This window comes from Phyllostomus discolor, chromosome 10 (genome assembly GCF_004126475.2).
Source record: "Phyllostomus discolor isolate MPI-MPIP mPhyDis1 chromosome 10, mPhyDis1.pri.v3, whole genome shotgun sequence".
Taxonomy (NCBI): Eukaryota; Metazoa; Chordata; class Mammalia; order Chiroptera; family Phyllostomidae; genus Phyllostomus; species Phyllostomus discolor.
This window is the reverse complement of record NC_040912.2, coordinates 76,634,549-76,697,016: the sequence shown is the minus strand read 5'-3', so window position 1 is coordinate 76,697,016 and position 62,468 is coordinate 76,634,549. Positions and strand designations below refer to the sequence as shown.

The 62,468-nt window shown below is 44.0% G+C and overlaps 1 protein-coding gene across 6 annotated transcripts; it reads left to right on the top strand.

The window, feature by feature from the left end:
* The first annotated feature begins 20,139 nt into the window (after positions 1-20,139).
* Positions 20,140-61,879, top strand: CEP41 (centrosomal protein 41). 6 transcript variants are annotated; one of them, XM_036010912.1, is made up of 12 exons: positions 20,173-20,271; positions 27,124-27,298; positions 30,983-31,046; positions 43,450-43,497; positions 47,765-47,826; positions 48,814-48,883; positions 54,153-54,297; positions 55,896-56,047; positions 56,450-56,517; positions 57,579-57,693; positions 58,343-58,558; positions 59,455-59,918. In XM_036010912.1, exons 4-12 carry the CDS (start codon positions 43,458-43,460, stop codon positions 59,601-59,603), a joined length of 1,017 nt encoding a protein of 338 aa, XP_035866805.1. In that variant the 5' UTR covers positions 20,173-20,271; positions 27,124-27,298; positions 30,983-31,046; positions 43,450-43,457; the 3' UTR covers positions 59,604-59,918. The 6 variants fall into 6 exon arrangements, with proteins under 6 accessions (XP_028381632.1, XP_035866804.1, XP_035866807.1 ...); XM_036010913.1 differs by lacking the exon at positions 27,124-27,298 and adding an exon at positions 23,895-23,989 and having other exon boundaries at positions 20,178-20,271; XM_028525831.2 differs by lacking the exon at positions 27,124-27,298 and having other exon boundaries at positions 20,140-20,271; positions 59,455-61,879.
* Positions 61,880-62,468: the final 589 nt, after the last annotated feature.

Genomic DNA, 62,468 nt, shown 5'->3' with positions numbered 1-62,468 from the left:
TGCCTTGAAAACCAACAGCCCACAATTACAGTGACAACCAGCAGTCTGGCAGCCACCAGAGAGGACAGAATGGGACTGGAGCTCCTTCAAAGCCTTATTCATAAAAAGTTGTCATTATTTGACCTCTCTGGTGGTTCCCTGGGAGACCCCATTTGCAAGGCTGCCTTTATGTGATTGACTCAGGACTCACCCCATGCAAAAAACCTGTCCCCCAAAACATTTGTCTAAAACAATTAGAGCAGGAGTGTCAAACTCATTTTCACCGGGAGCCACATCAGCCTCTCGGTTGCCTTCAAAGGGCTGAACGTAATTTTAGGTCTGTTATAAATGTAACTACTCCTTAACAGTTAAGCGAGAGCTCAGAGTGCTGCGGCGGGGTAGAAAACAAGGTGCCAGGCTAGATAAAACAAGGTGGAGGGCTGGATTCAGCCTTGGGCCTTGTGTTTGCCACCTGTGAATTAGAGGTAATTGTTTAACCTCACAGCTGTCTGAGTCCTTGGAAAGTAGTTGGGGCAAATAATAGACCTGTCAAAACATTTACAAGAAAAACCTGAGGATGAAATGTCCACGGTGGCTTTATAAAGATCTGCATTTTCCTGCAAATCTCAAAGGCCACCACACACGTGGGCTGCACTCATGACCAGGGCTGTGTGCGTCGTCAGCAGAGACCTCCAGAGCTCATGCCACCGACCTTGAGCCTCTGCACAAGCAGGAACGAAAGGTTAAGGAAGAATTTTCAACCGCGTGGCTGAGCATTGAAGGTTTGCCTCAACGTGTACACTGGACTGCTCTACCAAGACCAGGAGACTTGTTGGTTCCGAGCATTTAAGGACATCTCTCTTCTGTCATTAGCTGACCACTGAGCTAAAAGAACAGAGCCTTCAATGGTCATCTACAAAAAAGAGCACAAAGTTCATGGCATTTGTTTAGAAAAGTCACTAAACGAACAGCAACAACAAGAGCAATGACAAACCGTGGGGAGGAGAGAGGATCTGGTTTACAGATTATATTCTAGACTGCCAATCTAAATTCTAGATTACCATATGATGTGATTTAAAATGTTCAGTTTTCAGCAAGAAAATGACGACACATGAAAAGAAATAAGAAATATGGTCAATGCATGGGTGGGTGGGGGGAGCAAGCAAAAGAAACTCGCTGAGAAAGCCCAGACGTTGGACTGAAAGGACAGATTTAAATCCTCTATTAGAAATGTGTTCAGCAAATGCAGGGAGACCAGTCTAAAAACAACTAAGTGAAAGTATGAGAACAATGTCTTATCAAAAAGAAAATATTCATAAAGAGGTGGACATTATATTTTTAAAACAGAACTACACAAGAATTCTGTGGTTGAGAAGTACTATCCTGGGGATTTAAAATTCTCTAAAACAGGCCTGAGCAGGCAGAAGAATTTGCAAACATGATAATGGTTCAGTTGAGTTTATCCAGTCAGAGGAATAGAAAGAAAAAACATATACAGAAAAATAAAACAGACTTCCAGCCAAGATGGAGGCACAGGTGGACACACTGTGCCTCTTTGTCCAACCAAAAGGACCACAAATTTAAAAACAAAAAACAACCAGAACTGCCAGAAAATTGAACCATATGGAAGTCTGACAACCAAGGAGTTAAAGAAGAAACATTCATCGAGGCCTGTAGGAGGGGCAGAGATGGACAGTGGGGCAGAGAGGACTCCTGGCAAGGCGGTGGCTTGCAGACTGGGTGGTACTACATTCGAGTGCAGATAAACTGGGAGGGACAACTAGGGGAGCAAGACAGACCGCACAACCCAGGGTTCCCTCATGGGAAATAAAGCCTCAAAGCCTCTGACCGAAATATACCTGTGAGGGTTGAGGTGGTGGGAGAAACTCCCAGCCTCACAGAGAAGTTTGTTGGAGAGACCCACAGGGTCCTAGAATATACACAAACCCACCCATGGCTCTTCTGTAACTACCTGTTTGTACTTCTTAATCCCCTCACCTCTTCACCCATTCCCCCACATCCCCCTAACATCTGGCAACCATCAAAATGCTCTCCATATCCATGGTTCTGTCTCTATTCTTCTTGTTTGCTTAGTTTGTTTTTTAGATTCAATTGTTGACTGATATGTATTTATTGACATTTTATTGTTCATAGTTGTGATCCCCTTCTTTTTCTTAAATAAGTCCCTTTAACATTTCATATAATAATGGTTTGGTGATGATGGACTCCTTCAGTTTTTTCTTGTCTGGAAAACTCTTTATCTGTCCTTTGATTCTAAATGATAGCTTTGCTGGGTAGAGCTACCTTGTCTGTAGGCCCCTGCTTTTCACGACTTTGAATATTTCTTGCCAATCCCTTCTAGCCTGTAAAGTTTCCTTTGAGAAATCAGCTGACAGTCTTAGGAGAACTCCCCTGTAGGTAACTAACTTCTTTTGCTACTTTTAAGATTCTCTCTTTATCTTTAACCTTTGGCATTTTAATTATGATGTGGCTTAGAATGGGCCTCTTTGCATCCATCTTGGGTGGGACTCTCTGTGCCTCCTGGACTTGCATGTCTATTTCCGCAGCAAATAAGGGAAGTTTTCTTTCATTATTTATTCAAATAGATTTCCAATTTTTTGTTCTCTCTCTTCTCCTTATGGCACCCCTGTGATGTGAATGTTGGACCTCTTGAAGTTGTACCAGAGTCTGCTTATACGCTCCTCATTTTTTGGATTCCTTTTTCTTCTTGTTCTGATTGGTTATGTATGTATGTATGTATGTACATATTTACTTCCTTATGTTCCAAATCATTGATTTGATTCTTGGCTTCATCCATTCTACTATTGTTTCCTTGTAAATTGTTCTTTATTTTAATTAGTGTATCCTTTGTTTCTAACTGGATCTTTTTTATGCTGCTGAAGTCCTCACTATGTTCCTTGAGCATCCTTATAACCAGAGTTTTAAACTCTGCATCTGATAGAGTGCTTATCTCCATTTCATTTAGCTCTTTTTCTGGAGTTTTGATCTTTCATTTGGGCCATGTTTCTTTGTCTCCTCATTTTGGCAGTCTCCCTGTGCTTATTTCTATGTGTTAGGTAGGGCTGATTTGACTCCATGTCTTGGTAGTGTGGCCTAATGTACAAGGTGCCTATAGGGTTCAGTGTAATTTCTTTTTTGCATCAGTTGACAAGGCGATCCTAAAATTCAAATGGAAATGCAAGGAACCCAGAAGAACCAAACAATCTTGAAAAAGGAGAACAAAGTTGGAGGACTCACACTGCCTAACTTCAAAACTTACTATAGCACTACAATGTTCCAGACTGAGTCATTCTGCCAAAAATATAGACATATAAATTAATAGAACAAAACTGAAAGTACAGAAAAAATCAATTGTGATTAATTGATTTTTGACAACTTCAGCAAGGCAATTAAGTGGAAAAAATGGTCCTTTCAACTAATGTCGATGGGATAATTGATGTTGGTGGGATAATGTTGGTGGGTGTACCCACCCACGAGAGAATGAAGTTGGGCCCTTACTTTATACTACATACAGACTCACATACATATTGCATACTATATACAAAATGGAACAAAAGCCTAACTGTGTGAACTAAAATGATAAAACACTGATAAGAAAATATAGGTGTAAAGTTCCATAAATTTAGATCAGGCATGGTTTCTTAGAACACCAAAGGCACAAGCAACCAAAGAAAAACTAGGTAAGTTTGATGCGTGGGTCACCGGCCAGCAGTGACCACGGAACACTGTGGATGGCTCGCCGAAAAACACGTGAGAAAAAAACACGCACAGAGACAAACTAGTTTCTGTGGGGAAGTAGGGACCAAATGGCCACCCCCCCCGCCCCAGTGGGGAGCGCGCCGATTTACCATCCATACCTGCTTTTATTGGGCTCATTTTGCATAATAATTCAGGTAAAGCACATTACTCATTACGAGGAAGTAAGGAACTATAGAAAACAAGGAACTCTGCCGGTCTATTGAGTCGGGGTCAAAGAGCTGTAAGACTTTGAGGAACAAACTAACTTCCTCCTTGGACCCTTCTCATTCAACTGAGAGCATTCTAAACAAAGAAGGTTTCACAGTAATTTACATATTCTTTCTTAGGCCTGATCACCCCGGGAATCCGCTGTTTTCAGCACAGAGCTGCACCACCCTGTCATTGTTTCAGGCTTAGGTGGAGCAAGGGAACTAAGCAACCAAGAGATAAGGAGATTTTCTCCCAGACGGTGAGAACTCAGGCTATGTCAAAGCCAAGGAGCGAGGGTCCATCACTCCCTTTTGCTTCAGCCCCCAAAGTCCTTCTTTTGGGGGGCCTCCCAAAGTGATCGTGCCTGTCTTAGATCATTCCTCCCTTGGGGAATCTTACCCATCTTTGGCTAACCGACCAAGCTTTTGGGGGTTCAGTTTTGAATAAAGCAGCAGAAGCAGCATTCCTGCCAGGGAGATAAGCTTTTGTCTCCTTGCTGGCTTACGGTTCCAAGGGCGTTCCCTTAGCCTTAGCCTAGGCAGGGATTTCAGCTTCTGATACCAGTCAGGGCAGTTCCCAACATAAGTTGAGCTTCATCACAGTTAAAAACTTTGGTGCTTTACAGCACATTATTTCTTAAGAAAGTTAAAAAAACAACCCACAGAAAGGGACAAAGAATTTGCAAATCACATGCATGACAAGGGCCTCATATCCAGAACACAGAAAATAACCCTTGCAGCCCAGCAATAAAAAGACAACCTAATTTTTAAGTGGGCAAGGGACTGCAGTCCACACTTCTGTAAAGATTTGCAAATGACCAATGAGCACATGAAAAGAGGCTCAACGTCATTAGCCACCAGGGAAATGAAAATCAACAATCACAATGGAACCCCATTTCACACACAGTGGAGTAGCCCTAATAAAAAAAAAAAGTACAGAAACTAGCATTGGCAGGGATGTGGAGAAGGTAGATCCCTCCTGCATTGCTGGTGGGAATGTGAAATGGTGCAGCCCCTTTGGAAAACAGTTGGCAGTTCCTCAAAAAGTTAAACACAAAGTTACTGTGTTACCAACCATTCTACTCCTAGGTATACACCAAAAAGAACTGAAAACGTGTTCACAAAAAACGTGTACCCCAATGTTCATGGCAGCATTATTGATAACAGTTAAAAAGGCTTTAAAAAACCCAAGTATTCATCCACTGATGAGTAGATCAACCAAATGGGGCGCACCCAGGCAATGCAATAGTATGCAGCCATAAGGAGAGACGAAGTGCTGACGCATGCCACAGTGTGGGTGAACTTGGAACACATCGTGTTAAGTGAATGAAGCCAAACACGAAAGTCTGCGTACAGTATGCTTCCATGTAAATGCAGAATTCGTAATAGGCAAATTCATAAAGACACAAAGTAGATTTTTGCTTGCCAGGCGTGGGGAAAGGGGGATGTGGGGAGTGACTACTAATGCATATGGGGCTTCTTTCTGTGGCGATGAAATGTTTTGGAACTATATATAGTAATAGTGGCACAACCTCGCAATTACACTAAAATCCTCTGAATTGTATACTCTGAAAGGATGAAGTTTATGGTATATGAATCACATCTCAAAAACGATACACCACAGATAATACATACATTAATACCCTTTTGGATCTCCCTATGTCTATAGATAATATGTCATGTCTTAACCAAAATGATGTATTACTAAACATACTCTTTGAAACCAGAAGAATGCCAGCAGATAGAGGCAGACAAGAATTACACAATGAGGAAAACGATCATTTGGAAATGGAGGAAAGTATTTCTCCAGACAAGGTGCCTCGGTGGGTTTAAAAGCTGCCTGACGAATGGTGGTCAGGGAGCTGATCCCCAGTAGTGCCGGAGTGGCACAGCCCCGGTAGCTCTCCCCCGGCAGGCTCCCTGGCAGAGCTCCTCCTCATCAACCAGGGCTAGCTGCTGCCCCTGAAATACAGCTCCTCCTAAACAGGGAGGATAAAGAGTTCCTTTTGTTTAATTACAAATTTTCAGGGGCTTTTTTTTAATTAAAGTAGGGTTCATCGACGCCATCTTCTTTCCCTCTACTTTCTATGGGTCTTCCTTTCAGCCTGAATGTGTTCTGGCTTTTTTGCAGCCCAGGATCGATCCATTCCCATGAACTCAGCCCCTAACTTTTTCTAGAGCTCAAAAACAGCCCGTTAAGATAAAGCACCCCACAGAATACTCCTAGGACCACCAAAATCATTAGTCGAGGACTTGGAGCCTGCAAAAATTGTCTAAGCAACCGTGTCAACAGGGCTCACTCAGCCAGGTACATGCTCGTCTCCTCCCCCTTCTATTGTAATTGAAGCCAAGCCTTTGCCAGGCTCATCTCCACTCCAGCCTTGTTCTCCGAAAGTAACATTCCTAACGCCTGCCCTTTGGACTTGATTACGGAGGCAAATAAACACGTCAACAAGGAATCCTGGTATGGGAAGATGAGAACTGCATCAGAGCAGAGACCAGATTTCCGAAAAGGAGGGTAGGCCCTGAGGAGCGACCCGCAGGGCAGCACCAGTTGAGGGCCCATGACCTTGGCCTCAGCAAGGAAGGTGCCAGTCCACAGCCACAGGGGCTCAAAGCTGGGGGTGCTGTGGCGGACTTCTGATGCTTTGTCCTCAGCCCCTGCTGAGGGAGGGTGCAAACAAAGGGGATTGGGACCTCGGGACAGGCTCAGGGAGAGCTGGGAGAGTGAGCACCTCAGCAGCCCCTGGGGCGCACGAACTGACTGATGTATAAACCAGAACACCAATGCATTCATATACAAAGAGGACACTCCCTGCCAAATGGACCAGATGTTCATGTTGACTGGTCAGCGCATTCTCTCCTGTTGGAAAATCTACATGGAAAGCCAAATTATAATCAAGAGGTTGTTTGCGAGCATGAAATGAGAACAAAGGGAGGGAACTGGATGAGCTCTGTGGCATCCATAGGGATATAGGGTGGACTGCATATTTGTGTCGATGGTCAAAAAAACAACTCTCTCCCTCGACAGGCCTGGAGACATAATGACAAATGTTTGTTCCTTGGCTCCCCTTTCCAGCACTCCCTGCAGACCACCCCCCCCTTCTGCTCACATATTCTTTCTTCAGCTGTTAAGGCCATCGATTCGGTTACAGCTTTCCTCCACATTCCGTCATGCCCTGATTACATTTCCAGGCCCTGCTGCATCCTGTTTCTTAGGATGACATTTGCAGACATTTAATCACATCCATTGTGTGTAGATTTCACTAGTTTCACAATCACAGGGTAATATTTATTTATCAGTTTGAGGACTACCTCACCATTATTATACCCTATGTTCTGCTACACTAGACAACAGGGGCAGGGAAACAGTCGAAATGGCCCGTGTGATAAAGGGGGAGATTTCCATTGTTTTGGTTCCCCGTGTGCCTTCATGGGCACTATCACAGAATTTGATCCATCTGACAAATATTTACTGTGTGCATACCCTATGCCAGGCACAATCCCAGGCACGAGGAACACAGAGAGTGAGATACAGTCATGAATGAAGCGGGCGAGGAAACCACCCATCACTGTACAGTGTGGCGGACACAGGGTGCCGTGGGCACATTCAGAGAAAACACCTCCAGGAGTCTGGGGTGGGGGTGGGAGTGAGTTAGGCAAGGCTGCCGACACGAGGTGATTTTCAGCTTTACCTGAAAGGGGGAGTAGAAGGCAGCCAGGTGAAGGGTGGGAAGCCAGGGAAGGTGACGTCCGTCACAGAAAGAACAGCAGGCACAGAGACGCAGAGGCAAGAGACAACGGGGCGTCCCGTGCTGCCCTTCAGAGCAGCCAGCATGCTTGCTGTGCGGCGGACTGAGCCAGAACGGTAGGCAGAGAACACGGCTGCAAAGGTTTTGTGTGTCATGCTAACAAATATAGATTTTGACCGGAAGCCTATGGAGAATCACTGAAGAGTTCGAAAGTCTACTTTGTCTAACATTAATATAGCCAGTCCAGCTTTTGCTTGGTTTTTATTGTGGTAAAATATACATAACACGAAGTTTACCACTTTAAACATTTTTAAGTATGTATATAACATATTTCGCCTATTCCTTCATCAGCTGGTGAACACTGGGGTTATTTCTACCTTTTAGCTAATGTGAATGATGCTGCTATGAATATTGGTATCCAAGTACCCATTGGAGTCTCTGTTTTCAGTTTTCAAGGATATGCTCGTATATCTAGGAGTGGTAATTCTGTGAGTACGTTGTTTGAGGAACCACTAAGCTGTTTTACAAAGCATTGGCACCATTTACATTCCTACTAGCAATGCACCAAGGTTCCAGTTTGTCCACATCCTCGCCAGTACTTTTATTTCCGGTGGTGGCTGTTGCTGTTTGTACATAACGGCCATCCTGCTGTGCATGAAGTGGGAGCTCATTGATGTTTTGATCGACATTTCTCTGATGAGTATCTATCTATTCGTGGGCTCATTGGCCATTTGTGTATCTTCTTTGGAGACATTACTATTCGAGTCCTTTGCCACTTTTTTGAATTAGGTTTTTTGCTGTTGTTGAGTGTTAGTTCTATAGAGAGTCTTGATATCAGTTCCATAGCAAGTATGTGATTTGCCAATATTTTCCCCCGTTCTGCAGGTTATCTTTTCACTCTCCTGATGGTGCCCCTCAAAACACAAATGTTTTTAATTTTGACGAAGTCCAATTTATTGTTTTTTGAGCTTTGGTGTCACATTTAAGGAACAATCACCGAGCAGGGTGTCTGCTCCCAGAGGCGTGTTTCGATCCCGTTTTCTTCCCTGTGAGTCTCTTCAGCTGCACGCACTTACTCCCGGCTGGTTCTTCAGAGAAGCGGCACCAGGCTCTGCAGAGGCTGCCTTACAGTTTTTACAAAGCCAAGCTGATACAACTTTTGTAACTTTACAAGTTTCAGGACGGCCTGCTCTGGTTTTTCTTCATTGAAACCTCAGCTCCCCAGTCGGACGAAGGCTCTGGCATTGACCCTGAACCCGATTTGCCACCAAAGAGGAAACTGCAGAGCAGCCGAACCACCTTCACAGCACAGCAGCTTGAAGGACTGGAACATGCTTTTCCTAGAACCCACTACGCTGATACTTGCACCAGGGAGGACCTGGCACAGAGGGCAAAGTTCATCGAGGCCCGAGTGCAGGTCTGGCTTGGCAACCGCCCCACAAGACAGAGGAAGCAAGCTGGGGCCCATCGGCTGACAGCTTTCAAGCATCTCATTGTGGGAGGGTGGGGGGATTCCCTCCCACAGCCAGGCCCACCTCGCCAACACTCCAGCTGTTGGAGACGTGGTAGCAGCCCCGCACTAGTCTACAAGGTCTGGAGGAAAGGAGCCACACTGTACAAAAAGTGACTCCCAATAGCTTGCCCTGCTGCTGTGATTCCAAGGGAGCCGTGAGGACGTTGTTGCTGCTCGTACGTTCCTGACAGGACATCAGGTTGTCCTGAATGTCCCAGTGACATTCCAGACACGTAGTTTGTTCTGGGACATATCTGATGTCTCCAGGTAAATTGTGTTGTAATATGATCTTGTTCCAGGATTTGAAAACAAAACGACAAAACCAAACAACCTTCCTTAAAAAAATATGCAATTGGCTTTTCTTTTGTTAAAATCTTACTTCCACATTTGTACCGCAGTGCGCAATTATCTTAAGTCCGTGACATGTGTTGAGTGCAGGGATAATCGAGGGAAGGTAAACTGTGGCACATAGAGGTGATGGGATAAATAAGACAAATTGTGTTGGACTATGAAAGACTGTGTTCCAGCCCTTCGAAACTATAGCACTGCACTGGTACTGAGGTGCTTTGAAAGGATATTTGCTAAAGAAATTTGAGAACTGCAACTCTCACATTGGTCAATTCTTCTGTTTGTGAACAACATTCACTACCCACATAGGTCTGTTAGCATTGTTAACATGATTTCTAAGTTTCCTTTTGGGTGAGTTTGCCATGAAAGTGTATAAATAAGTGACGTACTTGCACACACATGTGGAGATGTTCGCATGTTAAGAAGTGCAGTTGGAAATGCACATTTGGTCTGACCAGCAGATACTCCTGATGGCTCGGTGATAGGGAACTTTTGCCCTGAACTTCCAGTGCTGGTTGACAAGGGAGTTGATGGCTGACCACCTTCTTCCTCGCAGCGGCTCCCAGCAGCGCCCTTCACAGACCTCAGCCGCTTCCCCCGAGCCCTGCACTCCTTCTTTCAACCAGACAGCAGCCCTGCCCGCTGCCTCCCCAGCACCAGGCGTGGATTTTCCAGCTATACAGACAGCTTTGTGCCTCCATCTGATCCCCGCAACCCCATGAACCCCGCCATTGTCAATGGCCTTTCACCTCAGGTCAGCCTCGTATTTCCAGACAGACGACTTGCTGTGTACCAGACCAAGTAGTCAGTTCCCTGGGGCAGTAGTATAATGAATTGCCCAATTTAAACCATTATGTATTCTTTATACAAGCCACAGGAGGATTTCAGTCTCCTATCTCTCCAGACTTCCTACGGGCTATATCAAAAGTTGTACCTTAGACTTAAAATTCAAGTGATTTGTAATGTAATCATAGAGATTGCATGTTGACAAACAGTTGTCAAGGTGCTTGTCATCTCTACACTCAGTTCTGAGCTTTGGGTAAGAAACTCACACGCATTTTTTAAAAAATAGTATTTGGTCAGCTGAGAGGGTTGTGAGCAAAAGCAACTAATAAAACACCCAAGAGGAAGCGAATTGTATGGGGAGAGCCCCAGCTGATGACTACAGAACTCTGAGATAAATGAGCCATAGATGCAAGAATTAGGAGATTAATTGCTCTTTGGGAATACAGAGGTATTTGAATGTTGTCATTGTTTTTCTGATTTGCACTGGACCATGAGATTTTCTTGAGAGATCATATTAATAAATTGCCTTGATAATTGCAAAAAAGAGAACTAATTGCCAATTCCGATATCATGAGGATTTCCGCCTATGTTTCTTCTAAGGGTTTTTACCTCTTACAGTTAGGTTTTTCATCCACTTTGAGTTCATTTTTGTACATAGGGTAAGGTTCAACCTCATCATTTTGCGCGTGTATATCCAGTTTTTTCATTTGGTGAGCAGACTTTCCCTCATCCAGCTTTCTTTCATTAATGTCTTAGCGCTTAACATGCATTTACTTTAAACCAATCAGTATTTTTATGTTTAAAGTATATTTCTTATAAATAACAAATATTTGGTTTTTTCTTTTTTTAAAGATTTTTACTTATTTTATTTTTAGAAAGAGGGGAAGGGAGGGAGAAAGAGAGGATGAGAAGCACCAGTGTGTGGTTGCTTCTTGCAAGCTCCTTACTAGGGACCTGATCCGCAACCCAGGCATGTGCCCTGATTGGGAACCGAACCAGCGACCCTTTGATCCGCAGGCCAGCACTCAATCCACTGAGCTATGCCAGCCAGGGCAAATACTTGTTTTTTTCTTCATCCAGTCTGACAGTCTCTGCCTTTTAATTCAGGTGTTTATATTAGAAGTTGGCAAAATTTTTCTGTAACAGAACAGAGAGTAAATATTTTAGGGTTTGCAAGTCATCCAGCCTCTGTTGTTCGCGCAGGTCCTCCACTGCAGTGAGAAAGAAGCCACGGACCACACATAAATTCATGGGTGTGCCTGTGTCCCAGTAAAACTTTTTTTTTTAGCTTAAAACAACTATTTTAGCCCTGGCCAGTGTGGTTGGAGCATCATACCGTAACCAAAAGTTGCAGGTTTGATCCCTGGTCTGGTTGCATACCGGAGGCAACCAAATGGCACTTCTCTCTCGAGTTGATGTTTCTCCCTCTCCCTTCCTCTCTCTCGAGAAATACAATAAAAAAAATGTCCTTGGGTGAGTATTAAAACAAACAAACAAACAAACAAACAATTTCATTATGTTTCACAATTGAAAATTGAAACTCAGCTGGATGCTTCTTTTTTTGTTTTTTCTTATTTTTCTTTTTCTAAAATTGAGATAAAATTGATATTAACATTATATTAGTATCACATGTATACATAATGATTCAATTCCAATCAAACCTGCTGTAGAAAAACAGACTTCAGGCTAGATCTGATCTGAGAGCTATAATTTATTCCTCTGGTTTAGGCCATTTATATTTAACTATTGATGTGGTTTGATTGAATCTGAACATCTTGCCTTTCATTTTCTATTTGTCCTATTTAGTCTTTATTCTTTTTCCCCCTGCCTTCTTTGGAATAACTGAGTATTTTCTATTAATCCACTTTATCTCCACTATTGGCTCGTTAGTTATGACTCCTTCTTAAAGTGGTCGCTCTAGGGTTTATAATATACATACTCAATGTATTATAGTCTACTTTGAAAGGATTTCCCACTTTGTACATGGTTTTGGAAACTTGCAACAGTGCACGTCAATTTCCTCTCCTCAGCTCTGCTCTTGTGTCATGCATTTTAATTCTGTATGGTGTCAATTCCATAATCTGTTATTACTATTTGTACTGACAGTAAATTTTCTTTTAAAGAGAATAAAACAAAAAGAGTCTTTTATATTTGCCATCATTTTATCATTTCCATTGCTCTTCATTTGTGTTAAGTCAAAACTTCCCCTAGTGTCACACTTTTTCTGCCGAAGAACTTCCTCTAACATTTTGTGTCCTGTGGGTTTATTGGCAAGGAATTCCTCCCTCACGGACATGGACATGAGTGTGGTGATTGGAAGGGGGAGGGGAGTAGGTGGAGGTGGAAGAGGGTATGGGGGGATAAATGGTGGTGGAAAAATGCAATTAAAAAATAACGTAGCTCTAGCTGACATGGCTCAGTAGGTTGGTCATCATCCGTAAAGCAAAAGGTTGCCGGTTCGATTCCTGATTCTTGGTCACGGCACATGCCTGGTTGCAGGTTGAGTCCCCGTCAGAGCACATAAGAGAGACAACCAATCGATGTTTCTCTCTCGCATCAACGTTTCTCTCCCTCTCGCTCTCCCTCTCTCCCCTTCTTTCTTAAAACAAACAATTTTTAAATAATGTTGAAAAAAATTGAGATAAAATATGAAAAGAGAAAAGAGAAAAAGACACTTACTCTGACTATAGAATTCTAGGGTGACTTTTTCTTTCCTTTCCACACTTAAAAAGTGCCTCTCCATTGTCTTCTGTTTTGCACAGTTATTGACAAAAAGTATGCTGTAATTGTATCCTTCTTCTTGTGTATGTCATATTTCTTTTTCCTTTGGCTGCTTTCGTAATTTTTCTTAAAAAGGAGAAATCTTCAGTTTCCAGCAGATTGACTATGATGAGAGCATACGTGTGTTTTATTTTGATTTTGTTTGAGTTTGCTGATTTAAGCTGTTGGAGGCTCTCTGGACTTCTCAGATCTGTGGTTCACTGTCGTTCATCAATTTTGGAAAATTCTTGATCAGTATATTTCAAATGTTTCTTCTGCCCCGTTCTCTATCTTCTCTTTACTTTTTTCCCAGGGTTTACAATTCTAGCTTCTGTTCCCTTCTCTTGCACCCTTGTCCCTTTGGGTTTCATTGTGGATAATGTCTAATGTACTTTCTCTGATTTCACAGATACTTTCATTAGCAGAAACTAGTTTGCTGGTGATCCTATTACAAGGATTCTTCTTCTTTGAATGTATTTTAATTTTTATTTATTTTTTAAAGTATATTCTTTTTTAAGATTTTATTTATTTATTTTTAGAGAGGGAAGGGAGGCAGAAAGAGAGAGAGAGAAACATCAATGTGTGGTTGCTACGGGCAGTGGCCTGCAACCCAGGCATGTGCCCTGATGGGGAATCAAACCTGCAATGCTTTGGTTCGCAGCCTGTGCTCAATCCACTGAACTACACCAGCCAGGGCTGATAATGTATTTTTAAAATCACCTTTCCTTTTTATAGTTTCCCATCTATCTTCCAAAATATCCTATATGTTTGTGCATACCATTCTACTAGATCTTAATATATTAGTCATAGTTATTTAGAAGTTCCCATCTGACAGATCCTTATTGCTGAGCTATGGTCCTGTTGATTGCTTTGTCTCTTGGTGATAAGCCACCCCCACTCCCTCTCATTTTTCATTTCTTTCTTTATTGTCATAATTTTTTAGTGAATGCTGGATATTCTGAGTAGAAGCCGATGGAGATTGAGGTAAACAGTGTTATACCTGGAAACAGTCACACCTCTTCTCTTCTTCTGCTAGGCTATTATTGGGGGGGGGGGGGCGTTGAGTTAATCTAGTCAGTAGTTGAGCTGACATTAGCTGTTACTATCATTACCCTCTTTACCAGTGAGTGCCACTACCTTGCATTTAGTGTGAGGACTGGGTTCTGGGGGAGCTTTTCTCGTTATTCCTGCTCTGCCATTGGCTTTCAGAAGTACCTGCATACTTGCACCATCAAGTCGGATTTTTCTCCACCGCCTCGCCTTGCTGCAAGGCTGTGGTTGGAGCCATATGGTAGTCTTGGTTCTCCTGGCCCAGCCTCTGTCTCGGGCAAGACCTGTGTATGTGGATCTGAGGAGTGGGACCTTCTCAATGTTTCTACCATCCTCCTCTTATTCCCTCATGATAGCCAAACTCTGCCTTGTCTCTTTGGTGGGCCTTGGGCAGAAGAGAGGGGCCTGACTCTCCCCCAGTGGTAGTCTGCCTCTGCTTCGTGTTGGTGCAGGTTCGTGGACCCAGGAGGTCTCATGACCTCTCCACCCTGTGCCCCTTCACCAGAGCAAATAGCTTTTGCTTCTACCCTTCCCCCTGAAGCAATAGATGCTTTCTGAGTTCCTGCTCTCCCCCAGATGCAAACAGGTTTTGCTTCTACCCCTCCCCTGATGGCCTGCAGAGCAAGAAGGTCTGCTACCCTTCCCTTCCTGGCTTGAGGCTGTTTTGCTTTCATAAGAGAAGGGCCAGATGGTATGGGTAGTGATTTGTATCTGTCCCCAGCAGCAGCCGGTCACGTCCTGCTAGCCCACACCACTAAGTGTGGGGGAGGGGCTCCCCTGGTCTCCAGTCCTACCTCTAATCTTCCTTTTGAGCACCTAGTTGATTACCCATGGAGAAGAACTTGCAAGTGAACACAAACTTCCCTTGTGTCTGGGATTCTGTGTTGGTCAGGGTTCTCCAGAAAAACAGAACCAAGGTAAATGGCTATAGATATAGATGGACATTATCTATCTATCAATCAGTCATCTATCATCTATCTGTAATTTATTTTAAAGAATTGACTCATGCAATTATGCAATTATGGAAGCGGCCAAGTCCAAACTGCAGGGTAGACCAGCAGGCTGAGACCCAGGGGCGAGCTGGCATTGCAGCTCGAGTCCAGCGGCAGTCTGCTGGCAGAACTCGGTCCTCTTTGGGGGACCTCAGTCGTCTTCTCTAAAGTCGTCAACTGATTGGATACATCCCACCCACCCGATAACCTGCTTTGTGTTCAGAGTCTACTGATTTAAGTATTGCTCTCATTTTAAAAATGCCTTCACAGAAACATCTAGAATATTGTTTGACCAAATATCTGGATACCATGCCTAGCCAAGTGGACTCATAAAACTAACCATCCCAGGTTCCCACTTATTCTAAGCTGATCCACTCGCCCAAACTCAGCCTTCAGGAACCAGTGAATTGAAGCTGATTTTTCCTTACCCACTTCTAAGGTGGTTTCCTTTCCTTCCACGCTCTGCCAGATGCGAAACGGCTCGTGTGCCTGCATTCCCCTCGCAGGGCTTGTCTCTTTGTGACGTGGTTATGTGATGGTCTCGTGATCTCAGCTCTCTGGAGGATTCCAGAAAACATGATTTTGTACATCACTCACTTTTTCTTATTGGTAGGATGGGAGTAATATCCCCTGTAGCTCTCCACGTCCCGAGGGGAAGCAGGGCTCCCATCGTTTTTTACCATGGGTGTGGCCTCGATTATTGAAAAACCTCGGAGAAACGAAACTGTGCACGGAGGACGGGAACTACAGTGGCAGAGTCTAGCACAAGGGTTGCCAGTTAGAGGCCCACAGATTTCACGTGAAAACCTACCTTTCTAGGTTGTTTTGAGAAAAGTGAACATCTGCCGCACTGAGTCACACACACTGGGCTTTTCATGGGGCGAGGGCTCTTGAGCTGTGTCCAGGGTGCCCAGGGTGACACAGTTACCTTCCAACTCGACTCCTCCTCCATCCCCTCGGGGCAGACCCAGGTTGGCTACTCAGTGTCCCCTTGAAACTGGGTCTGTGACAGCTCTGTTCTACGCCCGAAGCAGAACGTGGCACGTGACAACCGAATGCCCTGGGTTTGGTCACAGAAGGTGAAGGGGGCCTCTGATCTCCCTGGGAGGGAACATCAAATGCTTTTTCTGCCATGGCTGGGGGTCCCATGGGGCTCTCAAGAGTGACTGCAGAACTGAACATGTGGGTATTGCAATCCCAACAGCTAAGCAACCAGGATGCTATTTCTTTGTTTCACCAGAAAGCAGGGCACCCTGTGATAGTCCTAAAGAAATCCTGGGAGGTATTACTTCCCTGGGAGGGGCTGCAGGGATGCTTGGGGCCTTTGGGCCCAGGCCACGTGCTTGAAGTCTGGCCTGAGCCAGAGGCGGACAAGGGTCAGTCCTCTGTTCACAGGCTAGTGTCCTCCTCCCTCGGCCACATTCCACCACCAGGTAGAGAGTCACCAAATTGTTACCAGAACTTCAGGGACTTTATCACAAGATGGGACCTGTGGATCTGTGGGTTCACTGCCTCAGCTGCTGTTCCATTTCTGGGGTGCAGAGGAAGGACCCCAGGACTGAACTGAATTGGGTAGAATTGTTTCCTTAAGCATCTGAAAGCATATGCCATTTAGGGGATGAAGGTAAAGGAAGCCAAGGAAGAGAACCAAGGCCCATATTCGAGAAGCGACATCTTGAGACAGGTCTGAGCGGAGGGTTCTGGGCACTGATCGGGAAACAAGGCCAAGAGCCGAGGATGAGGGAACTCAGAGCTAATCGGACAACGTTTGCTGGACAGGAAGGTGGATTCAGGGCAAAGAAGGGTCCAAAGGGTTTTAGGCTCCGAAGAGGACCAGACTGCTTCACGCCCTGATGCCTGCTGACAAAGCCCAGTAGCACCTAAAACCCTGTGCTTACACCAGACATACTTACCTATCTGGGACTCCCACCAATTCTGCCAAAACTAAAAGCTTCTGGAACACGTACAGGGTTAAAAAGGAGACATCAAGCAAATGGAGGTTCACAAGAGCACTTCGAACTTCACGAACAATAAGATTAATCAGTGGAAGTAGGAACTTTTAAAGAAAAGAATCAGAACTTCTTCTCTTACAAACAAAGCTTGAACCCCTTAGCAATTACAACTCTGATTGCAATGATCTTGCTCAAGTGCTTGAAGAGTCATTTACTGCCAAGAACGAGCGAACCACACTTCAAATGGCAAAATTACACAAAATTCAGCTCAGGTCTAAATCGGCCCTGACAAATGCCACACACAATTTTCAGGCTGAAGTCAGAATCAGGTTTTTTGTTTCTTGCAGGGGGTGAATGTTTTTATTAAGGTATAAAATTAATTCCTAGTCACCGAAGGAAATCTGCAAAACACACAAAGTGTAAAGAATAAAACAAATATCCATATTGCATAATCCAGAGATGGTTTACATTTTAAAACCTGTTTTTTTTTTTAATTTTTAAAAAGCAGTGGATACCTGCTTTTTTCCCTCACAAATCAGACTTATGTTAAATTAAAAATTGTTTCCAGCTCTTTCCATTCACTACATCAGGAACAGGTCTCCATTGCCTTAATTATTCCTTAAAACATACTTCTTACTATTATTTCATAATACTACATTTTATGGATATGCCATCATTTATTTTAATCATTGTTTAACTGATGCTCAATTAGGTTGTTTCAACTGTTTATCCTTTTAAATCCAATTCCAGTAAATATCCGTAGCTGTAATCTTTGTTCATTGCTCTGATTATTTCCTTGGGAGAAATTCTCAGAATATTAAGATTTGAGAGCTGCTCCATGCTCACGTTCAAATTACTTTTCAAAATGGTCACACTTCTTTTTACTCACAGGAACAATGTGTGAGCACGGCACTGCGCACTACCATTAAAAAAAAGAGAGAAAACAAAAAACCTTTGTCCATTCGTTAATTGAAAAATGGGATCCAGCTGTTTGGTTTTATATTTCTTTCATTTTTCGTTGGACATTTCTTCATATGTGTATCGGATGTTTTCCTTCTATGAATTGTCTTTTTGTGCCATATACTGCTTTTCACATTTGGGGTAAGCAACTTGCTTTAATTTTGGTGCAATTTTGCCCTAGCAGGATCCATGGGGAATCCTGAAAAGAAACTCAGGATGCTAAAAAGCCTTTTGATTTTGAGCTCCAAGCTTTCCAAAGATCCCACTGAGACAAAATGTAAAGGAAAGAGGAGGGTTCTCTAGAGCACAGCCTCTCAAGGAGTGGCCCTTGGACTCTGCACATCAGAACGAAGGGGAGAGGGGGACCGTGTATTTGCAGATTCTGAAACCCCACCCCAGACAGAGTGGGCATCTCTGACACTTGGACCCAAGGACCCACATTTCTGTAATCTCCGTGTATGTTTTATTATTCTTGAACTTGATTCATGAATTATCACTCATCTACTCAGTCCCCCAAGTTAGAAAATGTATTGCCATCTCATTTCTTGCATCCCTTACCTCTTCTCATGTATACAATAACTTAATTTTACCAACAAATGTCTTTAAATCTCTTTTCCTCTCCTCACCACCTTAGTTTATTCCCTTATTATCTTCCTCTCTTCTTTCCCTTTTTCCTGTTTATTTTACCTGTAATCTCTATCATCCCCACCTCAGAGTGCACCAGATAAGGATAAGCATACACTCTAAGCAGTCATGTGCCTGGGAGTTTCTGCTTGCTGTGCAAAAGGTTCTGGTTAAAAGCCTCCCACCACTCCCTTCTCAATTGTCTGCAGCCCTTAAACTGTTGCTTGTTCTAGTGGAGGGGTAGAAACTGGGGGTTTTAGAGGAGACTGGAGAACTCTAGGGAAGTTCAGACAAAACTCAGTAAGTAGGCTTGAAAATGCAAGAGATAGCTGTGGCCAGTATATGATCCTGGAGGTCAACCAACTGTGAGTGCCACCCTAAGGGTGGGATGCTGAAGAAACGGAGAAGACAGGGCATGTGAGACCATGAGGTTGGATGGGTCATCTGCAGGACCCTCAAACTGCTCACATGTATGCTGTTATTCACAAGCAGAGCGCTAGGAATACCAGCAAAAAGCTCTGAGTAACCTTTCTCAGTCCCTGGAAAAACAACTTAGAGCAAAGAACAAAGGGTTACTGTGTCGTTCCTCCCATGTAAAAGGAAACAATAATTTTGATGGATTTGGTGGGACATTTTGGAGCCAAGTCAAACTGTGTGTGTGAGATTGTTTTGTGAAGGTGCTAGGACTTAATTTTCAGATCTGGAATAAGAACAGGTGGTGGCTGATGGCAGGAGTCACAATGGTTGCCATGACAACAGGATTGGGTTTTAGTCATCCTCCCATCCTCCACAAAACCTTCTGCAGCTTTTCTCATAAGGTGCTTATTAAATATTTGTTAAATGAATGATGAATCACGGAATGGTGTATGCACTTTGCAATTAAGGCTGCCGTTCTCTAGCTAGCTAAAAGCTTTTAAAGCAACCCTAATTACTGTATTTACACATGATATTTTGCATAATTTGCATATTAACTTAACCTGAAAATAATAAATTACAGATTCCCATCCCTGCTGAACAATCCTATTCCATGTCTGTTCCCTATGGTGGAAGTAGTCCAGATGTTTAAAATACTCAAGGCGGTGGTGGGGTGATGGTGGTGTGCGTGTGTGTGTGCGCCCTGTACGGTATTTGTTTCACTACATTTGCTAGAACACTTGTTTGCCGTAGCACCATCACTATCCCCTCCCCACGTTCAAGCCCCTCCCCCCCCTCGGAGATCTGCGCAGCTGTCCAAGCGCGGGCGCCAGCCTACCCCTCCCCCGCGCCCCTCTTCCCGCGCTAATGCTGGAGCCGTTGGAGCCCCCGCAAAGAGCACAAAAGGCCTCTGCCGCCAGCGTCCCGCGTTGCCCTTGGCAACCATTGAGCCGAGTCTCGCTCTGCAGTGACCTTACGAAGAGGGAGTAAGCAGGGCCTCCATTGGCTGGTCGGGGAAGGCTGACCAATGGGAGAAGAGGTTGTAGGGAGGCGGCTGAGCGAAGTAGTGGGGGGGTAGGAAGCCAGGGTTAGAGGCAGCCGGTGAGGCTAGAACCCTGAGCGTGGTCGTTTGGAGCAAATATGTCTGTCCGGAGGCACATTGGGAATCCAGAGGTGAGGGTCAGGTCCGGATCCGAGAGGCGGAGGGGGCGGGCGCACCGGAAAAGGCTCCACGTGGGCAGGGAAGAGCAGCCGGCGACTTCCGCCGCCCGGAAGGCGGGAAGCGGCCGGCGTGAGGAGGGGTCTGGAGGGAGGCGGGAGGCGGGGCTGGCCTGGCCTGGGGGATGGGGCCTGGTGTGCCCTGCTGCGCCGAGGGGCCACCACCCCGCACGTGCTTACTGTACACCGGTATTTGTCTCCCAGAGGAGCAAAGTGCATAAAGACACAGCCCCTCCCCTCAAAGGGCTTACAGTCTAGGAGCAGCAGATGCAAAATAAGTAACATACGACGGAAGCCCTGGAACACTAAAGGAGCAAAATTAAAAAGAGCCATCATTTCTTAGTATGGGGAATACAGAAAGAGCAGGAATAAGCAGACCAAGCCTTTGGGAAAGGGTGCAAGATGTGACATTAGTTTTACTCCCACCCCATAGGACTGTTTACTTTGTTGTCTGTTTCACTCCTAGTGCCCTGCTGCATTTGTGTTCATTTAATTTCCACTAGTGCTTACTGCCCACCCACCACCTTACTTACCATAGGTGCTAGAAACACAAAAAAAAGTAAGTCAAGGCCTTTGTCCTTAAGTAAATTCAGTCTAGTGGGGAAAGCTTGTGAACAGAATTTGAATGCAGTGTGCTTGGAGAAGAAGGCGTTGAGAGGGCACAGAGTTAAGAGAATCCAGCTTAGGGAGAGGGGGGTCCTGGAGATGGCCTGAAATGGCACAGTTAGGAGCCACACGAAGAAGCACTACAGACGGGACAACGTGAATCAAGTTAAGGAGGCGTGAGCCGTGGGAGGGGCAGTGCCCTGTGCAGCAGGCGGTGGGAGTGAAGTCTGCAAGGGCCTCCTGTGCCTTGAGACAACTCCTGGCCGTTCTGAACAGGAGTTGCAAACTGTTTCAGCTCACGATGGATGCCCGTGAACTCTGTTGAGAAAGTGGTGAGGCTGAGTTTGGGATCTGCAGGAGAGTGCCACCATAGATTATAATCTCTACGGTGGAGGTGGGGGAGGCAGGTGCGGAGAGTGACAAACTGCCACATATTTATCTTGTCTGCCGTTCAGAACTCAAGAAGCTTTTGAAGGGGTTTAAGTAGAGTTGATGTGGTCTGATTCGCATTTTAGGCACGTGGTTGAGACACATTGTGGAGAATGGATTCCAGGAACACCAGACTGGGGACAGGGAAATTGGTTGGGTGGTTATTATGGCTCAAACCTAAAGGAAGGCCACAGAAGAAGGGACAGGATTGAGAAATATTCAGGGGGTAAAACCATCAGGATTTCATGATTAGCTCGGAGAAGTGGGAGAGGGATGGATGACTTAGGTTCTCAGCATGGACCTCTGGTCATTGGTGCTGATACCATGCTAATGAAATAAGGAATACAGGTGAAAGAGAACTGTAGGGAGGAGCAGGGATGTGTGATTATACATTTGCATCCGAATGAAGATGTCCAGCTTGCTCTCTTCGTTTATTGGAGCACAGTTTCCTGTAGTCTGGAGAAAGAGTGCATAAAAAAATAAATATTTTTATACATGTCTAAAAGTATTATTACTCTACCTTTGTATTTATTTGCCTGAGAGTTTGGTGGAGGATAGAATTCTCGGTTGGAAAGCATCAGCGTTTTGAACATTGTAGTTAGCGTCCAGGGTTGCTGCGAAGTCCAAAGCCATCCTCTTCCTTTGTATGCAACTTGAGTTTTCCTTTCTGGGAGCTTGTAGAATCTTCTCTTTGTCCTGAGTGTTAGGATCTTTCACAAAGATATTCCTTGCTTTGAGTCTATTTTCACCCATGTCAGTGGGCACCAGGAACTCAAGTTTTTTGAATTACGGGTGTTGAGTTGTCTCCCTCCCATTTTCTCCAGCCTGTCTTTCTTGAACTCATTATCCCGGTGTTGCGTCTACATAACTGGCTGTCTGACTTTTTAAAATTTTGTCTCCTGTTTTCCACATCTTTGTTGTTTTGCCCTTTTTGGGGTAGTTGTTTAACTTTATCTTCCAATCCTTTTATTGAGTTTTTAATTTCTGCCATCATGTTTTTAATTTGTAAGAGCTCTGTTTTACTCCGATGTCCTCTTTAGAAACTTCTATTTTGAAATAAACATAGATTCTCAGAAACTCACAAAAATAGTACAAAGTCGTCCCATATGCCCTTTATCCAGATTCTCTCAGTCATAATTTTTTACATAAGTATAATGCAGTATCAAACCAGAAAATTGGCATTTATACATTGGGTGTATAGTTCTAGGCCTTTTTATCATGTGTAGATTTAATAAAATCAAGATTTGCATATGTGTAGATTTTGCAATCAAGATAGAGAACTATTCTGTCACTACAGTATCGCCTGGCAACCACTAATGTGCTCTCCATTTCTGCAGTTTTGTCATTTTGAGAATATTACATAAATGGAATCAAACAGTATGTGACCTTTTAAGACTGGCTTTTTCTCACCAGGATAATGCATCCAAGTTGTTGCCTATAGCAACGGTTCATTCCTCTTTATTGCTGATTAGTATTCTGTGGTGTGGATGCATAACAGTTTGTTTAACCATTCAATGATTGTGGGACATTTGGTTGCTTTCAGTTTGGGGCTATTACAAATAAAGGTATGAACTTTGGGGTACCGTTATTTGTGTGATGTTAATTTTCATTTCTCTGGGATAGATGCCTAAGAGACAGTTGCTGGGTTGAATGGTAAGTTAACATTTAGTTTTTTAAGGAATTGTCTGAATACCTACAACAAAGGTATATACCACATACCACGGTCTAGATAGGGAGTGGGCTATGGCACGTAGGTTTGCGTAAGCACATTGCGCGATGCCTGCACAATGCTGAAGCCTCCTGGCTGCATTTCTCAGAACGTACCCTCGTCGTTAAGTGGCACACCGCTGTACAAGGTTTTGTGTGGACATGTGTTTCCTTTTCTCTAATAGTGTTTTTAAATATTTTCTCCCCTGCATAGTCTCAGTTTCCCCCAGACTGCTATTTTTCTTTTTGTTTTGTTAGAGATGTTTGTATGAGTAAGCTTGAGCTATCATAGCAAAATACCACAGATTGGGTGGCTTATACACCAGATAGTTTTTTCTCATACTTTGGGTGGCTGGAAAGGTCAAGGTCAAAGTGCTGGCCAGTTTGGTTTCTGGCGCGAGCTCTCCCCTGGCTTACAGATGTGCTCACATGATGTTTCTGCGCACGTGTGGAAAAGGAACAGGCTGTCTGAGGTCTCTTTTTGTGAGAACACCGACCCTGTTGGACTTGTGCCCCACCCGTGTGACCTCGTTTAACTTGAACTGCCTCCAAAGGCCCCGTCTCCACACACAGTTCTGTAGGGGCCTGGGGCTTCAATGTCTGACTTTGTGGGGGGGGGGGGGCACACTTCAGTCTATAGCGATGTTCTCAGACTTCTTTTATTCCTCAATTGTGAATTTATGTTTTCATGTAGGAGACTTAAAAATGTGATTGGGATCTTCATATTCTTGGGAGGGGCTTGGTGCTGATGAGCTTAATTGCAGGAAGATCTCACCGAGCCGTGATTGGGGGCCTCCCTCTCCCAGGGTTCCTTCCCTTCATCTCTTTTCTCTCAGGCTGTCCGTGTACCTCAGAGCACCCCACTCTCCCGAGAGTAAAAGCCTAGTTGAATTCCTGGAGGAATTAAGACTGGGGCTAAATCTCAACACTGGTATGCACCTTTTACTTAATCACCCTGTTTTCAGTAAGATATCTCTGCCTCCCCCTGTGTCTGGAGACCTCCCAGTCCAGAAATCCTTTTCTGGGAATAAAGCTACAGATCTCTGCCATGGTGGGGGAGAGGCAGCCACCCCACAGCACAGAGGGGAGAAGGTTTTGGAGGGGAGATCAGTTGCTTCTCCATCAGTCTTCAACCAGTCTTCCTTACTTCAGCTACTCCTTTTACGCCCTCCTTTGGAGGTGTCCGGCGCTGTCGATTCCTAAGCCTTTTAAGAAGTGTTCTTGGCTTCCCCTTTGAGTCCATCGAGTCATCTTCACTTGTTAGTGTGTTTAGTTCTAGATTCAGAAATCTGTTGCTATCACTTCTCCCATTCTCTGTGTTTTGAGCATTATGTCCCTAAAATAATGTCCTTCCAATGGGGTTTTACTGAGGTTTTAGAAGGAAGTAAAATTAGATGCACTTGTTCAATGCGCTGTCTTCAGCCAGTAGGTCACGGTCTGTAATTCTCTTATTTGCTAGTTTATTCTTTCTGGCGCACTACAGGAGCAGAAGATAGGGTCCTTGTCTGCACTGTCCCGCTGCCTGGCACACGACAGCTGTTCCTCATGTATTTGTTGAATGAGTAAATGAATATATGTCCAAGCTGGGGGGGTGTCAAGGCTGGTGTTCTCTATTGAGAAATCAGAAGCTTATAAATGGAATTAAACCTAGATGTTCGGTCCTCAGAGAACCTATAAATTGAGAAGATAGAATCCAGGCAACCCAGGATCATGGGTCACAGTTGTTATTTGAAGTCAGTAAAATTGGACCAGATTAAAATTCCCATTAAAGAGAAATGTTCTCCTTTAAAAGACCTATTTTAAATGTGAGATGGCCTTACATGAGACCTCCAAAATTGACACCCACTCCCTTCATTTTATGGACTTCCTCTCTACAAAGGAAGTGAGTAGAAAAATGCTGAACAAAAATGTGTAATGGTATTTTTAAAAATCTCTTAATGTAAGTTTTACTACATATGTTGTGATGGAAATGCAAACAGCCTTGTGAGGTCCGTTTTAAGAGAGGTGGGAAGTCATTTTTTAGTGATTTGTGATTCAGACAGTCTCACTCAATTTTTTGGCGATTATCTTTCAGAAAAATCCCATTGTCGGCTTCCCATTCTCTCCTTTCTTCTCCAACATCCATGTGTTTCACGAGACCCAGTCTTACTTGCGTCTGTCAGTAACCTGCCAAACAGTCTTGATTGTGTGGCCCACAACTCAGGATTTTTAGTTCCATCCACTGTCTTCAGGGCCTCATCCATTCCCGGTTCCCCACCTGCCCACCTGTGTCCAGCCCTACACCACAGGACTCCATACACCCTGGTTCTTTTGGGCGGGGGAAGATTATAAACTCATTGAAAATTTGGTAAAAACCAAGGACCCTTTCCCCAGAAACTTGCACGACAGTTTCACAGGACTCATGAACCTCCTAAAACCCATCAGTGGGCCCCATATTCAGAACTCGTGCCAGAATGGGGCCGCAGTGGGGTGTTGAGGAGTTGAGGCTCTAGAGCCAGGCCGCCCAGCTTAAATCCAGCTCCCGCCCTCCCAGAAGCGCGGTCGACTCAGTAAGCCACTCCACCTCTCTGTCCCTCTGCTTCCTAACATGTACGGTCAGGATGACAATATTTACTGCACGGGTGGTTGAGAAGATTCAGTGAGACAATGGAGGTAGATGTTAGGGAGCACCCACCTGCCCCACAGTGGAGTGCTTGGTAAACGTGAGCAGCGATTACCTTTGCTGCTGTTGCTGTTGTTCTTGGACCTTCTCCAGCAAATCGAACAGCAAATGTGCCGTTCTCTACACATGCTTTTAAAGATGGTTCACTATAAAAATTTTCTCCACATATGGAATACTTGTCCCATCCTTTTCCCCCAACTTTGTATCTATAGAAGCTCAACCCTTAAAACACAGTCCCAGTGCCATTTCTTTCACAGATTCACCCTTTGCACCCTCGGTGAGTGAGCCGTTTCTTTGTTTCACACTCCAAGAGCCCTCAGAGGCCGCCCATGTGGTGTGAGCATATACACTGCACGTGGCTCAGGGCTCAGGACCGTCTTCCCGTTTGGCTGTCCTTACTGCTGTCACACTAGGGCCAGGCCTTGTAGCAGCCACAGAGCTCTGCAAGGTAGAGCCCAGGTCCCAAGTCTGAGGAGTGAGGAATGCGAATGGTACCACGTGCTGCGGCAAGCCCGGGCCAGCAGGAGTCTTCTGGCAGACTGCAGCCTCCAGAGCAGGCTTCCTGGAAGATGAGTTTGTGCTGGCTCTCGAAAGTTGAACGGAACTTAAGTAGCAAGGGTGGCATGGCTGGCCAGGGCATTGTCTTTGACCATCCTAAAGTGTGAGCTCTCAAAAGGGTCTTTGGCGGCCTGTGATAATACCACAAACGTGAACTCTCTCAGCATCTCCTGATGAGAGCTTCACGGTGACTGCCTAGCTTATATCTTTATCTTAAATGCCGTGTTTCCACAGCTGCCCTTCCACCTGGGCTCTGGCCTCAGGCTCTCCCCCATTTCCATCTCTACCTTCCTGCCCCATTTGCACACCTTCCTTATCTAGTCCATTAGCTGATAAACATCGTCAAATCTCTCCTTTCTTCCAAAACAAAATAACAGCAAAGACCATTCCCTGGCAACTCTCAAGAGGGGAAAAAGAAGACCATCTGGCTGCTATCGACATCTTCCCTGCTGCGCCCCCTCTTGCACACCCGGCCTGTTGTTTTCGCCTCTGCTCCTGTCAGTTTGCCGTCACCGCAGCCACCAGGGTCGTCAGCAATGTCCCGGTTTACTCAGTCCAGATCCACTTTCCTGTTGTTCTCTCACTTGACTTGCACTCTCATTTGCTGACTAGACAACTCCCGTCTCTGACGACCACTTCTTTCTACCTGCAGCTTGCATTTTCATGACCCACTTTCCTCCGGCCTCCTGTGAGTCTCATCCATGCCACTTTTCTCCACCCGGCCTTAAATGGCGGAGTTTTTCTTCTCAGGCTACCCACTCTCTGAAAGCGGCCTGTCCACTCCAACGGCTTCCCCTGCTGCCTCTATGCCGACAACCCCCAGTTCTTGTGTTCTGCTTGCCCAGACCTCTCCTGACCTCCAGACCCAAACAGCCAGCTCTCCACTTCCATTTGGGGTAACCCACAGACATCTGCTGTTCAACATGCCCCGAGCGGAACACATAGTGTTTTTCAATATTTGCTTCTTCCTGAAGTCCCTTGTTGGGGGAATGGTGTCACTGTCCTCCCCCTGTGACGCCCGTGAGTTTTGAGTCATTGATTTTACATCTTTAACATTTCTTGACGCTGTCTCTTCCCCCTCATCTCTACTGTGCCTTCCTTAGGACACAGATCCTCTTAGCACGACACCTCTTAATTCATCTTTGTGTATCCATTTTTTAAATTGATTTGAGAGAGAGAGAAACATCAATTCATTGCTCCACTTATTTATGCATTTATGCATTCATTGGTTAATTCTCATATGTGCCCTGACCCGTGATCAATCCACGGTCTTGGCATATGGGAAGGACACTCTAACCAAAGAAGCTACGCAGCCAGGATGCGCGTATCCGTCTTGACTGTGACCCTAACAGCTCTCCAGAGTGCTGCCAGAGTGGTCTTCCTCGGAATACAGTCTCATCACTCCTCCTCGAACTGTCTGCCGTGACTTCCCATCACCCACACAAGGGTTTTTCAGCTTCAGTGCTATTGACATTCGGGGTCAGCTACTTCTCTGTGGTGGGGCCGTCCTGTCATTGTAGGATGTTTAGTAGCACCCCTGGCCTCTGCTCACTAGGTGCCAGTAGCCCGCCCACCACCCAGTTCTGACAACCTAAAATGTCTCCAAACGTTGACAACTGCCCCTTGGGGAGGGGAGGAGGGAACATTGCCCTTATTTGAGAACCAGTTATCTACAGGATAAAATCCAGAGCTCTTAGCGTGGATACAGCGCCCCTTCGGATCTGCTCCTGTCTGTCTCTCCAACCTCGTTTGACCCCACATTGCCCCCTTTGGTTGCCCTCAAAGAGCCTGCAATAATACCACAGACACGCGCCTTCTCAGTGTCTCCATCTGCCAGTTCCCAGGAAGCTGGTAGCTCCCACCCACTACGCCTTTAGCTTGGCTAACCAACCTGGCCCTCAGATTGCAGCTGACAAGTCACCCTCAGGGAATGGTTCTTGCCTCTTTTGGTCTGACTCGGGGGCCAATCTTACAGGCTCCCGTTGCGTCCTCTGCTTCCCTCTCCTTGTTTATCAATGTGTCACCTCTTTGTTCACTTGTCTTTCTCTCCAGCATCAGTGAGAGCTGGACGGCTAAGACTTTCGTGCCTCTGTGTCCTCAGCACAGGGGCTTGCTCCTAGAAGGCACCAGTAAATGTCCCCTGAGCGAATGGCTGGCGCCCAGTAAGGCTTTGCTGAGTGAACAGTTGTCCTTGAAATAGCTTCTTTCTCAGTTCTTGCACTTTCCACCATCCCATCCTGTTTATGTAATTGAAAAAAAAAAAGAAAGCCAGTTGGTCAGTAGGTCAAGAAACAGTCACCCCAAAGCAAGAATTTTAATGAAAAAAGTATGGCAGTTCCATAAAACCTCGAGTGCCCTGCTTAGAGCAATTTCACGTCTCGGTTGGTACTAGAAAGTCAGGAACAAGAAGTTGGGCTGAAATGGGAAAGAAACACTACATTTTCCTGCTGCAGCGTATGGATTTCTCATTAGTCCGAGTAAGGGAAAACCACGGGCGGGAAGGGCTCAGCGGCTGCAGCTGTCGGCACCCCCCCCCCCCCACCCCGTCACTCCGCTGCCACCACACCTGGTCCCCAGAGACACCCTCACTTCTCAGCTATGTCGGCTTAGGTGTGGACAAATCCCCTCGGTCCGGCAGAGACCGGCCTGGAATTCCTCAAAAGAAGCCTTGCTAGGCAACTATGAGAAAAACAAAACAAAAGGAAAAACAGGAAATAGCATATAGAAATTGTAAAAATACAGAGAGCAAAACAGAAAAGGGAAAATTTCTAGCCTGAGATAACTGAATTCTAATATTAGCTTTTCTTGACTCAATTTACCAGGAATGTGTTTTCCCTGGTTTTCTGTTTGCTTCTTGTTTTTTTTGTTTTATTTTTGCTGTGATACTGCCTTCCTCTGGGAAGTCCCCCTTCTTCATCCTTGAATGTTTTCTTTCACTTAAGAATCTTCCTCCCCATCTAGGAAGGAGCTGAAATTGGCAATAGAGGCACTTTCCGTTCCAGACAGCAGCTGCTGATCAGATGGAGAAGCCCCTCTCTCAGGGTAGAACCGCCCTGGCGCCGCCCCCCGCCACCCTCCCCCCTCCCCACCCAACATACACACACATCTGAGGACCAGGGCTAAGCGTCCATGGCCGAGTTTTACTTACCTAGCATGAAATTTAAAAAAACATAGGTAATGTCAGTGAGTTTTTAAATAATACTAAAGAATCAACCTTTTTATTTTGAGATTTTTTTTCCTTTTTTTTTTTAGACACTAAAATAGCAGATGGTGGTTGGGAGTGGTTCACTGAAGGCCGCAGTTACCTGTGTTTCACAGGCAAGCAATGTGGGTTTCAGGTCTGACGGCTCGTCTAAGGGACCACCTGGCCATGGCTGGAATGCCGTCCTCATCAGAGACACTTATTCGATTGGTCGAATAGCAGTGCAGTCCCCACCCAGTGCTAAGTCCAGGGTGCGTACAGGTTTGAGTGAGCTATCGTTCCTGCCTTCAAGGCAATCCTAGACTAGAGAAGAAGGTTGGGGTGTAAACACTGGTATGGGGCGCCCACATTCTGGAGCCAGGCAAGGAAAGACAGTACCCGGTTCCACCTGGGACAGCTCACAGAGGCAGCGAAGTTTTGCCCGAGGACAGGGTGAGAAAAGGCACGTGTTTGCTGCGACTGGGGATCTGACTACGCGTGGCACATCGGGGGGACATTTGGGCAACTTTGACTTGGGAACATGTGGGTGAGTGGCAGCACGTGAAGCTGGAAAGTTGTTACCCAGTTTTAATTTCCTATTCCACAGCTACCTGTCACCGAATGTGAGGTCTTCATACTTGCAGGGCAGAAGAAAGCCTAGCAGGAAATCTATATTTTGTAATGTCTTTATTCGTTAGCCTTCCCTCGCTTAATGGCTTTTGAAAATGCCACTAAAACTCAATATGGGTAAATGTCTTGAGCTTGGATTCAGAGTTCACTGGCAGAGTCCAGGACAAGGAAGACCTAGGACAGGCACTTTTGCTGACCATGAACTTACCCTAAGCCGGGGATGTGCCCCCGCAGCACTGCGAGCAGATGCCATGCCAGATGCCATGCCGCTGACACCTGTGGAGCCTCTGGCTTTGGGCGGGCAGTGGGCGGGGCCGGCCAGTCCGGGTCCGGGCCTCTCCTCACCTGGGCCCTCTGCTCAGGTGGGGCTGGCTCCATGCGCTACTTTGTTAGGGGAGACGTGGATGAAATCTAGGGGGGGCTCTCGAGGAGGTGGCCTGTAGACCATCAGACAAAGTAAACCTGAAAGGGAGAGGGAGAGAGCGGCCCTTAGTTATCGCGACTGATTTCTTGGGGCAGAATGGGGGGCTTATTCTGCGTTGCAGCCGTGGACTGGATGGAAATGAGTGACCGATTTTGGCTCGATGTCAGAAATAATTCATAAGAGCTTTATTCCTAGGCCTTTTTTAACATACTGCCATGAGAGCATTTTCACAAAAGTGGAAATGTTTCGACAGAAACGAGATAGCGTGCTTCACCTGCAGAGACGCCGGGCACACAGCCCTGGAGTCCTGTTCCGAAGGGATCGCTGGGCCTCTTGAGCTCTTTGCGTCTTTAAATTCACTGAGATTTTAGCATTTGTTCTATTTTTTTTAAGCATCTGACTCTTTCTCTGCTTTGCCACCCTTATTACATTAACCCAATTTATTGTGAATTTTTAAATTTCTTTTTAGTATCTGACCAAAAGGATACCACAAAACCCAAAGTATCAGCATATCAAGTCAAGACTGGACACAGGTGAGTAAAGATTAGAAAATTAAAACTTTTTTTAAAAATCCAGTGACTGATATTGACAAGAAGCAGCATGTCATGAGTGGTACAAATCACAGGTGAAAGTTTCTCACTGTTTGGTTGATGTTCTTCTGGGCTTAGCGACTTATCTTTGAAACATGTTTTTCAGATTATCGGTTAAAATATCCATTCACAGAATTATTATAAATTGATAAATTGGGTAAAACATTGTTCAATAAGTTGCAGGACTAAAGCTAATAAATAACAGGTGGTCAACCTGTATTTGGGGACCCTGAGTAGAGTCCTTTAAACAGGGAGTAATAGATTATACTTGTGTATCTTCGTTCAATTTGGTATTTGCCGAGTTCTGGCTACATGCAAAGTTACGGCCTATGGGACTATAAAGATGAGTGTGAATCGTGATTTTTGCAATCAAAACGCTTAGATTCAAGTGGAGGCAGACAGACTTGAATGAGTAACTGGAATACCAGACAAAATTAAATTAGTGCTGCAATTCAGGTAAAATGAAATTTGAGTGCTCACTGCTGATTTCCATGCTGTCAACATTTTTCATCAGGCCCCTGGTGTATTTGCAGCCTTATGAGGTTTCGTTTATTTATTTGTTTAGTTTTTTTTCACATTTTCAAAGCCTGCTGTGGAAAATCCATCCTGTTAAGATGGTTTTGCTCGTAGCTTGGGGTACGGCCTGCCTTTGGCAATACTGAAGAATCCACCAGTCACCTGAACACAACTGAGAAAATAAATTGGGACGTTGACTTTGTTTAAATATCAGTCACGTTGTCTCTGTCTTGCTCCAGGCTTCTTCAAAATCATAAACTTCCACTACACATGTTATAAGACCGTACTATAAAATAGTCTTATAATCATTTTAAATGCACCACATTTGCAGATACTATTTCTGGGGACCTTTCTCTCAAACATGTCCATGCTGCACAGATATCTCCTTACAAATATCCTGTTTGATGGCGTGTAAAAATATTATCCGTGTTTGAGGAGGAGGAAACTGTGGCACAGAGAGGGTGTGATTTACTTGGAGCGCAGTACAGGAGACAGAACGAGGATTTGTGTGCGGGCTGAGGAAGTCGATGTCGGAGACTTGGCGCAAAGTCCTGTGTCCGCACATCTCTTAGTGCTGTGTCCTGTCTCTCGGTCCTGCGTCCTGTCCTAATATTTCCCCGGCCTCATCGACCACAAAAGCCTTCAGCTTGTCTGACTCTATCTGTGTGCTCGCAACTGTGAGCCTCCCCTCTGAAATACGCCGTTCTGTGAGGGAAGCACTGGGATGAAAAATGCCGTGTTTTCTCTGAGGAGTCCGTCAAGATAGCATTTTTAAAACTATTATAAAGGAATACATTTCTCTTGGAAGCTTCTTAATTTTTTTTCAAATATATAGATTTGTATATAGCTTCATAGTTTTGTCTCCTGGAAGTTGAATTGGGATTTGTGAATGAAAATCCATTTCTCATCAATTTCTCAATTTATGACCAAAGTTTGACTCAATATAATAGAACCTGAAATTAATTTCAGTTTTTTACGTTGAGATACTTAATATCTTTTTAAAAAATAATCAGAGCAATAACCTGTATCCTTTTATATACTGAGGTTTTTAAGGTAGTATTTTGCTAATTACACTTTTTATTATTTTAATTTTATTTACTTTTTTAAAAGATTTCATTTATTTATTTTTAGAGAGAGGGGAAAGGAGGGAGAAAGAGAGGGATGAGAAACATCAATGTGCAAGAGAAACATTGATCAGCTGTCTCTTGCCTGGACAAGGGACCGAACCCACAACCCAGTCATGTGCCCTGACTGGGAATCGGACTGGCGACCTTTCACTTTGTAGGACGATGCCCAGGCAGCTGAGCCACACTGGCCAGGGCTAAACTTTTTATTTTGAGGTAATTATAGATTCCCATGGAATTGTAAGAAATGATACAGAGAGATTCCATGTACACTTCACCCAGTTTCCCACAGTAACATCTTACGAAACGAGACTGCAAAATTGCAGCCAGGACATTGACATTGATGCATATGGTCTAAATACAGAACATTCCATCTTCACAAGGATCTCCACTGCTGCGCTTTTAAAGCCACATCCTCTTTCCACCCTCACCCCCTCCTTTACCCCGGCAACCACTAATCTGTTCTCCATTTCTATAATTTTGTCATTTCACAAACACTGTATAAATGGAATCAGTCATACAGTATGCAACTTTCTGGGTTCACTTTTTCGCTCAGCATAAGTCTCTGGAGATCCACCCAAGTTGTCGTGTGTGCTAGTAGTTTGCCCTTCTCGTTACTGAGTGGTTGTACCACGGTGGTTGTACTGCTGGTCCGCTACAGTGTAACCAGTTGCCTGTTGAAGGACATCTGGATCGTCTCCACTTTCTGACTCTTATGAGTAAAATTGCCATATACATTTGTGTGCAGACTTGTGTGTGAATGTAAGTCTTCATTTCTCTGGGATAAATGCCCAGAAGTACAATTGCTGGGTGGCACGGTAGTGGCATTTGTGTTGTTTTAAGAAATTGCCAGGCTCTTGCCCAGAGAATCTGGACCATGTTGTGGTCCCACCAGCAGCGGAGCAACGGTCCAGTGTCTCCACACCCTCTCCAGTGTTTACTGGGTGGTGCGGCCATGTTTCATTTTAGCCGCTCCGATAAATACGCAGCCCCACATCCCTGCAGCTGTGTCTCCTGGAGGGCCAGTGCTCTTGACTGTCTCTTCATGTGTTTATTTGCTTGTATGTCTTCAGTGAAATAACCTGTTACTGTGTTTGGCCTGTGTTCTAATAGAATTGTTTGCTTTTTTAAGTGTTGAGTTTTGAGTGTTCCTTATATATCCCAGCCACTAGTCCTTTGTTGGATGCATGGCTTGCAAATATTTTCTCACACTCTCTTTGTCCTCCTAGCAGGATCTTTCTTAAAGCAAAACTTTTTAATTTTGGTCAAGTCCAGTGTTAGTGTTTCCTTTTATGGATCATGCTTTGTCGTCAGGTCTAGGAACTTCTCGCCTCGCCCGTATCCCAAAGACCTTCCATCATGATTTTTCCTAAAAGTTTTAAGTTTTACGTTTAAGTCCCTGATACATTTTGAAGTAATTTCTGTGTAAGATGTGCGACTTACGTTGAGGTGAAGTTTTTGCTTATGGGTGTTCAGTTGCTCGGGCACCATTGGTTAAGAAGATGATCTTTCCTCCGTTGAATTGCTTGTTCGTCTGTCAGAAACCAGTTGGGCATGTTTATGTGGATCTGCTTCTGGGTTTTCCATTCTGTTCGTCTATGTGTCTGTCCCTCGGCCAGTAGCACTCAGTCTTGATCACTGCAGCAATGCAGTAGGTTAGCTACTTAAACTTGGTCAGACTGATAACTCCCACTTTGCTTTCCTGTCCATCTGGGGAGCACTGACATCTCACCGTGTCGAGTCTTCCAATTCATTAACACACTGTCTCTCCATTTATGCGGATCTTCTTTGGTTCATTTCATCAGCACGGTAGAGTTTTCAGGATGTAAGAACTGTACATGTTCTGTTAGACTTACACCTAAGTATTTCATTTTTTGAGCAATTATAAATGGCACTATATTTTAAATTTTGGTGTCCATGTGTTTTTGCTGTTGTATAGAAATATTTTTCTATATCTGTATCACAGACCTTGCTAAAGTCACTCTGTAGGTATAGGAGGCGGTTTGGTTTTGGGGGAGGGGTGTTTTTGGAGGTTCCTTGGGCTGCCCTGTGGAGATAGTCATACTATCTACAAAAAGGAACCGTTTTATTTCTTTTCCAGCCTGTATGCTTCTTCTTTTCTTTTATTGCCTTATTGCCCTGGCTAGAACTTCCAGAAAACTATGTCGAATGAAATAAAGAGAGCGAACATCCTTGTCTTTTTCCCGGCCTCGGGGGGGGGGGGGGGGGGCGGGGGGGAGGTTTTTAGCCTTTCACCATTAAGTATAATGTTAGCTATTATATCAGGTAGAGGAAGTTCCCTCCTATGGCTATTTTCCTGAGAATTTCTAACACGAATGACTTTTGAATTTTATTAAATGCTTTTGATACCTCAATGAAAATAATCATGTGGATTTTTTCCCCCTTAACCTGTTAATATAGTGGATTTTCAAATATTGTACTAGTTTTGTATCCATGGAATAAACCTCACTTAGTTATGGTATATAGTTCTTGTTATGTATGGCTAAATTCTATTTATTTATTTTTTTTTTGTTAAAGATTTTTGTATCTGTATTCATGAGGGTCATTGGTTTCAGGGGTGTCCAGCCTGGGCCCACGGGCAGCATGCAGCCCAGGAGGGCTGTGAATGCGGCCCAACACAAAATCGTAAATTTACTTGAAAAATTATGAGATTTTTTGTAATTACGTGTCACAGTGTATTTAATATGTGGCCCAAGACAACTCTTCTTCTTCCAGTGTGGCCCAGAGACGCCGAAAGGCTGGACACCCTGGATAGAATTTTTGTTTTGTTTTGTTTGTTTGATTGTCTTTGTCTGGTTTTTGTATTACGGTAATACTGGCCTCATAAAATTAGTTGGAAAGTGTTGTTTCCTGCTGGGTTTTTTTCTGGAAGAGTTGTGTATTATTAGTGTTAATTCTTTCTTAAACATTTGGAAGAATTCTCCATTAAACCCACCTGAGCCTGGAGAGTTCTTTTTTGAGAGTTTTGAAATTTCGAATTCAATGTTTTAATAGTTACAGGGATATTCTAATTATTTGTTTCGTCATTGGGCGAGCTGTCATAGTTTGTGTCTTTTGAGGAATTAGCGCATTTATGCCAGCTTTCGAGTTATGTGTGTAGAGTCATTTTTGGTGTTCTCTCGTTACCCTTCTGGCGGCTGCAGTGTCTGAGGGGGCAGGCCGTTTCCTTCCTGGTTTGGGTCATTTGTGTCCTCTCTCTCTCTCTTTTTTTTTCTTCACTTCAGGTTTGTCCAGTTTACTGACCCTTTCAAAGAACCAGCTGTTGGTTTCATCAGTTTTCTCTGTTGCTTTTTTGTGTTAAACTTCATTGCTTTTTGCTTTTATCTTTATTATTTCTTTCCCTCTGTTTACTTTGGTTTTATTTTGCTCTTCTGCTTCTAGATTCTTGGGGTGAGAGCTTATATTATGGGTTCAAAACTTTTCCTCTTGTTTTAATCCATGTAGTTAGTGCTATAAATTTCTCTCTGCACTGCATAAGTGAGTCCCACAGATTTTGACATGTCATATTTTCATTTTTGTTCCATTCAATGTTATCTTTATTTTCCTAAGACTTCTTCTTTGGCCAATGGCTATTTAAAAGTATGTTATTTAGTTTGCAAGTATTTGGAGATTTTTCCTGTTAAGTTTCTGTTGTTGCTAAATTTCTATTACTGATTTTAAGTTTGATTTCATTGTGGTTGGAGAATGTGCTCTGTGTATTTCAATTTTAAAAATGTATTGATATTCATTTAATTATGCAAGACCTTATCTTGCATAAGACCGTATCTTGGTATATGTTTAATGGGCATTTGAAAGAATGTGTATACTTTCCATTACTAAGAATGTGTATACTTTCCATTACTATATTCTTTCTTCTTTCCTAATTTTCTGAGGTTCCTTTTCTTTCTTTCCATTTCTAATTAGAGAACTTCTTTTAGGCTTTCTTTCTTGAGCTGATGACAGATTCTCTTATTTTTCCTTCATGCGAGAATGTCTTGATTGCCCTTCATCCCTGAAGGGCAATTTCTCTGGGCGCAGGGTTGCGCATTGGCAGTTCTTTCCTCTCAGCACTCGAAAAACATTGTGCCCGCTTCCTTCTGGCCACCGTGGTTTCTGATAAGAAATTTGCTGTTGCTCAGACTGTTTTTCCCATATAGGGAAGGTGCCAGTTTTTCCTCTCACTGCTGTCAAGGTTTTGTTGTTGTTGTTGTTGTTGTTGTTGTTGTTGTTTAGCTTTCAGAAGTTTAATTATGATGTGTCTTGGTTTGGGTTTCTTTGGGTTTGTGCTGTTTGGCATTTACTCAGTTTCTATATAAATCTGTTAGGTTTATGTCGCCAGATTTGGGAAGTTCTCAGCCATTATATCTCTGAGTGTTCTTCAGCCCCACCCTCTTTCTTCTCTTTCTGGTTTTTCGAAGGCATCTCCTCCTGGCCGGCAAGGGGGCAGACCCGAAGCTTCCCCCTTGGGCTTTGCTGGCGAGCAAGGCTGCAGCGTTCAGGTGGGGTTTGGCTGAACAAGGCTGTTCCAGTCCAACGGTTCTGTCTTGCCAGGTTGCTCCTTTCTTGGTTCTTTGGCTCCAGACAGTAGGCTTTCGTTGGGGATTTTTTTCTGTTTGTTTATTGTTATTTTGGGTTGCTCGCTCCTTCAGCTCCAAGTCCGGGGTGTGTGAGGCCAGATAAATAAATACACACACAAAAACCTCGTAGCTCCGCTATCGCATTGTCCCTCGGTTCCTGCCGTTTCCAGCCGGTCTGTCTTCCTCCACTTGTCAGGGTCTCCTTATGTTTTTTTTTTTTAATATATACTGTTCAGGGTTTTTTAATTCAACCTTTTTTCTGATTGGTGTGTTTTTTCTTAAATTAAGATATTCTTTGCCTACCATGAAATGTACCCTTTACATGATACAGAGTTTTTTAGTCCATTCACTAGGCTGTGAAAACATCACCACTATCTAATTGCAGAACCTGTTTATCATTCTAGAAGGAAACTCCTTACCCAGTAACAAGTCACTTCCCCTTCCTTCCTTCTGTCAGTCCCTGATAGCCACTAATCCACTTCCAGGACCTAGGAATGTACTGGATATTTCCCGTAAATGGAATCACACATCCCGTGCCTGGCTTCTTCCACTCAGCGTAGGTTTCGCAGGTCCAGTGTTGTGATAGCCCGAGTCAGTGCTCCGTTCCCCTCCACTGCCTCATAGCACTCCTTTGTGCGGATACCCCGCATTTTGTCCATCTACTCATGAGCTGGTGGACGTTCGGTTTGTTTCCACTGTTGGCTGTAATGTTGCAAATAAACATGAGTGTGCAAGCTTCGTGTGAACATATGCTTTCCGTCCTCTTGGTTACAGACCACGGAGTCGAATAGTTGGTCGCAGGTGACCTCTGCGTCTAATTTTCTGAGGAACTGCCAAACTGGTTTCCGCAGCAGCCACACCGCATTCCCACCAGCCACGGGGAAGGGCTCCCTTTCCTCGCGTCCTCAACAATACTTTCCATTGTCCGTCATCCTGGTTACAGCCGTCGTTCGCTGTGGGTGTGAAGTGGCATCTGGCTGCGGTCGGGGTTGGCGCGCTCCCAGTGACTAACCGTGCGGAGCGCTGTCACGTGCGCACTGGCATCTGTGCGTCTCCTCCGGAGAAGTGGCGGTCCAAGCCCTTGGGTTGTTTTTTTTTTAATTGGGTTATTTTTCTCTTTATTGTTGAGTTATGAGGGTTCTTTCATATGCTCTGGATACTAGACACTTACCAGAAATACGATTTGTGATATTTCCTCCCATTTCGTGGGTTGTCCGGGGTTTTTGTTGTACCCAGCTGGAGGAGCAGAGAAAGCTGCATCCACCTCATCTTCCTGGCAGTGGGCGTCTTCCAAACCGATTTTTATTTGCTCTGGAAGGGCCAAAGTGTGGCTCGTTGTGTAAAACTCCAAGTTTATTTTAAACTCATTGCGGGAGAGAAATCTTATTCTAGTGTTCCGTTTCTTTTGTTATTTCAAATTAAATTCTTTTAAAGCCAATTTAGAGGAAGGGTTTTACTTTCATTGTTCTGTTCACTTTTACGACTCACCTCCCTGTGTGTTCAGTGTGGCCTGTGTGCCGAGCCACAGGTCCCCTCGGCCGTCGGGGCAGCCCCCGGGGCCTGAGACAGTGCGGACCCCTATTCCGTCCGGGTATTATCACGTGTGCGTGTGCCGCAAGGTGAAAAGGGCGAGGAGCCCCGGTAAAAAACGCAAGAGCCATCTTGCAGCCCAGTGAGAGTGAAGAGTGCCCGTATGTGGTGTGTTTCTAAGCTCCGCTACTGTCAGAGCAGTAGAGGCAGGACAGGAATGAGTGAGCATTTCTCATCTCTAGGCCACACAGATGGGTCTTAATCTCTTCCTACTGAACAGTGAGTAATTCAGAATTAATCACAAAAACAATCCAGAATTTCCTGGTATCTCCTGTCCTCACCCAAGTCACCCTCTACTGAGTTCTTCAAAGACCAATACCTTCTTCCTGGAGAAAGATTATTTTTTATTTCCTTACTTCTGATTCTACTTCTCTTACAAACTCAAATACCAATGTATAGCCATGGCTAGAAATATCAGAATTATGTTGATCTTCAAGTATTTGTTTTGTTCCACAGGTGCCTGGGTGTGTCTCCCCAGCTCCCCGGCATTGCCAGACCGTGCCCCAAGCGGATCACGCTGCCCGTGAACCCCTGGCGGCGTTTTCTTCGGTTCCCCGCGCAGGGCCCTCCCGCGCTCCCCGCACCCGCTCTGGGCTTCCGTTCTGCGGCGCCAGCACCGCAGGCTGATTAAGGAGCACTCTCCACACCACGCTCTCCCTTTGTTAGCCCCCCTGCACTCTCCCATTGCCTGTATTATCCTCTCATTTCACTCTATTTTCAGTCTAATTTCAGATTTCTTTAGCCTTCTGAAATCCTGTAGACTCACGCCCCTCAGTCTTTTCTGGCCTTATTTTTTTAATTCACCTTACTTTTATTGTCTCAACACAAACTAGTCATTTTCTTTTTTTCTTTAGTCTTTACTTTTCCTGAATTTTTGTTAATAGCCTTGATCTTTAGCAGTCAAACTCATTACAGACTAGGTACTCTTCATTTTTTTTTCAGTATTTAATTCTGTTTCTTATGTCAAAGGAAGAAATGTATGTGAAAGCCTTTTACAAACCAGAAAGCACTATACACTCGTATAACTTATTGAGATTAACAAAGGACCACTGTGCCTCTTTTCACGCTTTCTGCTCCTTCTGAGCCAAAAGAACTTCTCCATAGAGGAGGGGAATATTGAAGAAAAATAAAGCAAAGGAGCTGTCTCTTAGCAACCAAGTCCGTGCCTTATAAATCTCACTTTAGATTACTGCTGCTCAAAATCACTTGCTTTTCTTACTGGCTTAGTACAAATAATGTTATTAAATTATAGGAAAACAAAGGAAAAATCTACTGAATGAGTCACTCGATTCATCGACTGTGCTCTCTCTTTGCATAACACCATTTTTATAGTTGGGTTGTCGCTTTCTCTTGATTCAAATTGTAAAACTTTTCTTTGTGTTTTTTTTTGTTGCAACTTGAGTTATAAACTAAGCCAAAGCTAATTACCACCTTATACATTTCAAGGTTACCCAACTCCTAAAGAAAGTGTCCTCTAGCTAGTATATAACATACACTGCATTCAATCAGGCCGTGCATGGCTTAAAGAAAATCGGGTGTACAAAAACTCCTATCAGATTGGGGCCTGGGTATTTGTATTGTAAAAATAACTCATTATGAGGATTCTTCAAGTAGCAGATCGTCATTGAGCAAATATTTCTGAGTGCCTACTGTGCTCGATTATGGAAGGGATAAAGACGTGTGTGTGTGTGTGTGTAAATAATCGTGGGCTTGCCAAATAATAAAGTGGGTAATAAGACTTGCACGCAAATAAGGCAGACGGATGATAAATGCCTCCTGCGTGGTAAGCCAAGCATTGGAGAAGTTCAGAGGACAGAAAGGTCACTCCAGCTGCGTGAACTATTATGATTACGTGGACAAGATGACATGTTAGAGAACTGAAGACTAACAGATTTTGTCAAGTTTGGTAATTAAGGCAAGATTGAAGAGGTAGGTTAGATGGCCATGCCTTCAGCACTAGAGCAGGGAGTTTAAATTTTAGCCCATAAGTGATGGGGAGCCACTGACTTGAAAAAAATATATTATTATTCAAAGTCTTGCCTCGGAAAATTTATCTCATTAGAATGTGTAGTTTTAATTTTTTTAAAAATATTGGTTCACTGATAGCCCTTTAAGCTCTTCACTTCTGTATAAAACAAAGATGTGTTTACAAATTAGTCAATTGTAGAATTCATTTCTAGTCTCTTTAAGAGGTAGTCAAAAAAAACCGATTTTCAGATGAAATTAGATCTGGTAAGATAAGTTGCTTAGTTAAGCTATAAGCATTACATAAAGTGGGGTAAAAATACTACTTTTCATATTTTCTACAATCACGTTTAGGGGACTCTGTGCCGATGGGCCAGCCAGCTGCCACCTGGTCTCTCCCCTGAATTGATGCAGAAACCCTCCACGTTCTTTTTTCCTCCCTACTTGGATAGAACGAATGTCTCTAGTAAAAAGAGCTTCTTATCTACAAGCCCTCTTAAATTTGTTCTGAATTTTGCCAAATATTTGCATGCCTGTGCAAAAGACTCTGGTTCCCTGCCTTCTCCTTCAGTGGAAAAAGCAAACAGTAGGCACCACAGCCAGCAGGCTGGTTGTACGGCACCGCTGGTGCAAAGATGCATCGCCGAGTGAATACTCTGAAAATGTTGATCCTTGATTGGGATGTGAACAGTACACCCTTTGTTCGTGGAAATGCAATGTTTTAGTAATAAAGACTATATAGTAAGGTTGGCTATTGTTTTCCATGCATCATGTGCCTCGGGGAATTTAGAGCGTAAAATGCTTCCCACCTGCTACTGTTAAGGAAGTTACACTTCCTACATATTTACCTCACAGTGAAATCGTGTTTTTAAAACAGCACAACTAGAGAAGCAATGCGTTTTTGTGAGCCATATTAGATCTAGATGGTTGAGAATACGAATCCTGGTTTAGCTATTATTTACTTGCTGTGTTGCTGGGCAGTCAGTAATCTTTTTTCTGTACCTCGGTTTCCTGATGAGACTGTCTGAAGCAGCCCTAGCCACAAGAAACTGCCACGTCAGCCACATGCAACTGCTGAGGACCTGGAAACCTGTCACTGAAAGCTGTTCTGGAGAAGAAGAAGGAGACTGTGGGCTGCTAAACCGCTCACTCTTTGCCTCGTCCCCACAGCACTGACCACCCCGAGTTCCCACCAGAGTTCGGGGTTGCAGGGGAGAGGGACCTGTGTCTCGGAAGAAGTCACATTTTCACTCTGGAGATCTGGTCGTGTCCTGAGTCAACTCCAGCCTGGAGAACCTAGAAAAGATCATGTTTGCTTCTCGGTCTTTAGGCTTCGTCGATCTCTTCTAAGACATTCTCAGGGTCTCCTTTGAGAAGGCTCAGGCAGCCGTGCCTCTGCCTGCAGAAGGATGGTTTCTGGCTCGGGGACTACACACTGATCCTGGTCCCAGAGAACGTTTGTCTTCAGATGGAAGAAAAAAAAAATTTAAACTCAGTGGAATTTCATTCCGTGATGAATTCATGGTAAAGATGCAATAATAACAAATGACATAAGTGGTTTTTGAGAATGTATTTTGGGTTTCAGAGCTAAACTATTCCGTTCTCTGCTTCTGACTTAAACATGAAGAAAAATTCAGAATAATTCTTAAAAACAGCAATTCCTGCCATTAATTGAAAGCGTTTCTTTTATTTGAAGCTGGGACTGAATCTGATTAGCTCCTCTCAAGGCTTAAAAGTTAGGAGCACAATTTTAGAAATGAGAGATTAGTGTGAATGTTTAGGTGCCAGTGAGAGCTTGCTGTGTTGACTTGAATCAAACTGAAGCACGTCCAGTGAAAAATAATCACCGCTGGCGTGAGAACTAGACTGTAGTTCATTCAGAAACCAGAATGATCCTGGCCCAGTTTTCAGCACGAAAACTCTCCAACCCACCTTGGCTGGAACCTGGTATTGTAGAACCAGGCTGTAAAACACGAGGGCTGGGGACTCTCCACAGTGTGGGAATCGGCTTTTTTTTTCAGCAAATCAAATCCACGGTGAATCCTAGTGGACAGACTGTGTGGTCTAGTTCAGGCTGCAACATCAGCATGAATAGTAGAAGGCCAAGTTTAGGAATGAGGGGAACCACAGGACTAAGCGGAGAGGAAAGGTTTGCTTGGGTAGCCACAACAGCACGTTTTAGACATTTGAGGACCATTGCTTCTTTCTTTCTCTTCCTCGGCGTATCTTTTCTGCAAAAGGATTATGGGGATAAAAGGAGGAGGAAAGCCTTGATTCAAAAAGGGAAAAAATTACATGAAATTATCATCTGTACTGCCTGGGGCTTCTTAATGTTTATTGTGTGCACACCCCAACTTAAACACCTTTGACCAAAACTTTTCCCATGATTCCTCGTCTTTTAATGACACTGTATAATCCAAAAGATTTCTACTATGCGTGGCCCGTCTGCCTCCTGTCATTCTCTCAACACAGGACAGGAAGGCTTAGGGAATACTAGTACTCCATTCTGTTTTTACAGTGTTACAAATTTCCTTCCATTAAAAGCATATCTAAAATGCTTATTCTTTTTTTTAGGTAACAGTATGACTAAATACATTGAGAAGCTAGAAGAGATCAAAAAAAGTGAGTAACACTATTGATGGGTTGGCATAATGGAACCCTGTAGTAGCTCTCTAAACTGGTTATTAACGGCCGTAGCCATACTCCACCGCCACACACACGGAGAGCTACGGGAGCGTGCTGAGCCTGGCAGGTGCCTAGAAAGATGTGGGAAGCACTGTAGCAGCCTGGTTAGCTGCTGGGGCTGCGGCTTGTGGGTCAAGTTGTGCCTGACTCAGCCCCATAGGAGATGTTGATGTTGGAACGGAGAGCGAGCAGCAAGGAGAGCGAGCAGCGAGAACCTGAGCTTCTAGTCTCATTCTGCCACAGTCTTTGTGGCCTTTCTCAAGATACTTAATCTTTGCAATTTTCTTATTTTCGCTATACCTGAGGTAGGAGTAATAATATCTCTCTTACTTCATAACATTCTTTTGAGTATAAATTAGACAGTATTCATGAAAGACTTAGAGATATGAGAAAGCTTATTCTTAAAGTGACATTATGCATTATAAATTCATTGCAGCCTGCCTCCTTTTAATTAAAAATCATATTTCATGCACATTCTTTTTAAAACCTAATCTTCTGCAAAGATACGCTACTACTAGTCATTGAGTGTATTGCTCTTGCACAAAATCATCATTTTTCAATCTGTGTCCAAAACAGATGTATCATGTACACACCAAGGCCAAAATTAAAGAAGCAGCAAAAATATCTGTTTTCCAAGGTGGATTTGCTCTGATCGTCAGCAGGAGAACACAGCACTAGGGGAGTGGGAGCTAATGGCAGCAAAGAGGTGCTTAGATAACAGCTTGGAATTTGGCTCTGCTAATACAGATCTTCTGGGAAGAGATTGCTCCAAACCCAGGATTCTTGTGAACTTTTGTTTATACACAGAAGGCCTTATACTGTAAATGATAATGTTTCCGCTCCTTTTGAGTTGCTGAGAAACCCCAGATAATGGATGTGGACTCTGGGGCAGCTTTCTGCTGACTCTGTCGTCCGCCTCGTTGAACCGTGAGGGCAAACACTATAGATGTTTGTTTTTTAATGTGTGATTTCACAGTAGCCTTTTCTTCTCATATATATATGAGATATAGAATAGAATATATAGAATATATTCTATAGAATATATATATTCTATATATATAACCATATATATATTCTATAGAATATAGACTATAAATACTCTATTTTAGACATTGTATTGCATTTTGTAGCTTATGCTTTAAGAATACTAAAATTTTAAGCCATGGAAAAAAGTCTTGTTTACTCACCTAGGCCGCGTTTTTGTCCTAATTCATCCATGGGGGGAGAATCCAGCTGGCCTGCTCCAGATTCGGTTTGTGGTCTCTGTCACCTCCTGTCCTTCTGTGGCTGAGCCTAAAAGCCCGTGTGCCCACGCCAAAGTGGGTCCCCTAGAAATGTCTCATTCTGCCCAGATTGCTGAAACCTGTTTAAAACATCTCTTAAACACACAATGCGGTTTCTTTACTGTGTCAACTTTAAATGGAGCCACGTCCCCAAAGAAACACCTCTGGAACAGAGTCCTGAAGAGGCTTTCCCCTTTGGAAGCCCCGGGCTTCCTTTCAGTCGGGCAGGAGGGTCCACTCACCTGGTTTCACACACTCTGTGCTGGGTCCCTGGCTACAATCGCTTCAGATTCTGGCTCGAGATCTACTTTCTGCAGGTTATTTCCTTCTCTTTTCCCATTTTCTGTTGCAGGTTTTCTTTGGGGTCAAAGGGAGGAGGAGAATATTGCCTCGTTTCGCGACACCCTAGACTCACCACTTTTCTCGGATTACCTTAGATGCCACGTCCTTTCTGTGAAATCACAAACCTCGTTCTGTCCCTTCCTTTGACTCGTCTTCCACTGTGAGCCCAACTTCCCTTTGCTAATGACTTGTTTTAACAGAACCCTGAAAACGCAGAATTCCTTTGTAATCTGAACATTCTTTCAACTCTGCCTGGGGAAAATAGATGCTCTGTGTCTATTGACTGTTTACAAAGCCTATTCTTGGCTTCTGCTGGTTAGATGACACTAGTTGGACCCAGTGTGAAACATCCTAGATAGTCAGGTCTCTGTCCTTCCAGTAACTCGAGAGAGATGGACTGCGACTCCAGACTTACTGGAGAAGCAGAACTTGATAGCGTATCTGAGACTGGGTGCGATTGTCTCCGCTGCGGAGTCTGGGGGAAGCGCAGCAGCAGAAGCTCCATTCTTAAAGCTCTGCCCGCCCTTGCAAGGACGGACTGCTCGAGCTTTCCAAGTCATCCTTCTCTATAAACTTTCAAACTTACTGTCAGACGTCTAGTTTGATCTTTTTGATCTCTGCGTAAGAATGTCAGAAAGTCCTAGCGATGGCTGTCCTTCTAAACCAGAACCAGGTACGTAGAGTTCAGGCTAGAGTGTGCAGCAGGTTTCTGGTCCTCGAGCGAGGGTGCTGGAAACATTGATCATTCGGATTTGGCAGAGCCGGGTTTCTTTTGAGGTAATTGCTGCTTAGTTAAAGGGGAATTTAATGTGTGCATTTTGTACTCAGAATGTGAAGCATTGGAAAAGTATTTCAAACTCTGTAACTACAGCAAAGGAATATCAATGGATAAATGGCACAGTGCAAACTACTTGAAAGCTATTGACTGTTTTCATTGGCTGATGTATTGCCACTTTGATTTAAATAAGTGAGTTTTGGTGGCAATTGAGGGGAATTCTTTAGTTATTCAGTTGCACTTTTTATAGCTGGTACTCAGCCTATTTGGGTCTGCATCCTGGTAGAAGCTCCTTTGCATCTAGGTTTGTCTCCTTGTTCTAAGAATATTCTTAGAATAAGCTGTTCTAAGAATTTTCTAGAAGTAATGGTCTCTTGCTAGCCAGTTGCTCTCTTTAGGACAGTTTAGAACAAAGAAGCTTTAATTCCCTGTAAGAAAGAGTCTTGATGTATTTACAAAGGCTAGTTTTTAAGGTAATATCATTTCCTGACTCTGAGTCATAAGGTGTTTGGTAAATCAAGCAAACATTGTCCTCCAAACGTAACTATCCGGTCTGTACTGGTTTTTTAGGAAAATTCGTGGAAATGATTAGAACACCAGGTAAACAGCCTTAAATACCTTAATCCTTTCCTTTGTTGCTAGGAGTCTTGGCTTATGAGACACCTATGCCGTGAAGTTCACAGCAATTATCCAGCCCACCTTTAGTAATTCTGAAATAATGAAATAGTCTTAAGGACTCCTGGGCTCCACTATAGGAACCGAGAAGGAGGAGGGAAGGGAAGAGTGGGAGGGAGCTGCACACTGAAAACTTCGGAATTGGCAGTCATCTTCAGAAAAGTGTAGGGAAGCTAACCCTCAATGTGCCTCTGTGGGACAGGGATTAGATAAAGTGAGATTGGCTACGTTTTTAAAAAACAGTTCAATGTGACATGAAGAAGTATTAAATGATTGCAGAAATCCCCTCATTGGAGGAGTGAGGTATGTTTCAGAACTGTGAAGACAGCACAGAACAAATAGATGTTTTAGGCTGATTTCTATTTCACTTAACTATAAAAAACAAGTACCAGAAAATGTGTTACCTTAACCACTTTAAGTGTACAGTTTGGTAGAGTTAAGTGTACCCATGTTGTCGTGCAGTAGATCTCCAGGACTTTTTCACCTTGCAAAACCGAATAGGTTGCTTTTTGTTGAAGTGAATTTGAAGAGAAACTGACACAAAAGATTGTCATGACCAGTCATAACTTTGTGCCCAGCACTGTACCCACAGGGCAAAGTGTTGTCCGGTGTCTGGAGCACAGTTCACACCCTCAGGAATGTCACTGCTCTCTTTCCAGGGCAGGGTGGGAGTAGCTGGGTGTCAATGTGTTACGGGCCGGGGCCACTCAGCTTCTGGGCCTCTGTCCTTGTTTATAAAATGCAGACATTTTTCTCTGCTTTGTTTTGAAAAGGATTTGAAGCAGTTTATAAAAATGTGGTACAATATCATCCAAGTACAGATAGCATGGTAAAAGGAAAATGGTGGACTAATAAAGTACAGGCACGGGATAGAAAGTCTCTAGACACGAAGAGGTGGCTTATATATTCCATCCACTGCAGGCTTTCTGCTGGCCAAAGCAAAGAGGGGAAATGAGGAGCTGATATAGTACTAGCCACTGTTCATCTTGAGGATCAAATGACATAATGCATGTAAAAGCATATAAATAACTTGAAGAATATACCATGTAACTTGATGATTAGAAAGAAGGAATACTTCTAAGAAAGCAAAATAAACCTAGAAAAATATTTGTCCTATCCTGCTTTTCAGATTATAGATACAAAAAAGATGAACTTTTCAAGAGACTAAAGGTTACGACGTTTGCCCAGCTGGTAAGTTGAATGGTCTTCCACTGGAGTGAAGACCGTGTCATTTGTGCTGCTCTGTGTGCGTCTGTCTGAACTGGACTCTGGGTAATGTTTGCAGAGGGGGTTCTTCTGATTCTTTCTATTTCACCTTGGGGAGAACTAATGGGTGTGTGGCATGTTCATTTGAGGATGGTGTGAAAATTTTCTTTTTTCTGTAATAAGAATTTTATAAAGTAAAATGTCCATTCTGCTTTTAAACCATCACATTTGTGGTTTAGGCTTTTATTTCCTCATTCATTTAATTTAATATTTAGAATCTAGAGTTCTGGACTCTGGGGTGCTTGGACTCTTTCTCTGTATAAATCAGGCGATCTCCCTTCTATGACTGGGTTCTTCTTCCAAGCCTTTCTTGGGCTATTTTGTTATTTGGGGAAAGTCATTTTCTTCTTTCATTTGAAAATTACGGACCAAGTGTCTCTCTGGCCCCCAAACAAGAGTTCCATTGATACAACTCAAGATGATTCTTGGGTCTTAGCAGCCAAGTTGTAAAAAGTACTTTAAAAACTATATGCAGGTATACAGTATTATAATCAATATACTCCTAATTTCATTTATATCTTCCGTACATAAAGAATTGCTGATGTAGTTGCTGTATGCAATTCTGTTATTGTAAGTATTACATTTTCAAGAAGTAGCATGTTATGTTGGGACTAGACTATATGTGGGTGCAGTTTCAGACTCGCGTTTCTTGTCCCAAATTATCCTTTTGGCCTTTAAGTTTATTGTGCAATGTTTTAAAGGCGTCTGTTCTTCTTGAATGATTGTCTGCAGTGTCATTACCACTCCCAGAGTGAGGAGACCTGAGATCGAGTCCCTAGGTGGGGGCACTGCCAGTTTCTTAAAACAAGAGAGCTTTGATGTTCCCTGCCTTTTGGAAAAAGACAGGCTTGCCTCTGTTGAAACACAAACAAACATACCCACAGCTACACATTTCATTCTCTTTTCTCTCAGGTCATCCAAGTTGCTTCTTTATCCGATCAGACACTGGAAGTGACAGCTGAGGAGATTCAAAGGCTAGAAGGTAATGAGAGCTGAGGACGCGGGAGTCACAGAGCGGCCGTCTGACTGAAGGCGGCCCTCCGCGGCTGTGGCGCACGGGCTGGGCTGCGTCTGTCTGTAGTGAGAGCGTTACTCTCTGAGAAATGCTGTCCGGCTCCTTAATTGTTAACTCCCATTTCTTTAAAAAAAAGCCATCTGGGTTTGTGGCTCTAGCATTTCTGGCTTTAAAGGTTTTAGATGGGTTTAATATACTAACTACTTTTTTTCAACAAATATTTTTAGTGCTTTCTATGTGTGTCCTGGCCACAGAATTTGGTGCCAGGAGCGACAGTGATGACTAGAACACAGCTCTGGCGTTCATGGAGTTTGTCGTCACGTGTGTGCACGTGCACACGTGTTTGTGCGTTGGGTGAGGAGAACGGTAACAGGAACACAAAATTACTAATGTGGCAGCAAGTCATAACGGAGCACCAAAAGGAAGCCATCATTTGTTGAATATATTTGCATATGCTAGGTACTCCACATGAGTTCTCTTATTTAATTTTCTCACAGACTCTAGAAGGAAAGGGCACCTTACAGAAGAGAAGCCCATGCCCAGGGGTTTGTTGGCTTGCTGAACGTGATGCAGCCAGTAAGGCATGGACCTAGAATACACTTCTCCGTGTCTCCCATAGCAACCGGCATCTTTGCAGTGGGGGTTCAGAGGAAGGGAAGGTGTTTTCCAGTTAGAAGACAGGTAGGCTATCCTAAAGCTTTCAGACTAAACTCTCCTCTCCAGGTGAGGCATTTGCTGGCCAAGGAGCAGGCAGAGGCACGGAGAAGAAAAAGCTCCCAGCGTGCCTGGGGCCCCACGTAATCCAGGCCGGCTGTGGATGAGTGAGAAAGAGGTGCCTGGTAGGAGATAAGGCCGGAAAGACAGTTAGGCTCCGGAGTTCTTTTCTTAAATTCCTAGTCGTTAAAATAAACCCTCTTAGTTGTACACAAAGTTAAGGTCTTTATTTTATCCCGAAGCACTCACCAATCAATGCGTGGCTGTTTATTGAAGGGGAATGTGTTTTGTTAAGTTTGATGTAGGCCAGTAATTCGACTTCTGATTTCAAGACAAGTTTCTCAGGAAGTCTGAACACTGGGTTTGTGCAACTCAACTGTCATTTCCCTGGGCTTGTTTTTGTTAGCAAGGATAAAGGGAATCTGAAAAAGCCAGGAATTTATCTTTGACAGATGCCTCTCACACAGCAGAGAAAGAAGGGCTCTTTGTAACGGAGATAATTGAGTCTCCTCGTACAAATACCCCCAATTTTAACCTGGTTATGTAAGTACCTGGCCTGGGTCTTTTCATTCATTATAGAGCTTGCAGCACCAGGACATATGGGCACATGCAATTTTCTCTTCGGAGATGAATTTGCACAGCAAAATAGACTCTTGTAAAATAGGACACCATAATGTGTGAGTAATATTAGTGTTTTTCTAGTGCTCTACACAGAATAATAACTCACTCAGGAATGCCTGTAGAACAGATTGTATCTGTTTGCATATTGGCTATCTTTGAAGATTACAAAATCTCATTTTATACTGTTTATTGTTTTTCCCTGACTTAAAAGTATATTTTTAGAAAATTAGAAAACTACAAAAAAATAAAGAAAGAAGACTCAAATAACTAATAATCCTGCTAACATTTTGGTCTATTTTCCCCCTATCTAACTCCCACCGAAATCCATACTCTGTATATAGCTTTGTATGACAGTGTTCTCAAGGAGCATTCTGTTGTGCATACTTTCCCGTGCCGTTCAATAGACTTCCAGAGCTTCCATGCAAACACCATGTGGTCATATAATGTCTATTGTTCTCTTATTGCTGGAGCATCCCAGTTTTTCTAATTTTCCACTCTTATAAAACCACGCTGCATGTAAACACGTGAGTGTGTGCACGGTTCTGATTGTTTCCTGAAGACGAACCGCCGCAGACGGACCAAGGGGGGAGCCATTTGGAGACGCTCAGTGCTGATTCCGCATCTTCTCCCGCGTGGTTCTGCCCCTCGGCATTCCCACCGGGTGGAGGAAGACAGGGTCCTCCCCATCCTAGCCAATGCCGAGTAATTATCACTTTTGTAAATATTGGCCAGTTTGGTAGGTGACAAATTGGTAGATGTAATGGTTTTCTTTCGAACGCCTCTGATGGTGAGAGTGAGCCCGGTGTGCGTGGGCGTGTGCGTGCGCGTGTGCGTGCATTGGTCACGTGCATTCCTGTTGAGGACGTTCCAGGCCCTTTCCCACTTGTTTTCTAAAGGAATCTTCACCTTTTACTTCCTGACTTATGAAAGCTCCATGTAATTATGATATCCTACTTCCGAAATCAATACAGCCATGGAAATAAATGAGAAAAAATTTTATTTGATGATTTGTAACAATTTCCAAGCTGTATTATTATTAAGTAAAAGTAAAACAAGAAAACAAAGTGTAGAGCAGCGTGGATGGCATTCTTCTGGACACGTACGAAGGGGGAGAAATAAAATGCATGCAAAAGGATGTCGTCGTTTTATTTCTGGAAGGTGACACAAGTGTGTGGAGCTGGTTCCCCTAGGGGAGGGGGCCTGAGGGCCGAGGGTCAGAAAAAGGCTCTTTTCCCATATCTTGTTTGCATTTTTAACTTATGTACATTATTCTTTTTCAACTAAAGAGCTAGTTAATTAAACAGAAACTCTGTGAATTAAGTATACTAATCTTTCCTCATCCATATATGTTACAGATATTTTTTCCTAATTTGTTATTCACCTTTTCATTTTCTTTGTGCTGGTTTTTTACATAGATGAGGTTTGCATTTTTATATCATTACATCTCTTAGCCTTTCTTGTTGTGTTTTGTTTTGCTGCTTTAGACTCATAAATTCCAAAATAAGAGAAATTATTTACCTCTGTTTTCTTCTATTAGCTTGCTTATTTGTTTTTTGTTCGTTTGTTTGTTTGTTTTTAATACCAACCCATCTGTTATATATTCTGGGATGTGATATGAGGGGGTCATCTAAATTTGGTTTTCCTAGATAGTTGACAGATGCTTCCAACGCTATTTATTCAGTAGTTCTTTCTTTACCAGCTGATTTGTGATGCCACCTTTAACATATATTAGCTCTTCACATACATCCTAGGATTTGTGTCTCTGTTCTCTGCCGTAGTCTGTTGTTCTGATGTAGTTCTGCATTGCTCTGATTATTTACCTCTTCAGTGTACGCTGCCATTTAATGAGTCAAGTTTTCCAAATTTTTATGTATGTGTGTGTAATTTTCTTTTGCTCTTTTTATAGTTAAAATCCTTGTAAACTTTTTTTTTAAACAATCCCATTGGGATTTATATGAAGGCTAAAAATTAAATTAAGTTTGGAAAGGATTAACATCATTTAACTTTCAGTCACCCAGTCAGGGCTATGCACAGTGTGTCGCTCTCTTTGTTTAGGTCTTTAGTGTCCCGAAGTAAAATGTTTATAAGACCTCTAGAGAACATAGAAGTTTTTATAGGACCTTTGCATTTCTTAGTGGGTTTATTTTCTAGGAGAGTATATTGTATATCTGTCATTGTTACTGTAAATGAGATCTTCATATTTTCTAATTGGTGTATAGGAAAAACATTTTGTTTGTTTGTTAGTATTTTTTTAATGTAACCACATACTTATTTTCCCTATGGGATTTTCCTGAAGCTTCTCAGTATATTATATGCAAATGAAGACCTCACTTCCATTTCTTCTCTAGTTATACTGGTTAGAACAGCAAACTCTCATACTTTTTTGTATCAGTCTCCCTCCACACTATAATATTTATTAAAAATATAACATGTATAATACATACAAATTATTGAGGACCTCAAGGAGTTTTAGCATATGTAAATTATACCTATTAATATTTAGGGTATTAAAAATTTACACTGAGAACTTAAAAAATATTTACTTACTATTTCACTTAAAAATAACCAGACTAAACCTATTGCAAATAGAAATAGCATATTTTCATGCAAAATAGCTATATTTCTAAAACAAAAATGTTAGAATGGAATTGTATTACTTTTTTAGAAGTCTCAATATCTGATTTAATAGAAGACAGCTGATTCTCTTATTTTCTGCATTCAGTGTGTTACAGTATGCTCTTTGGGTTGAAATATATGAAAATCTGGCCTCACACAGACCTGTGGTCATAAAAGGGTGGAGTGTTTTCATAGTCCTTTCAGTTATTGTGGATATTTTTCTTTGATACCACACCAAAACTTGACACTGATAGTTTCCTAAAGGTGAGTTGTAATGTGGAATCTGAAATTACATCAATGAGCTTTTCATACTCGGCTGCATTAAAACCCACTGTTCTGTCTTACGCTTTGAATGCACCTCTTATCCATGTATGATTTTATGCCATCACATATTGGCTGTGTGAATATTATTGGTTCACTGAGTTATGAAGATCTTCCAAATGCTGACAAATTTCATTACATGGTATCAAAAAATCGCATTTATCAATTTCACCGCCTATCTTATCAGCAAAGGCATTAAGTCTGGGGAAGCAGTCAAGCTCCTGATGGCACGAAGTGTCCAAACTTATGATTTTTGTTCAAAATTTAATCATTGCAACAAATGCCATCAGTTGTTTTCCTTCAAATGACAAGTTCCCTTTTACACTTAGATCATTTTGGGGAAAATGTCTGCCAACTGTACAAGTCTAAGTAACCACAGTTTTTCTCAGCTTTTCTTCCAAGTGAAAATGGTGTTCATGGCAAAAGCAGCAGTAATCACACTCCTGCTTTTTCTCGAGACAGCCGCGGTGCCCGGGTGCGGAGCAGACTGGCCGTGTGCCGCTCCCCATTTCATCATGCAGAGCATTAAAAAGATGTGTACTTAAGGGTGAGATTTAATAAAATGATTAATTATCACTGCATCATCGGGGACGTTTCTTAGTGAGACTGCCATATTAACTGTGATTGCGGTTGGTGGAAATAGAGCGATTGCTAATGAACTCGATGCCTCTATTCAGGCTCTTGTGCAGGCACTAGCAGTCTTACCCACCATTTCATTTGCACCATCAGGGCAAATATCGACACAGTGAAAAAGACAGATAGGAAAACAGTTTTCATCTTGCATATCCCTGAAGGGTCCCTGGGGACCCCTGGGGTCCATTTTGAGAACCCACCTACTAGAATTTACAGAATGATTTAAGTAAGGTGATGTGAGTTCCTTTTCTTGACCTAATTTCAGTGGCGCTGCCTGACAAATACAGAGTCGACAGTTAAGTGTATTTATTTCTCCATTTGCAAATTTTAGACAATGATTCTGGGACTTCAGACCCTGACGCTGAAATCACTGCCAGGACCAATGGGAAGGGGAGCCCCGGCGAGCAGTCGCCGAGCCCTGTCCAGTTCATAAACAGCGTGGGAGCCGGGGACTCCAGCCGCTCGACACTCCAGAGGTACTCGGACCGGCTCTGTCCCTTCACCGCATCCCACCTTCCTATTAGTCGAGAGAGCGATTTCAGAGAGACTTAATTACCTGAGAACCAGATTGGCAGTGGGAAAGTCCCACATTTCCACCTACCGAAATGCCACCTCCTGATTCTTTTCACAGCATTCTTGGTCAGTGAATGTAAGAATCTATTGACAGGGCGGCATTCATTTTCACTCCTCACTTCCATTCTTCTCAGCCTTCCCGTGTGCACGTTTGCTGTGGGGACCCGGCTTTACAGCAACTGTCTTTCCACTCAGAGAGCATGATTTTCCCCACCTCTTCTGTCTGCTGCAGCTTGTAATTATCCCGACTGGAATCGGAAGAAAAATCGAGTGTCACACACAGTGCTCTGCTATTAAATGGGTGCAAAGGGGAGTGACAGCAGCCCTTGGGGTCGATTGTCCAGCTGCGCCGAGCTGGTCCTTATTCCACGCGCTGCGACGCAACCCTTTCTTACGAACACTCACTGGCGATTATAAGACACTGCTGATTATCGGCGCATGCCCATCCCCTCTACTTGGTAAAATAGGCCCATTAGGAAAGAATTGCTATCATCTATACTACCCTTATTATTTTTATAGCTACTTTTGTGCAAGGACTCTGAAGTTGCATTCAAAGCAAGATAGACCAACATGACTTCCAGTGAAGATAGAATTTCTTCTCCTTTGGTTCAACAAATATGCACTATGTAGTTACAGTGTTTATCACACTTACACGCGGAATTTGACTTGCTCTGATGGGAGAGGAACTATACTGCGTGCCAGTCTGAGGTTTGGCGTGTGTGTCTTCATATTTTCCTGGGAGAGGAATCATCATCTTCTAAGAGAAACACCCCACTACTCACCGTTTTATTTATAACACCTGCTTTTCTTATTTCTTTCATTCATGTTTTAGCCACATTTTCCCTATAATATTGCTATGGCGACCAATTTTAGTGATTGTATGACCTTAGAAATAGAACTGTCTCATTTTCATCCTAGCTTTTCGTGTGTCTGATTATATGAGTGTCTCCAAACCTAAAAGCCTCTTCAACCTCAACATTGTAACCTATAACATGGAAGTAAGTACAGATAACGACTGAGAACATTAGGGTTCAAATCCGTATCAGACAGGTCACTGTATGAAAAAACACTGTTGTTACTTTACGTAACGTATAACACACATAGGAACACCTTCACTTTTCCTGTCCTGTCAACCCTATTCTTTCCCCTTTGCTTTCTTACACCCCCCTCCAAATTCCTCCGGGTTAACTGTTTACCTCTTCCTTTCTCTGAATGCTGCCCCGTAGTTCCTGCCCCTCAGCCATGCCATTGACCTAACACACATTGTCTGAAGGTGAGTGTGGACCTGTGGACCCCTCCTCGGGGCCCAGTGAGCTAGAATAGGAGCCAATAGGGTCCTGTGTTCAGAGGCAGGACTGAGACCCTCTCTCCACTTTCCTTTGTCTTTGAAGAACCTTTTGAAAAAGACACTGAACACTCTCTCGCTATTCTGAAGAAACGCACACGACCTTTAGCCACCGGCCCCTGACTAGTGTCTGCTGACCTACTTTTCTGCCCGCAGCGTCATCAGCGGTGTTGGGGAACTGGATCTAGACAAAGGGCTAGTGAAGAAAGCAGAGCCCAACACCAAAGACAAACCTTATCCCGACTGCCCCTTCCTGCTGCTAGATGTGCGCGATAGAGATTCTTACCAGCAGTGCCACATTGTCGGAGGTAAGAGAGAGGCGGCTTTATAGTGTCTCACTCCCCAGAGCAGAGCCCGTTCCTGCGGCCCGGCAGCCTGAACCACGTCCCACGGTCCGCAGCTTCGGGACCGCGTGTGTTATTAGCTTGATCCGCCGTGGGAGCGCCGTGGGAGCCTGCGAGGTGGCTTGTCCGTGAGGCTCTGAGACAGGCTGGTGACGTTCTCAGGTGGCTCAGGAGCCTGGTGCCAGATGTCGGAAACCGTCCCGTGAAGCTTCATATTTTGCTGATAGTGTCCTGTTTCTCTTCTTCTGCAAAAGTATTATCGATTTTGAAAATATATTTCTTTTAGTTAGACTTGAAACCAACCGGGGATTGGGGCCAAGTTGTGCTAGGAGGGCTATAAACTTCCTAATTTTTATTTCTTTGCAGCTTACAGTTACCCAATTGCAACTCTGTCTAGAACAATGAACCCTTATTCAAATGATATTCTCGAATACGTATCCTTTGTTGCATTTGAAGGAGCTGGGTGATAGTGAGGACTGTAAGAAGCAAACTTATCGTGAGTCACAGCTCCCAGTAGGAAAACTCTGGGAAGGACTTTTGATAATAATTAGCTTACTTGGCATATTTTAGGATTTGGATTCTTAGCTGTTGCTGAGTGTGCCAGCTGGGACGGCAGACGCTTCCAGGTCAGCCCGCACTGGGCCAGAGAACATCGGGTTGGAGGCTGGGACCCATTAAGAGTTCGTCCTGAGGTTTTTTCCCCCAGGGAGCTTTCCCGAGTAAAACTCACGAAGTGATTTTCTTCCTTCTATTTTAACTTTGTTCTTCTTAAAATATTAAGTGTTTTGCTCATAAAAATCATACAAGTAGAAAAACAGTTTAAATACTGAACTATCTAAGAAAGAGAATTGAAATCTTCGATAATCACCCATTTGAACAATTTACTGCATTTTTGTGTATTTTATTCCATCTCTCTTCTACGTATTTTTGAATGAAGTAGCAATCATACTGTACATATAGATTAGTATCTTGCTCTTCTCCACATGATATTACAATGTACTTTCTCATAGTAACACAAGCTGTTTATAAACTCCATTTTTGATACATTGTAAAATATCTTTGGATTTACTATAATGTACTCAACTTTTTATCTCTATTGTTCTTTTAGGTGATTCCCTTTTTTTTTTTTTTTTTACTATTATAAACAAGGCTGCATTAGAACACATTGGGCATAAAAGTTTTCTATTTCCTTCCCTGTGACACGGAGCTTATAATACTTCCCAGCGTCGTGACAATAGCAGAGCCAAAGGGTATATACAGTGTGTGACTAGTGCTGTCTCGGGCCGTGGTGATATTTGTCTATAAAAGAAAAGAATACCAGCTTGTGTGGTTTCCATGACGGAGAGAAGGCTGGTAACTGCTGGTGTGATGGGTAAAGAGCGAATTCCCCTGAATTCAGAAAGGTGAACTGGGACAGTTCTTTGTTCCCTGGGGTTTCCTACAGTCTAGGAGCATTAACTCAGCGTGGTCGAACCTTAACTCCTCTAACTCTTAGAAAAATGCCCACGGCAAGATCATCATTCTCTACGACGACGACGAGAGGCTAGCCAGCCAGGCGGCCACCACCATGTGCGAGCGAGGATTTGAAAACCTCTTCATGCTTTCTGGAGGTGAGCGGGGCCGTGTTCTGCTTAGGACTTTAAAGACTGGTGTTTGGATTCACAGTCTTACAGCCCCATTTCACCCCCTTTCTCCTCGGAGTAGTCGGGGGAAACACCCCCGAGATACCGCAGGCCACCGCAACAAAGCAAGCGTGGCAGTGAAGCAAGTCATGATCTTTTTGCTGGTGGAGGGTCTTGCCTTCAATTTGGGGGAAAAAAAAAAAACAACAACAAACCCAAAAAAGATCTGTGAAATGCAACGAAGCGCAGCGCCATAAAACCAGGCCTGCTGGTGCTTTGCAAAGACAGACAACCTTGCTGGCTGAAAGGAGGCAGGAGTTGTGTGAAACTTGTGTTATCTTTATCAGCACATGTTTCACATTCCTGAGATACCGACGTGGCACCAGGGCTCTGTAAGAAAGCCTGGATGTTGAAGACTTAAGCAAAAGCATTTCTGGAGGAATTCTTACAATCCCGCATAACAAGCGGCATTTTCTGGTGTAATTTACTTGACAGCAGAGCAGTTAGGAAACATTGTACGTCCCTGTGTCAGCCTCGACTTGAGACCCAAGATTAGGAGCTGGGCGGGCTCCCTGTCGGGTTTTGCCTTGGCCTCCCAGTGTTAATGCTGCCTTTTCCCATGATCTTCCACACCCAGGTCTGAAAGTCTTAGCTCAGAAATTTCCAGAAGGATTGATTACGGGTTCCCTGCCAGCATCTTGCCAGCAAGCCCTTCCTCCTGGTTCTGCCCGGAAGCGATCGAGCCCCAAAATGCCACCCGCACCAGCTGAGAATAAGTGGAGATTTACCCCAGAAGACCTAAAAAAGATAGAATATTACCTGGAAGAGGATCAGGGTCCTGCAGACAATCCCAGTAAGATATTTTGACCTTTAGAGATAATGTTTTCCGTAGAGCTTGAGATTTGTAGCTTTGAACATCACTTCATCATATGGAAAGTTTGATCCCTTATAATATATTCAAAGTCTTAAAACATTTGTTGGGGGGGGTGGTGCGGGTGTGGTGCAGGGAGAGGGGGCAAGCGGAAGTGATCCCAGATTGTGGCAAGAATTAGTCATTGTGCGCACACACAGAAGAGAAGAGAATTTATCAAAGTGTATGTATCTCAGGCAGAGTTGAGACGCTAAGCTAAGGCAGTCAGATTCCTTCTTGGAAGGTTTTCATTTCCTTCTCTTGCTTCTAGGCACATTTAAACCACTTCTGGCCTTTGCTTTGCACATCACTTCCTCTTCTCGGGCCCCGAATCGCTCCTGCCCCCTTCTCTATTGGTGTGGCTCAGTGGATTGAGTGCCAGCCTGTGAACCAAAGGGTCACTGGTTCTATTCCTGGTCACGACGGCACATGCCTGGGTTGTGGGCCAGGTCCCCATTAGGGGGGGCACGAGAGGGAACCACACACTGATGTTTCTCTCCCTTTCTTTCTCCCTCCCTTCCCCTCTCTCTAAAAATAAATAAATAAAATCTTTTACAAAAAGAAGAAGGAAGGTGGGACAGGCTAGGCTGACTGGGAACCATGGAGAAGAAGAAAGAAAAGCTATCTGGCTCTTCTTTCATCCCTGCCCCTTTCCTCACCTTTAAGCTGGTCTCAAGGGTAAACAGGTTTTAGCCTTAAGTATTCAATAAACGCTAAATAGGACTTTATTAGTTTAAAAGTGGTTGTAGCATAAGGCTTCATTAGCTTAAAAACGTACTTGGCAGCTTTTCCCTGGGATCATTCTTGCAGCTCTGCTCCCTGCTCCCTTGCCCCCTCAGGCCGGCCGAGTCCAGCGAACACCTGCGGAAGAGACTCCAAGCTTCCAAGCGCTCGCAGCAGCCAGAACCCGCCCGCCGGGGGCCCCGCTGGGGGCCCCGCCAGCCATCCGAACCCCCGAGGCCACCTGCAAGGCAAACCCTGGAAGTAAAGACTCTGTCTGTCTTAGTCAAATAAATGTTTTTTCTCCTTTCAGAACCCCTGAGCAGTTCCCCAGCTGGTCATTTCCAGGAACTGCTGCAGAGGAGAGACCGTGACCCGTATGATAGGCCCTCTCCCCTCTCCCTGTCCCCAGTTCCTTCCGACATCCCGCTCCGGAAGGGTCTGTACACAAACCGGCGGCAGGACAGGCTCCAGTGCCCTCCCTGTTATCTACAAAACAGTTACGTCTCTGAAACTGAGTAGGAAAAAAAGAGTCTCGTTTTGAGGGGCTTTAATGTTTTTTGACAAAGGTCCAGCTTGTTTTGGTCTGTATCCCGTGTTGTTCTGTAAATACTTCAGTCGCATCGGGTGTGTTCCTCCCAGCCGGTTCTTTTTCACTCACATTCTGGGTTTCATGAAGGTTCTCCTGGTAGGCTCTGCCGCCTGAGAAGCTGGGCCTGGGGCGCTGGTGGTTCTTAGCTTCCAGCCTTGCCGGAGCCCCCCAGCAAGGTCCCACCGGCTGAGGTGCTCTTCCCAGCTCACGATGCAGGCCTGCCGGAGCGTGGAGGCCGGTGAGGCCCAGCAGCGCAGCTCTCACACTGCCCGAGGGTTCCCCCTCGCCAGATGTCTCGTGGAGCTTCACCGGCGATGGCATGCGCCCCATCCACGTGCAGGGCTGCGGAGGGAGAGGGCCTTTGGGCCCCCCCCCCCCCCCCCCCCCCCGGAGCCGGCCCTCCTGCGTGTAGCAGTTGTGAGTTTCTACTACCCAGCTCAGGTCCTTCCACCTTAGGTGGGTAGAAGTCACGGCCACTCGAAAACCTTGGCTTCGGGTGGGCCAAGGAGACACACAGGTGAGGACGGCTCCCCTTGCTCTGGCAGAGCGGACAGCCCCTTCAGCCCTCGCTTAAAATGCAGTATTAGTCTAACTGAGTAATTAGTGCAATTTCCTGCTTACTTTTCATTCTCACGACTGAGCTGTGATTACGAGGTTGTGATTAGAGATTCTGGTTTGGGCCAGAATTTTGAATCAGCATTAATTGAATTGCTAGATGACTGACATTCATTCCATTTAATTGGGGGAACAAAAGACCTCAGGTAAGGATGAGGAACTCTGAAATCCTCAGGAAAAGGAGAAGAGCCTTGTTAATTTTTATGGTCTGTGATCTGTAGCTGTGATAAGGAACCGAGGAATAAATTGTACTCTTCGTCATGGCAACCAGCATCTGAAAAGCCAACTGAAAATTGCCTGTCCTTAGGTGGTTCCCACCTGCTGGGTGAGATTCGCCCTAACGGCGCTCTTCTCTCGCCATCAAAAAAAGGAAAAAGTACCACCGTATTTCCAGCATGGGGGCTGTGTTTTTTAAGAGAAGTAAAGGTAATAAATATCTCGTAGAGACATATGGAAAAATAACTTTCAGGTTCAGCCCAGTTCTGATTTAGTATGTTTATTCCTCTCTACTTGATTTCCAAAGTACCACATTTTCCGATGCTTTAGAAATCAAATAGACCAGCGACATTGTTCCGATGTCAAGCCGTGCCCAGTTTTCCACAAGATTCCAGAATCGTGTATAAAATGCAGCCAATGTACACACAGCTTTAATGAGGAGCCTGTCATGTTCCCCCATAAATTTATTGCCTGAGAACTTAGTTCAGCCTTTGCAAATGCCAAAAGGCTCTGGCTTTTTATTTTCTTTACAACATAAATTTTTTAAAATGCAAATTTTTCCACACTCAACTTTCCCCTCGCATGGACAAGACTCTCAGCCATTTTGACACATATGCATTTTTAAGAAAACAAAAAATGTTTTCTCTGTAACACAGTTGTGGTTGTGCCATTTTCGAGTTGACTAGCCAGGAGTTTGGATTTCCCCATGGGAGTCTGTTCGGGGAGTGAATGGTGGGCCCCCTTTCTTCCTACCCTGCATCCATCGCCACCGCCGAACAACGCCCGAGTGGTGGAAACCACCGCACACGTGTGGACAGCCAGGTTAGCCACACCTGCCGGGACCGCTGCGCAGTCAGCAGAGCATTCTGGCAGGTTGAGGTATTTACGTGTCTTTGTCACAGTGCTCTGCCCCGCTGGTGAGGATTTTCAGTGACGACTCCTCAAAGACCTGTTCGGACTCCGCACTAGGGGCGTTGAACGTCACTCGCAGAGTTTTTCCATTGCTTCAAATGTTCAACTTGACTCGTTTCTTCGTTAGATTAACTGACGTGTGTTATTGAAGCGACCAGTGGTACTTTGTGCTGTTATGAACGTCGAAGATTAAAGCACATAGTTATTAACTTGTTGTTTGCCATTAATATGCTGAGGTCTGCCAACCCCCGCCTTCCTCCCTGCTGATCTGGGCGAGCTCGGTGAGACTGTGGTGACTGGAAAGAGCCTCTTTCTGCTGCGTCTCCCAGGAAGACAGCATATATCCCTTGCATAGATAAGTCAGGAAATCATTCCAATTAGGGCAAGGGACCTCGGCTCTCCAGGCAGAAGGGCCTCGTTGCCACCTCAAACACAGAGCAGCCGGACCTTGTTGACAGTGTTTCAGGGCTGACGGAGGTGCCCCTGCCTCGTGACCCCTTAAATGGAAGGTGCCTTATCAATGTACAGCTCCAGCTCCATCTGCTCGGCAGCGACGGCCAAGTCTAAATAATACGCTCAGTGCTCTAAAGGGGCACGTATTGAAGTGGGGAAGGAGGGAAGGGAGGGGAGAGGCAGGGAGGCGAGAAGTGGGGAAGGAGGCGAAAGCTACGTTACTCATTCGAAAACAAAAAACATCTTGGGCTGTAATAATGTCAGGTTTAATCTATTGAAAGGTAAGGAATGATTCAAATGACCTTCAAGTCATTGTATTTTTTGCCTGGAGTGGGAAACCGGAAC

Bases quoted from the DNA above. Each gene is read 5' to 3' on its own strand.
- CEP41 (XM_028525831.2), top strand. From the start codon at position 20,239: ATGTCTGTCCGGAGGCACATTGGGAATCCAGAG. The intron at 20,272-30,982 runs GTGAGGGTCAGG...ATTTCTTTTTAG, and splicing joins GGCACATTGGGAATCCAGAG to TATCTGACCAAAAGGATACC. The intron at 43,498-47,764 runs GTGAGTAACACT...CCTGCTTTTCAG, and splicing joins GCTAGAAGAGATCAAAAAAA to ATTATAGATACAAAAAAGAT.